A 72,089-nucleotide genomic window follows, 5' to 3' on the forward strand; every position below is an offset into this window, starting at 1 on the left:
CCTCCACATGACTGCAGGTCAGAGCTGATGCGATGAGTCCAGGAAACAGAGCAAAAGGCGTCCAGAGGGAAAACGAAGAATAAAAGCTGTCTTCCCACACACACACACACACACACACACAGATATTTGGCTATATCAGTGGAAAATACTAAGGAATGTCCCTCAAAGCCACTGGAACTAATCATTGAACGAAGCAGTGTCCCTAAAAGCAATTTCTAAAATATAGAAAATCAGTTGCATGTCTACACACTGGCAACAATTAGAAATGAAGTAAAAGATTTAATCTATAATAGCATGCACAATTATGACATACTTAGGGATGAATTAAACAAAATATAATACAGGACCTACTCACTGAAAACTGCAAAATATTGCATAAAGAAAGGAAGTCAAGCCGAAACCAGTTTGGCTCAGTGGATAGAGCGATGGCCTGCGGACTGAAGGGTCCCAGGTTCAATTCCAGTCAGGGGCATGTACCTTGGTTGTGGGCATATCCCCAGCGGGGGATGTGCAGGAGGCAGCTGATCAGTGTTTCTAATTCTTTATCCCTCTGCCTTTCTTTCTGTAAAAAATCAATAGAATCTATTTTTTAAAAATGAAGCCAAGGAATAACACATATTAGGTGACTGGAAAGCTACATATAGGCAAGATGCCAATTCTCCTCAATTTGTGGGGTTTTTTTTTGGTTTTTTTTTTTTATCCTTCCACACAAGCCCAATCAAAATTCCAGCAAGTTTTTTACTATAAAAAACGACTTTAAGATGAAGTTTTAAAATGTGCATAAAAATGCAAAGAGCCAAATACCTTTTATAAAAAGGAAAAGTAATTGGACAGTTTACCATGTTTGTCCAAGTCCCCTGAGAAGCAAATGCAAGGATGTGATGAGGGAAATGCCTGAGCCACAGGAGATGGGGGGAGCGGGAAGGCGGGAGAGGCCTGGGGCAGGTGGACGGGGAAGCAGGAGTGAGCCGGCGGGAGGAGAAATACCCTGGCTGCCGGAAATCTAAGGAAACTGTGCCAGACCAGAGGCGCCCTTGAGCCAAATCTGCCATCAGATTAGTCCTGGCCTCCCGAGACAGGGCCTGCCGCAGCCAGCGTTGGTGGGGAGTGGCCTCCCGTAATCACAGCGGGGCTTGGGCCCATCCCCCTCCTGCAGCTGGCGGCCTCTGAGCCATCCCTGAGAGAGCCACACTTACTCGATTCCTGTAAGGCTACGGTGATCAGGACAGCGTGTTGGCGGAAGGACAGGTACATGGGACCAGGGACCGCACAGGGAGCCCAATGGTGACCCGTGCTGCAGGTTCGAGTGACTTCTGACAAAGAGCCAAGGTGGCCCAGTGGAGAAGGGACCGCATTTGTAACACACAGCACTGGAACAGTGACATCAGTGTGGAGGAGCCCACACCGGACACCCGAGCCAGCGGGACGGTTCTCAGACCGAAAGCAAACATTACCCAATTTCAGAAGGAAACACAGGAGAAGTCTTGGCATCAGCCGTGGTCCAAGATTTCTTAGCAAGATCTCCATACGTCATGTCATGACACGCCTGTGACGTAGCTGCTTTACATCCCTGTGTAAACGTGAAGAGCTGGAGGTGCAGAGAGGCCGAGCTCCTGCACAAGTTCACACCCAGGTGACACGCGTGGGACTCCACGCCGGCTGTGTGGATGCGAACACTACCACGGACGCCCAGAGGGGCCCAGGCTGAGGGAGCTGGGGAGGGGGTCAGGAAGAGGACTGCAGAGCCTGGGGACCCGCTGGACAAAGGGTGGTTCCCACTGAGGTCCCCAATAGCCGATGGACGGAGAGACAGACCTCTGCCGCTCCAGCAAGTGCACTCAGTCTCAGTCAGAGGGAAGGAGAGCAAATCTCGTCATTGAAGGAGCTGGTTCATCTTCACGCTGCATTGAGTTTGCCAGCGGATCCTGATGGTCTCTCTACCCTCTACTCAACATGTGTGTGTGGGTGTGTGCACACATTAGCACGAGCGGAGGTGGTCGACATGCTTTTATAGCTTCATGATTTCACCAGGAAAGAAATTAGCAAGAACATGCCCACTAAATCAGCGGTCGCCAACTGGCAGTCTGTGAGGTCCGAAGGGTTGGCAACCGCGGCCCTAAACAATGATTTTTCCCTGAAATAAAGACAAACATCCATGACGACACGGGCCAAAAGGCAGGGCTGACGTGGGTTCAGAGCCACGGTCAGCCCCCCAAGTCCACTGTGAACAAATGTGTAAGTTGAAACCTGGCAGAGAGAGGTCTTATCTCGGCGACTCCGGTCTCCGCACAGCCGTCAGCGAGCAGAGCCCGGACGGAAAACGGACGTTCCCGATGGTGCCGGAGTCCGCCTGGGTGAAGCAGTCACAGCAGACAGGCCAGGCCGGAGCGTACCCCGAGCCGCAGCCCACAGGGGCTGACTCCGGGGTGACGGGTGCAACCGGTGCCGGTGACGGCGAGCAGGACCGCCTCACAACGGAGGACTCCGGTGGTGAGAGGGCGAGGCGCTGCCTGCACTCAGCGTGGCTCCCCGAGCCCGGCAAGCAGGGATGGACACAGAGGCAACACTTTGAGGAGCCGCAGCTCAGCATGGCCCCACTCTGTGACTGAGAACTCCCTGTAGAGATGGCGGTGACTGAGAACTCCCTGTAGAGATGGCGGTGGCTCCTGGCAGGGGGGCTGGAGGGCCGCTCCCCTTTGGAACCGCAGCGCTGGCACTTGGCCTGTGCTGAATGAATGAATGAATGAATGAATGAACGAATGAACGAATGAACCCACAATGAATGCCTTGGCACATGGGCCCATTCTCTGTTCCCAGAGCCAGGCTCAGGCCCCCAGCGGACAGAGCAGCTTCTGAGGAACCATCGCGCCCCCAGCCAACGCCCCACCCCGGCGGCAGAGCACAGCTCCGTGCAGGGCCTCCCTGACCCTTAGGGGTTCCCTCCAATAACAGCCACGACACGATTTCATTCCAGCTCAAACCAAGAGCCACACGGCCCTTATGTCCTCATGGTGGGGAGAGAGGCTTGTGGTGCGGCCCCTCATCCCTGCCAGGCCACACTGTCACCCCTACTGCGAAGGCCCTGGCAGAGCTGTGCCCCAAAACAACAATAACAACAACCACCACCACCGCTGGCTGGCTGGCTGAGAGCACAAGGGGCTTGGAGACCAGCAGCTGGCCGGGCACCTCCAGGAGCGAAATGAGATGTGACTCGGGGCTGTCTGTGGGCAGAGCCCGGGAGACGCCATCCTGTCTGCAGCTCAGGCCAGTGTCACCGGCAATAACGGGCTCCTGTCTCATCCTGTGCCGGTGCCAGTGCCAGGGCAGGTCCCACGTGACCACTTCTCCACGTCTCCCGTCCTGGAGGCAATCAGCTCCGGCGGAGCTGTCTCTGAGCTCCTGTTCACCGCAGGATGCCGCTGCGGGGGGAGGTCCCGGCCAGCTCCCAGGGACACGTGTGATTAGGAGATTTGACCAAGTCTCAGGAGGGGGCATTGGTAACTCCCCACCGGATGGCTGCCCCGCCCCACCCTGCCACCGCCTGGAGCACAGGGAGCCTGCTCCCAAAGGAAGAGCAAGGCTCCCTCGGGGACCAGCCCCTGGAGACGCAGGCGGGGCCCTCTGGTGGGAGGCAGAGGAGCGGCTCGCCCACCGGGGCAGGTGCCAAGGCTCAGCCGGAGCGGGAGGGCACTAGTCCTGGTCCAGTAGCCGCGTGGGTCTGCCCAGATCCCGATCCCAGAATCCTTTGGGCGGCATGTCTGTGGAAGACATCTCCATGGCAGGATGCAGGGCCGCCTGCGGCCTACAAGCATGGGAACCCACCAGGACCTGCTGGCCCCGGGCCTCGGACAACGCCTCACCGCCCCCTGTGCTACTGCCCCCCTCTCTCCTCCTCCACTGCGACTGCTGTGGTTCCAATGGACTGCAAATGTTTTGACAGTAAAAAAAATAAAATAAAAAATAGACAAACTTTCTGTGTGACCCCGCGTTGTTGACACATCTGTTTAGATCTCGAAATTGAAATCACAGCTCACCAAGCCCTCCAGAACACGGTGAAGGACACTCAATCACGCATACATTATGCCACATAAAAGGGAGCTGCTTTGTTAATTTGAGTCATCGAAATTTATTAATCACTCACTGTGCGCGAGGCATTGTTCTGGGGACCATCACCGCAGCTGGAATACAAAGGGAGGGAGGCACGCTCCGTCTCCCATGGCAACCGCAGGCCTGCGGAGAAGCTGGACCATTCCGCTCCACTGAAACCCAGCGCCAGCCACTAACTTAAGGAGAAAGTCAACATTAAGGACGCCAAGGAGACGCAGCCATTAACCAGGAACCAGAAAGGAAGACTTGGGCAGAGGGAGAGCATCTTCGAAAGCTCTTCTTCTAGCACTGCCTGCACACTGGTGCGGTGTCCACCACAGCCCGGCCGGAGCCCGGTCAGCCTCCTGGACACCCTCTCCCAGCCCCGTGTGCAGGTCACTGGGTCCCGCCTGCCTGTCCAATCGCACTCATGAACTCTGGCTTCCCCGTCTCCCACCTGCACTGGCCCCGCCTCCAGCCTTCCTCCCCTGTCCACGCCGACCTTGGAGGAAATGTCAGTGTCTGGACAGAAGCCTTTCAGCGGCTCCACGCTGCCCTCAAGATGAAGCCCAAAGCCATGCTTAAGAGGCTCTTAAATCTCTTCTCTCCCTGCTCACGTCCAAATCTTCACGATCAGTCAGCTCCCGGCATGTGTCCTGCTGGACTCTATGCGAGGAGCCTCTGCCTTACCCGACCCGATTCCATCCCATCCCACAGCATCATCTCCTGGGTCACCGCGGAGACCACTTCCTCTGTGACCTCAGACCTGGTTGTGTGGCTTCCTGTCACATCTTCAGCCACCTGGCATAGTGCCTGACCACTGGTAGGTGCTCAGTAGATGGTAGATATAGATAGATAGATAGATAGATAGATGATAGATATAATAGATAGATAGATGATAGGTAGATAGATGATAGATAGATGATAGATAGGTAGATAGATAGATGATAGATAGATAGATAGATAGATAGGTAGATAGATGATAGATAGATAGATAGATAGATAGATAGATAGATAGATGATAGGTAGATAGATGATAGATAGATGATAGATAGATAGATAGATAGATAGATGATAGATAGATAGATAGATAGATAGATAGATAGATGATAGGTAGATAGATGATAGATAGATGATAGATAGGTAGATAGATGATAGATAGATAGATAGATAGATAGATAGATAGATAGATGATAGGTAGATAGATGATAGATAGATAGATAGATAGATAGATAGATGATAGATAGATAGATAGATAGATGATAGGTAGATAGATGATAGATAGATAGATAGATAAATAGATAGATAGATAGATAGATAGATAGATAGATGATAGGTAGATAGATGATAGATAGATGATAGATAGATAGATAGATAGATAGATGATAGGTAGATAGATGATAGATAGATGATAGATAGATGATAGATAGATGATAGATAGATAGATAGATAGATAGATAAATAGATAGATAGATAGATAGATGATAGATAGATAGATAGATAGATGATAGGTAGATTTGATAGATGACAGAAGGGAGAAGGGAGAGGAGGGAAAGAGAGGGAGGGAGGGAAAGTCTTTACATTCACCCGAGCTGTGAAGCATTGATGATTGACAACCGGAAGACACTGGGAATGGGCCTTCAGCAGCACGTGCCTCCGTCCATTCAGGCGCCATAACAGAACACCCGTAACAGCAGAACTTTGTGGCGCGCAGCTCTGGAGGCTGGCAAAGCCAGGATCGAAGGGCCAGCACCGTCCCCTCTGGTGGCAGCATTCTGCCTCCTGGGCTGCAGAATGTGTCTTCTCGCTCCTCACAGCTGGAAGGGGCGGGGAGCTCTCAGGAGCCTCCTGATCAGGGACTAATCCATTCTTGAGGGCCTCACACGCATGACTTAAGCGTCTCCTAAAAGCCCCGCCTCCTAAAACCATCACATGACACCTAAATTTCAACATATGAATTGGGGGGGGGGGGGGATGCCCACATTCAGACCACAGCAAGGCACAAAGGCTGGGGAGCAGAAAGCACAGGTCCTCCCTAGGGGCATTCAAAAGAGAGGCGGAGAATGAGAAATTTCCTCGGCCAGGCTAACGGGGGAGATAAAACTTCCACCACCACCACCACCCCACGTGGGAGTTGCCGGCTCACTCAAACCATGAGTAAAGGGAAACATATCCCGGCCAGTGTGGCTCAGTGTTTGAGTATTGACCTATGAACCAAGAGGTCACCAGTTTGATTCCCAGTCAGGACACATGCCCAGGTGGAGGCTCAGTCCCCAGTAAGGGGCGTGAAAGAGTCAGCTGATCAATGATTCCCTCTCATCGTTGATGTTTCTCTCTCTCTCTTCCTCTCTCTTCCTCTCTGGTATCAATAAAAGTGTTGTTGCTTTTTTAAAAGAAGATAAAGGAACGCTTCCTGATTCACATTCCACAATCAGAATAAGATGTTGTCAGAAAGGAAGACTAAAGACCAATATCCCTCATAAACACAGATTTAAAAAAAAAAAAAACTAAATAGAAGGTCATTTCAGCAAATTATGCACCAATATATTAAATGAACAGTGATATATCACTGCAAAGCAAGCTTTATTCCAGAAATGCAAAGGTTGTCTAACATTTAAAAATTAATCATTGTAATTCACCAATATTACCAAACTACAAAAAATAAAAGCTACAGGATCATCTCAAAGGAATAGAAAAGGCTTTTTGCAAAATCCAGCTTCTGATCCCCCTTAAAAGCTCCGAGGAAATGAGAAAGGAAAGTGAACTTCCTCAAGCTGATAAGGACCACCTGTGCGACAACTACAGGTGCCTGGTCCCTTGTGGTGAATGTTTTCCTGTAAGACCAGGAACAAGACAGGGGTGTCTACCCTCATCCCCTCCATCAATATGGTATTGAAGGTTCTGTCCAGCGCGCTCAGGCCAGAAAGAGAAATGAGAAGCATGCCGACCCACCAGGGAGAAGTGACGCAGTGTCCATTCTGAGATGCGTCGTCGATGACAATAATTCAATGCAACCTATCAATGCTACTCAGACAAATAAGTGATATTAACAAGACTGCAGGGTAGAAATAACACCAGCACCCCCAAATCAACTTTCCTGCTAAACCAGAAATCAATCAGAAATTTAAATATTTAAACTATCTCATTTATGTTTAAAATATGGAAAATAAGTAAGTCCAACAAAATACGTGTGTGAAATAAAATGTACGCAATATTGCTAGGAGAAATTAAAGACAAGTAAATGGAGATATACACTTTGTTCAGAGGTCGGAAGACACAATAGTGTGACGAGATCAATCTTCCCAAAATGTATTTAGAAATGCACAGCTCTCCCAAACAGAATCCCAACAAAGTTTTTGTTAAACTTTACAAACCGACTCTAAAATTCACATGGAATTGCACAAAGACGTACCATGGCAAAAAGGGGTGGGAAAAAGAACATTTGGAGGATAACACTACCTCACTTGAAAGCTTATTAGTAAGTTAGCAATCAAAATAGTGTTTTATCGTTTTCAAAACAGACAACCAGGTTGAAAGAACAACATAGAGATTCCAGCACAAACATAAACACTGAGGTAATAAGAAGGCAGGTTTGTAGGAAGGGATAGGGTTGAAAATAAATGGTGCTGGGAAAATCAACTTTCTACACAAGGTGGGGGAACAACTTTGCAAGTTGCCTCATACAAATACAGGGAGTCCCCAAAAAAAATGTATACACACTGTAACAGCTGACAGCTGACAGCTCAATTTTGAAAATGAAATGTGTTTTAATAAACACTGTCTTTATAATCATTCAAGGTGTGTGTACACATTTTGGGGACACCCTATATATCATACTCATGGTATATGTCCATTCCACATGCAGAATTTAACACAAAGTGTTTCATAGACCTTAAAGGGAAACCTAAGCTATAAAACTTCTAGAAGAAAATAGAGACGGAGGAACGTATTTGTGACTTTGATTTAGGTAAAAAGTTCTTGTATCTAACAAAAGAAAAAAATTTATAAATTGCTGCTCATAAAAAAAATATAGATTTCTCCTCTTTGAAAGACTCTTTAAGAGAATGAAAAAATATTGGAGAAAACATTTGCAAATCATACACTTAATAAAGGACTTGCGACCAGGGTACACAAAAGCACTCTTGCGACTCGGTAATATAAAACAAGCAACCCAATCAAAACATTATCACAAAATTCAAATAAACATTTCCTCGTAGAAGATATGCAACTAGCTAATAAACACATGAAAAGATGCTTACTTAATACATTAGGAAACTAGCAGTTAAAGCAGCAATGAGGTACCATTTCACATTTATTAGATTGGCTTTAATAATTTTTAAAAGATCATAACAAATGTGGGGAGAATGTAGAAAAACTGGCCCCCTCACTCATCGCTGGTCGTAATGTACAATGGTGCATCTGCTTGAAAAAAATGTGTGTCTCAGAAAGTTAAACATAAATTTTCCATACGATCTAGTGATTCTACTCTTAGGTATACACCCAACAGAGTGAAAATATGCATTCATACAAAAGCATTTGCATATTTCTTTCATGTATATTATGAACATTTACTGATAATATCCACAAATTGGCAACAGCTTAAATGCCCACCAATTGGTAGATAGACAATGGAAAACCATTCTGTAGCCCTAACTGGTTTGGCTCAGTGGATAGAGCGTTGGCCTGCAGACTAAAGGGTCCCAGGTTTGATTTCCGTCAAGGGCATGTACCTTGGGTGTGGGCATATCCCCAATGGGAAGTGTGTAGGAGGCAGCTGATTGATGTTTCTCTTTCATCAATGATTCAGACTCTCTATCCCTCGCCCTTCCTCTCTGAAAAAAAAAAAATCAATAATATATATATATATATATATATATATATATATATATATATATATATATTTTTAATTTTTTTTTTAAGAAAATCATTCTGTAGTAAAGGGGGGAAAGTGGAGGTACATTCTACAACATGCATGAACCTCACAAACATATGTGAGTGGAAGAAACCGGAACCAAGAACCCACATGTTGTATGGTTTGATTTACCGGAAATAGCCAGAGAAGGCAAAGCTACACAGAAACGCAGATGCGTGGTTGGCCAGCCATCACCCTGAGGTGAAGAAGAGGTTCTATAGCCGATTAATGGTGAAGGTTGCACAACTTGGTCAATTCGCTTTAAATTTAAAAACTAAATTTACAGCCAGGACCGGTTTGGCTCAATGGATAGAGCGTCAGCTTGGGGACTGAAAGGTCCCGGGTTCGATTCCGGTCAAGGGCATGTACCTTGGTTGCGGGCATATCCCCAGTAGGGGGTGTGCAAGAGGCAGCTGATCGATGACTCTCTCATCGATGTTTCTAACTCTCTCTCTCTCCCACTTCCTCTCTGTATAAAATCAATAAAATATATTTTAAAAAAAATAATAAATAAAAATAAAAATAAAAATAAAATAAAATAAAAACTAAATTTACATTTAAGAAGCATACTTAAAAGGGTGACATATCTGCTATGCAAAATCTGACGATCAAGATAGGTGAAAACAAGCTGAAGAAGTGGTTCAAAAATGTACTAAGTGTGTCCCCAACGTTTTTTGAGGATTTTTTTTTTATTTTTATCAAAACTGTATTTGAGGGAGATAACTCCTATAGTTGTTTGAAGGACGGATCAGATCTGTGAGCACAACAGGCCTGACGTAACAGAACTATTAAATATGATACCTGTCGGCAGAACACGAACCGGGTGTAAAAATCTGAGCTTCATCGAGGCCCGTTTCAAAAACTCACGCCCCAGAGTAGACAAAAGACTCTCCTCGCCTCTCAGCATCTCGCCCCAAATATCGAGCCACGGGGCAGGCAGAGGCAGAGCCCAGTGAGGGCAGAGCCTCCGACTCGCAGCCGCCTTCTCGGCCCTGACGCTTGCCAATGTTGACACGGCGTCTGAATCACACTTCCCTGATGCAGCAGAAGCCTGCCTCCTGTCCCAGCACATCCTGCCGCTGTGACAAGCCAGTATTATGACAGGGCTGATGTTCTGTGCCAAGCTCCGTTCAGCGGGTGACTGAAGTCCCTTCAATGTCTGAAAACTAGAGCCCCCTGCCAGCAGGAGGCGATGACACCGGAGACCTCCAACAGGGAGTTTAAGAGCAGGTGATGCCCATGCCATCCTGGTTGGGGCAAAGTGCATGGGTCAAAGACAGGATGCTTTGCAACATCAAGGGTTGCCCGAGCTTGAACGAGGGGGACTGGCCTCCCCAGCAATTCCTTGCTTAGATTTTTAGGAGAATCGCTGCTTCCTCTTACACTCTTCCCCTAATCAAGCTCTCGTGTGATTCTTCCTCCAAAACCTTCCTGAAATCATCACTTTTTGGGCTTTGGCCTTGGCTGCCTTTGAACCACGGCCAGTTCTGCACGATGTGCTGGACCAGGCAGCAGACCGTCCACTCGGTTGTCACTCACGCTGACACCCAAAAGGGACCATCCCTTTCATGTATCAGAAATCCAACCACCGTCCATGGCACCCTCTCAGGTTTTGGTGAAGGTAGAGTAGGAGGTAGTGGAGCTTGGATGCAGGGCGGCTCGCACAGTGGGAAGCCGGCCTGGACGATGGAGCCATGAGGGGCAGGCAGGCTGGGAGGGACCCTGCCAGGAAGGACCAGTTTGTGCTGAAACTCAATAGGGACCCAGGGCTCCCTCCTCTGAGAGAGAAGCTCCATTCCACAGTGTAAGTGCTCAGGCTCCCCCAGGAGTCACAGGGAGACGCTTTCTAACGTCCAGAGAGCTAAGGAGATGCTTTCTTTTTCTTTATTAAAAAATATATTTTATTGATTTTTCACAGAGAGGAAGAGAGAGGGATAGAGAACTAGAAACATCGATGAGAGAGAAACATCGACCAGCTGCCTCCTGCACACCCCCTACTGGGGATGTGCCCGCAACCAAGGTACAGGCCCTTGATCGGAATCGAACCCGGGACCCTTCAGCCCACAGGCCGACGTTCTATCCACTGAGCCAAACCGGGATCGGCAAGGAGGCGCTTTCTAATGTTTGAACAGCTCGAGCTCCACAGACAGACGCCCAGTCAGACATGAAGTCACCAAAGGAACCAGAGATCAGGCAGCTGGAAAGAGTGGTGTCAGGTGACCAGCGCTGAGCTGCGATCAAGCGTGGCCGCTGTTTCCTCTCCCACCTACATCCTGTAATTTCATGCTTATCAAAATCCGGAACATTAAGTAAAGATTATGCTGAGTATGGGTCAACGGAGGAATAAAAATATCGAATCTACATTAGGAAGATGTACAAAATCATTCATGTGAGAGTTTACATTTTCAAAGAGGCAAACCTGTTATTAGAAAAACTCAAATATGTATAACTAGAGGCCCAGTGCATGAAAATTCATGCACTCAGGGGCTCCCTCAGCCCAGCCTGTGCCCTCTCGCAGTCCAGGACCCCTCCGGATGTCCACCTGCTGGCTTAGGCCTGCTCCCCGGGGGATTGGGCCCAAGTTGGCAGTCAGACATCCCTCTGGCAGCCCAGGAGCTCCCCGGGGAGCAGGCCTAAGCCATTAGTTGAACATTCTTAGCGCTGCTGTGGATGAGCTGGCTTCTGGCTGAGTGGTGCTCCCCCTCTGGAAGCACACTGACCACCAAGGGGGCAGCTCCTGCGTTGGGCGTCTGCCCTCTGGTGGTCAGTGCATGTCATAGCAACCAGTGAGTCCCTGGTAGTTCCACAATTAGGGTCAATTTGCATATTAGCCTTTTATTATATAGGATGTTTCATGCCAAACAATTAATTTGTTTCCTATGATTTTATACGACAATAGTCAAAACAGTATTTGCCTCTATTAATAGATCAGAGATTCTTTACCTAAGACAGAAAACTCCCTAATATTTAAGAAAAAAAAATGTTTTTAGGTATTTTTGCTTCCTTTTCTAAGGCGAAGACCCCTAAGTTTCACCCAGTTTACAAAGAAGCCGGTGCCTCCCCAGGTGTGCAGCTATGGGACTGCCGGTGGGCGACAGCACCGCTGAGCTCAGAAGCCTGCTCACCTGTGAGCGCTGGGGACCACAGGTGCCCTCCAGGAGCCGGCCCCACAGTGTGTGCCCCACGACAGCACCGAGGCTCCCAGGGAAACTGGAGCCCACACAGCTCTGCCCAATAGGACACGGGGAGCAGCTGGCAAAGTGCCGGGAAGGCCGGGCCCCTGCCCCCCAGGAGGGGGGGAAGAGGGAGGCTGCAGGGCCTGCAGTGAGGAGTGAGTCGGACACGAAGTTAGGGGCAGGGGCCGAGCACACGCTCACAGCCCCCAGAACCCCACACCTGTCACCGCCCCTGACCAGGGCGGCCTCCAAGGAGCAGGGCTGACACTCTGCCTCCACCTTTTGACGTCCTTCAGCCGATTCTACTCGGGAGCCGCACAAAGAAGGGGATTCTGGGAACACTCCCGACTCCACGTGGCCAATTTAGCACCCAGCAAACCTGCTGCCCCATGGTTCCACTGCCCCAGTCTACACGTGCTGGGAAAACACAAAGGACACCATTTCAAGGACATGCATGAACCCAAAAGACATTACAAAAGGAGTCGGAGCTACAGGGGGGCACCTCTGGTGTAGGACATTGGGGGGGCCCTCTGGTGTAGGACTTCGGGGGGCCCTCTGGTGTAGGACATTGGGGGGGCCCTCTGGTGTAGGACATCGGGGGGCCCTCTGGTGTAGGACATCGGGGGGCCCCTCTGGTGTAGGACATCGGGGGGGGGCCCTCTGGTGTAGGACATCAGGGGGCACATCTGGTGGCCACCGGGTTAGAGTGACCTCCGTGACCCAGGACTCCCACGTCCGTCTCTGCGGAAGCAATGAAAGTGGCCGTGCCCTCATCTGGACAGGGCACCCTAGCACACCCCACAGCCCCGCACTGACTGAGCGCAGCGGGGCCCAGAGCCCCCTGGAGTGACACAGCGGCCAGAACCCGCCGATGACAACGCCCGCACCCCCCAGGCAGCCGGGCGCCCATTTGTCAGCGACAACCTGCAGCCGAGGGGAAAGACAGAACGTTTTGCTCAATTGAGAGTCAACTGGAAATTAATGGGGAATAAATGCTCCAAATTCAAACCTTTCAAGGGACAATTTTCATTAAGCCCGGGCTCAGCTCCATTTCCGATCCACGGCGGCGAGGACAGCGGCTGGGCCGTCGCCGTGCGGGAGGCGGAGGCCGCTCTCCTCACTGCGAGAGAAACGCCCTCGCGGCCCAGAAGCAGGGAGCAGCCGGGGGTGCTTACCCCGGGCCCGAGGCGCCGCACCCAGTGACTCTGACGAACAGAAATCTTGCCATCGGCCTGCACAGCTCAGGGAGAAACCTCTCTCTGGGTCAGCCGACAAGGTGGCCACCCAGGGCCAGGGGCCTGCGTCCCGGTGCAGAGCCGGGAGGGTGGAGGGATAGCAGGTGAGTGCCACATGGGGGGGGGGGGCAGTCAGAAGGGGAGAGGAGGTGGGGAGAGGGTGCAGGGCTTCCTTATAGACCCACCAGGTCCATACAGGAAGCGCTCTGCTTGGCCCTGCGGGAATTTCAGGTGAAACTCTGCCTAAAAAAACAGAAGATCGTTTCGGAAGGACGCAGCCAAGGACACGGAGCGCAGCGCGGGGAGGGGAAGCCGGGGGGGGGGGGGGCGGGGGGGAAGCCAGTGGGCCCGCATCGCCGCCTCGGCCACTCAGCTTCTCCTCCCGCAGCTCAGCCGAGACGCCTGAAAGGGGAGGCGTCCGGGACCCTCCAGCTTTTAAAGATTCCCAGTGAACCATGTCCCTCTCCAAAATGAAGACACAATTCATGTGCGGCTGGAAGTGCGGTCTGAAAGGCACTGCATTTCTATCCGGAGAAAGTCACTCTGGGTGTCCCGGGGGGAGGGGTGGGAGCTCAAGGGCCACCAGCCTCTTCCCAGGAAGCTCTGCTCCTCCGCCAGGCGAGCGGAGAGCGGCCTCCGCCCCAGCGCCCGCTGATGCTCCCTCCCGTGGGGCCCCCAGCGGGTCCCAGGCACCGGGGCTCTGGGGACCAGCAGCGGGGTCCCCTTTATCTGTCTGTCTGACAAACTCAGGGTCTCAGGTTTTATAAGGACTCGCAGGATCGGAACTTCCTGGCTTCCTCTCCGACAGGCATCAGTATGGAAATAAATGCCCTCTCTGCTGGGGTGTCATCAGCCTTGATTTGGAAGCAGGTGGCAATCAGTTTGTGTTTATTCTGGGAGCTCAGCGCGGACCCGATGTTCTTTCTGAGGAGCTCCGCACCCTGAGGAGACACTCCGCTCCGAGGTGGTGCTGACCTGCCTCTGCTCTGGAGCCCGGGCCGCCCCTCCCACAGCCCCCGCTCCTAATCAGTCTGATTGGGAATTCAGCTGAGCTCAACGTGCCCCTCGAGAGGGAGTCCCCAAGCGCAGTGTCTGCAAGCGTGCCAACCACACATCGCAGGTGCCAGCATCCAGGGAGCCGCCGCCCGCCCCAAGGCAGCCCCTCGCAGCTCCCACGTCTTCGCTGCGGTGCACAGTGAGGCAGCACCCAGCACCCAGCACCCAGCACCCAGTACCCTGGGTGGGCCTGCTGTCAGGGGCCTGTGCCTGGGCCAGCGCCTCCTGCTGGACATGGACACCAAGTAGAGGCTCTCCATTGCAGGTACGTCAGAGTGACCTCTGTGGTTCCTCCTCCATCACACGTCTCCCAATTGTAACTAAACTGTGACACGTGATTTCCTGAGGAATGGCCTTTCCTTTCGTTTGTTTGTTTGTTTGTTTGGTGTTGAGTGCCCATCTTCCCCGCCAGGTGAAGGTTGTTATGGCGGGAACCTGTCTCCTTAACCCCATTATCCCAGCAGGAATGCGGTGGCAGACAGGGAGGACATCCAGTGAGCAGCGGTGAAGGAATCGATCAGTCAGCTGATGAATGAATGAATCAATGAATGAATCAATGAATGTTCTCTTTTCTCTTTGGGGCAGTCGGTGGCATCATCAGAGAGAAGGGAGACGGGGCACTTTCTCTCTGATGTAGTCATCCGTGTTGGAATTACATGGATTCCTCTTACAACCTCGATGTGTTTGGCTCCCAGAGCTAACTGACCCAAATAGGCCCCGTGACAGGGAGCGCCAGACTCGTCCCAGAGCAGAGTCCACAACCTAGACAGACCCCGACCTCAGCCATCCTCTCGGGGCGGCGGGGCATGATGGCCCATCTGGGCTCGCTCTCCTAACTGCTCTGGAGCCCGGGCCGCCCCTCCCACAGGGCAAGTGGCACACAAATCCCTCCACAGGGCGTCCAGAAAGACATTCCAGAGGAAGGGCCTCGTTCCAAATTCAAAAAGCTCTTAGCTGCAAGGGCGCGGTGCATTTGAGGAAACAGTCCTGTGAGTACAGAGTCCAGAGGAAATGGCCAGGTGTGTGCTTCCTTTGCACATGCACACCACACACAGCTTACACACATGCACCACCCACCGCACACACAACATGCACAACACACAAATATACCAACCCAACACACATGCAACACAACATACACAAGATACACTCACAACACACACATATTCATGCAATACAAAAAAACACACAACATAGCATATACAACACAAAGTACACACGACAGCATGCATACAACACATAACACCCAAACACAACAGAGCATCCACAACACACACAACATAACATACGCCTATACACTTACAACACAATATACATAACACAGCATAGACACACAACACATACCTATAAACATATATATGCACATGACTTTCATACAGTACACATGACACATGCATACGACATATAAAGACTCACAACTCCTACACACACACATACACACTGGACCCTGTTTGGGGAGCCTGAGCAAACTCAAATCTAAAAGCAGAGTGTTGAAGCTACATCAAGCCCCCGCCCATCCCAGGAGTGTGGCTGTGCATGGTGACTTCCTCCCCGGGAGGACAAGGTGGACGGGGATTAAGTGTAACCTGACAGTGGACACACCTGACAAACATGACCTTGGCCAGGTGGTCAAGGTCAGCATCCTCAGCAGGAAGTCCTGTTGACGGCCCGTATCCTTGATACGATGTGATAGAGATGGCACTGCCTCTGTGGGTTTCCTTCTAAAGCCACATAAGCCCGGTCTAGTCCTGAGAAAACGTCAGACAATCCCCAACGGGGTGCATCCACAAATAGCTGCTCCACACGCCTCCAGCTGTCAAGGTCACCAGAAAGAAAGACGACGGAGAGACTGTCTCAGCCACCAAGAGCCTCCGGAGACAGGAGACGAAATGGAATGCGATGCCCGAGGTCGCGTGCAGGGACAGAAAAGGGGCGCCAGGTAAAAACGAAGAAGGTAAGAATAAAGCATGCACATCTATAACCACGTGTCCGTACTGTTAATTATGACGCAGACACCGTAGAAGAGAGAGATGTTATAACGGGAAACTGGGTGTGGAATATGCCTGGGCAATCTGTCTGCTGCTGCAACTTTCCAATAAATCTAAAACTGCTTTAAAATGAAAAGTTAATAAAAACTGAAAATATTAATTTGCTGTGGGATGTTTGGACCCTCCTCCTTCTGGCCGGAGCACGGGGGCCCATTCTCCGTTTGTTCCCTTAGAATTTGCAAGCTGACCCCTAAAGGGTTCATTACAGGTTCCAACAGCGAAAGAGGAAGGACATTCGTGCCTGTTATAACTAGGATCGTTTAAAGGGAAATTGTCGCATTGTCACCCAATGCAGCATGTACAATCTAAAGAGCGAGGCATTCTGGACCCACCATCACCCATTTAAAAAATTCGAGGACAGGCCAGCTGGAAATCTTGCCCATTTCTGTTATTTTCCTCTTGAACTTGTATTTCCATTCTCCTCCCCGAACTTCATCCCAATGGAATCAATGTTTATGCAGAAAATGGTGCCATTCATCATCCGATCATCCTTCTCTGCTCAGGAATATTGGGTGTGTGTGTGTGTGTGTGTGTGTGTGTGTGTGTGTCTTACTTCTAGTGACCATAAGATGCTAAGTGATAAAAATAATTTTTGTCCCGATTGAATTTTTCCACATTATTACAAGTGCACAATCGAAACAACATAAATGCAATCTATGTTTTGATAGATACATAACAAACAAAAAATGCTATTTTGTGAAAGTGCACTATTGAATGAAATGGGGCTGATTTTTTCCAAATAGTCCATGAGTTTTCGGATGACTCGAGTACTGATTGCTAGATTGGGTTTGGGGTCAAAGACCGGTTCTATTTCCATTTACTTTTATAGATGTATGAACTGAGAAAGCTCGCTCACCTAAAACGTGTAGATGAGAATGGAGTTTTGGTATAGCTGTATTACTCAAGGCTTTGAACTTCTTCCAAGATACAGGATAAAAATTACATAGCAAGCACACTCTCTCTCTGTCTCCCTCCTTCGCTCCTTCAGTTCGCTCTCTCTCTCCCTATCTCTCTCTCTCTCTCTACCTATCTTTCTCTCTCTCTCTCTCTCTCTCTCTCTCTCTCTCTCTCTCTCTCTCTCTTTCTTTCCCCCACCCTCCCCAATGCCTTTCCCCATCCCCTTCTCCCAAGTGTGTTTTCCTTCCCTCTCTCTTTCTCCTAAGCTCTAAGGGCCCTTCCTGTGCATCTGTAACTTGTTCTCTTCTCTGGCTCACTTCTTCTCCCTCTGTGAAAGCGAAAGAAGCATTTGCTTGTTAAAAAGAAGAGAAAGCACATAGCAAGCTCTCATTTAAATGAGATGAAGTCTCAGATGAACAACTAGGCTAGGTCTTCATTATGTTTTGCCTAGAAACCCAGTCTTTGGAACCATTTTACTTACAAAAAAAATGCAGCTCACCCTAAGCACATCTGTTTTCCCAACACACCTGCCACCTCCCGGTTCCCGCTGGCTGCCAGTCCTCCTCCCTGGTGTGCGGCCGGGCCGACCCAGGAGGCAGGCATCCTGCCAGGCCCGCCTCTGCCGGGTGGGGAGCGAGAGGGCACAGTGTCTCACCAAAGGCACGGGCGAGGGAGCATTGAGGGGCCTCGTGGGCGGGGCGAGGCTGGCTCCCCGGTCCTGGGCAGAGCAGCGGAGCTGTGACCAACCTGGGCTCTGGGGCCGATGACACTCGCTGGAGGCAAATAATTTAACCTCTCCAAGCGCAGGGTCACAGTCCGAGAGCGGGGATCGCGGGAGGGCCCTGGGACTCTCCTTAAGTATGAAATCCGTGGACGTGGACACAGCCCCGCCACAGATCCCTGTTTCAACGAGAGGGGCAGCGGGTCATCCGGGTGACCAGGCCAAGGTCTCTGCAGAACGTCAAATGCATCTGACCGACAGTCTGACGCCCGCTCTGGGCCAGGTCACATCAAGGGCTCAGCCACAGCCCTGTCCCCAGGGAAGACATCAGCTCCTTCTGCAGACCCTAAGAGGACCCAGTGCCCAGGCTCCCGAGGTGCCACCGCCCGTTCCTGCTCCTCCAGGGCGCAGCAAAGACTTGCTGGCAGAGCCCAGGCAGCCTGCATGGATGCCCAGAAACCCAGCTCGTTCCGGACAGAGAGCTGTGGGAAGGGGTTTCACCCCCAAGCCCTCAGCTCCCCTGTACTTAGGACGACAGCGGGATAATGACCACGTAATTGGCGTTTACCATGAGTGGCTTTGTCTCTGAAATAAAACGTAGCCATGGGCCAGTTCCTGTGCAGGAGGAAGGACACAATCTCACTCCAGGAGCGGGTCCCCTGAGGGCGGAGCGCCCAGCCCACAGCCAGCCAGAGGCCGCCCCTCGCAGGCCGGGGCACCCGCGCAGCTGGCCCTGCTCCAGGGAGCAGGGACCTCAGGGCCAGGGATTGCAGGCCGCCCACCAGCACTCAGGACGGACCCCGCCTTGGGCCTCGGGCTCCTACATCCCCGGTCCCTACCCTGGGCGGTCTCTCCAGGCTGACCAGTGCCACCCGCCCATTTTCATTCCACCCGAGGAGACTGTGTCTGCAGTTTGAGGAAACCGAACACAAAATTGCCTTTCCCGATTTAGTTGAGCCACAAACGCCGTAGCGGCTACTTTGAAAGCTACTGCGGCTTTGTAATACTGCCTTAAAGAGTCAAAGGACAATTATTGGCCAGAAACAAAAGGCAATGCCTGCCTAGGGTCCCTTGCTATGGGGGTCTCTTAACCACATCTGGCGGGAGGGACAACAAAGGGGGGTTGTTGGGCGATATTTCCGATGTCCTGCGCCCGCGTCTCCTGATGCTTTGTGGCCTCTGTCTGCGGCCTGAACGTGGGTCTGACTGCTAACCACGCTGGCTGCTTCCCGAGGTTCCCCCAGAGTCGAGCACCGTGATTAACATTCACAGCAGATGCCGCTAAAAACATGTAATCTATGCACTGAGGAAAAACAGCAAAACAAAGAGTTACACCAGGCCGGCTGGGAAAACTGTTTAAGAGAATTTCGAACAATGAAGCAAACAAACACGGGAAAGGGACCGTGGTGCCGGCTCGCTCCATCAATAGGATGAAAAGACAGGCTTCAGAGAGGATGCTGGGCCCCGCCCTCCACTCCGGCAGGCGGGAAAGGGCCCAGGAGAGGAGAGGCCCGCCCTTTGTCAACCATCAGTCTAGACCCTGGAAGAAAAGAGGGAGACCTGGCGTATCCCCTTCCCTCTGCCTCTGGCAGCAGGCGGTCACCTCCTGACTCTCTAGGTCACGGCCTGCAGTGGTCCCAGCCCTGCATCCATGGAAGGCAGCCCGGAGGCGGACAGTCCTGGGCTCACAGGCTCCTCCCACAGGGCACCTTGCTCTCGGACCCCTCAGCCTGGCTGTGACACCTGCTGGACCTGCTCGGGCAGCACCAGTGTCTGTGGCATGGAGGTGGGAGGGTACAGCTTTGGGTCCACAAGGGGAGCTGACCCGGCCTGGGGCTCCCTTCTTCCACACAAAACCACCCTCAGGGGCAGTGCCCCGCCGGGCGGGGCCTGAGCTGCACCCACGTGGAGCCCGCACCAGCCTCCCCCCAATGAGGGGGGTCTGACCCTGTGCCCCTCCCCAGACGGAGCTGGAGGAAGGAAAGCCACGGCTGCAAGGTTGTGCTCACAGCTTGAGCCATGTGTGTGTGGGGGGGGGGGGGCAGGGGGGCAGGGGAGGGAAGGGGGAGGTGTTGGACAGTGCATTTATGTGGCCAACACACAGCCAATAAAGTTTGTCCACATCAGTTCAGATGTGTGCTCCAGGGTCACGGACCAGGAGGCCTCTGTGCTGGAGGCCAAGCCCAGCGGGTCATAGCAGATGTGAGAAGTCCTCAGAAGGCTGAATGGACTCTTCCAGCAGGGCTGCAAGTCTGCCTGCGATTACCTGCTGCTGGGACGGCCGAAGGCAATTCCCCCAGCCTGATGGGCCGCTGCTGCTCACCAAACCCTACCTTTGATATGTACGTCTGCTTTGCTAGAGGGCAAAACGCGTGAATAGAAAGCCCTGGGTGGGGAGACTGGGAGATTTGAGGAGCTCAGTCGCTAGAACGAAGTTTCCATCTGGCACCCCAATATGCCTTCCCAATCCGTATTTCTCCTCCAGTCTCTCATTCGCTTCAGCACAGCCCCTTCTCAGATTCCTCGAACCCTTGTAGATGGGAAGAGACCCCGGCACCTCCAGGCCTGCCTGCCCTTCCACCTCGGACCCTCAGAAACCTCTGTAAGGACATGCTGACAGCCGAGGCATATGCCCATGTCTGCCAGGCTCTGTGGGCTCCTCCTGGGCCCCCAGGCAGCGCTCAGTCAATGTGGGTTGAGTGAAGGGAACAGAGTAGTTGAGCCCCTGCTGCCCTGTCCGCCGCCCGCCGCCCACAGAACAGGCAGGTGTGATGTCTGTTCCACTGGCCGTAACCACGGGGGCTCGCACTGTCCTCACAGCAGCGTCCACCTCCTTGGCCACTTCCTGGCATTTTAAGACACCCATGTGCCTCTGGACCACAGCAGACTGCAGGGTTCGGAGGGTCCAGGGAGACACTGATTGGCCCCGGCAGAGGCACCGTGCCAACACACGGCATGGCTCACCGAGGTGGCCTGCCCACAGGGCCCGGTCACAGGCCCACAACCACCCTCGGGCTCCCAGCGCGCCTCTGCGTGCACGGGCGCTGCTCCGGCCGCTCCGGCCGCTCCGGCTGCTCCGGAAAACGATTTTCTCCAACAGAGCCCGTCCCCAGCCCGCCTGGCACTGCAAACAGCTCCTCCCTGCGAAGGCTCCTGCTCGCCGCCAGCGCCCACGGCATGCAAATGTGTCTGCGAGCGCAGATACAATCACGGCGCATAATTGAAATTTCAAAATATGAAGAACTTGGAGTTTTAGGGATTTGGTTTTATAATAGAAATAAATAAAGGCTTGCCATGTTGGCAAATAAAAGCTGACAGTGAAGAAATTGGATTTGCATACCAAATATATCCCATTATGAATTAATCGGCAGCACACTCTGCTCCGAGTCAGTCCATAATTGGGGGGTGAAGAAGGGGGGCAGGCATTGGCCCATCCAGACTTTCTACCCCAAATGGCCCCTAATTGTGAGCCCCCCACCCCGCCAGAGAGCCCCGGGCGGGCGGGGGGAGGGGGGAGGGCGGCCAGGAGGCCCACTGTGTCTCTATGACAACTGGAGGACACCTGACGTGGGTCAGCTTTGCTGTGCCCGGGGGATGGCCATGGTCACCCTGGACACACCTGGAAGAGCTTCAAGCACCTGGAGAGGAACGGACTCAGGCGCCTTCAGAGAGGGACGGGCTCATGGGAGCAGAGCCCAGGAGACTGAGCAGAGCCCAGGAGAGCAGGGGAGCGTCTTTGTGTGTATCTCAAGGATCCTGAGGCATGAGCTTCCTCGTGCTGTGACCCAGGCCCCTCTTCCCTCTCCCGGGCCCCCACGCGGGGCAGCTGCTCCTGGAGATGCTCGCCGGTCCCCGCAGCTCAGGACACAGCGGGGCCTCCGGCAGGGGGTCACTCGGGTCAAGCGGCCAGGGACCAGTGAACCTCGTGCCACCCTCCTTTCCTCTCAAGCACAGTCTGGAGCCAACACCACTTCCTCGCACAACCCCAGGGGGCGCCACTCACAAAGGGCCCGCGTGAAGGATCCCACGAAGGGGGGGGGGAGCGGGCAGGTCAGCAGGCGCTGGGGAGAGAAAGGCTGGGATGTTACAAACGTGTCCTGGTTTTCTGGACGTGGGAGCACAGGAGCCTGGCCCCCCACCCCACACATGGCTGCAGAGTGGGAGGGGAGAGGCGAAGTACCAGCTTCGGCTGGGGTGGGGTGGGGTGAGGGCAGGACTCCCAGGAGACACAGCTCCGGGCAGAGAGCCGCGTGGTAACAGGGACCAGCAGGGACCTCCCACCCCGCGGTGACTCCTCCCGCCCCACGGTGACTCCTCCCTCTGCAATCCCCGCGGCAGCATTTACCCGAACCGCCGCTGACTTACCGCGGGGGCCGACGATGAAGTCGATTATCCCGTTAACGCATGCAGCATCTCTGGCCCACACCACCTACCTGGGCAGTTTCCCTCGCAATTACCTCCCGCACAGCCTGGGACCCCGCTCCCATTAGCAGAGCCCCGGGCCCGCGGAGCGAGGCGGCCGCGTAATTGAGGCATTTGTGCAAATAGTGCGTGAAAGCGGAACCGGTGGGCTCAGCCAAGCGAGCTCAGCCTGGAAACGAATTCTCATCTTCTCAAAACTTGTCAAGTGTCTAATTAAACATATCCCCTGGGATTGTTTGCAAAAATAACTGATTTTAAAAAAAAAAAAAAAAAAGAGGGGGGGCGGGGGTCAGAATCTAAATCCGATGTCTCAGAGAGACGCAAAAAGCATGACCCAAAGCCCCCTAGAGAAGGCTGGACACGCCGTTCAGACCAATGTGAGAGGGCCCTGCCTCCGGGAAGCCCTCCAGGGCCTCCCCGGTCACCGCCACGCTCCCTAGAGACCGTGCTGTGACCCACGCCCCTCCGTTTCCCCCGCCTCTCAGCACCTGGGCGTGTGGCAGGGGAGTTAGAGGTATTGATTGGCCAAGAAGGAGCAACCTCCTCAGCAGAACCGCGGTCCTCGGTGACGGCGGGCTGGCACGGGGGAAGAGGGCTGGTCCCTCCTCGGCAGGGACTGTCCCACCATCAGGGCAGGACTGACGAGGCAGGAGGCAGCAGCTGGCGGGGAGAGGGTGCCACCGTGAGTTCAGGCTGTGCCCTGTCTTTCGGGTCGTGCCCGAGGCCAGAAAGCCAGCCACATGCCCTTCCCTCAGCCATCTCTTCCGGAACCACAGACGCACCTCTTAGGCTTAAAGACAGAGAATGGGGCCTGGGACAGAGGAGGAGAGGAGAGGGACAGGATGGATGGAGAGAGGCCAGCGTGGCAGTGGGGAGGCCTGGACACTGGTCCCCACCTGCACCAGCACGTCACCCTGGGCAAGTCACTTCCCCACCGTGTGTGTGTGTATGTGTGTGTGTGTGTGTGTGTGTGTATGTGTGTGTGTGTCCGGGGAGACCGCCCCTGGGGTCCCACCTGCTCTGGGCAGCCCTGGCTGAGAGCAGTGCCCACGGGAGGCACCTGTCACCACCACATGGGCTCCATTCACAGTGAGGAATAGGACAGGCGCCCACCGTGCCCTACGCCGGGGCGCAGTGCCAGGTGCGAGGGGGTGGCTTATGAATATGTACTGCTCTTCATGCTATTTTTAAAATTAAATTTTATGCTCTCTCCCGCAGAAAGCATACATTACGTTTATAATCACGGAACAACATAATTTTTAAAATTCATTCATTAGGCACGAGACTAGTGACTTCTCTTAAACTTAATTAGTAGCTCTATTAGCCACGATTTACCAGCAAAACTGCGTGAACGTGCGGTAGCTGCTCTGTGTGCACACGGAAGGTGTGCAGCCTCCGCCGTAAAGGAGCTTCTCCGACTCCCACGGCGGCCCTCCATGTCCCCCGCCCCCACCCCTTGGGTGCCACGCTCCCCCCGTGGCTGGAGCGCGCAGTGAATGCGGAGGGCACTGGTGCCCAACGAGGGCCGTGGGCAGCTGGGATTCGTGGCGAGGAAAGCCCACCGGCTTCTATTTCCCATCAGCCTGCGGCCCAGCAGCGCCCGGGCGTCCCCACAGGCCGCCTCCGCTTCCTGTTGGAGGAAGGTTCCAGCGAGGGGCGAGGCGAGCGAGGACAGCAAAGGCCTGCTCATAAGCTGTCCCTGCTCTCACCCCACCCCCAAATAAGGCCCCAGCTCGGGGCCCACTGCCTGCAGGGACAGAAGGCTCCCGAGACGCCCAGACTCCCCTGCCCCCACTGGCCCAGGTGCCAGAGCCAGGCCAGGAACCCTCTCGTGACCTCACTGAGGACCCCCAGAGAGTGGGACGAGAAACAAATGGCTTCACGTCCACCCTCCGCCGTAGGACGGCTCCTTTCCGACCCCAGGGCGAGTGTCAGACTGCGGAGGACATGCCAGTGCCGGTCCGCATGCCGACCGCACCAGCTGCCGGCCTCTGCGCCCATTTCCCGGGGCCCGGACGCCCCCTCCTAGTTTAAATGCCGTGGGACAAGCTGCTTCGTGCATTTATTCCACGTCACAGATCAGCCCCGCGGTTCCGGGGAGGTTGGAAGGGAGAGAGCCCTGCGTTCCGCAGGAAGCACCGCGCTCTCCGCCGCCTGCCGAGGTGACTAATGGGCCACGTGTCACTGCGCCGTCATGTTACCTAATGACACGCCGACTTCAGTAAACTGTTTGTGCAAATATGATCCTGTAATTGGAGCATCTGTCTTGCTCATTATTTGGCAAATGTGCCAATTTAGCGCCAGTCACATGGAATTGGGGGGATCTGGCTAATCACACGTTAGCAGATGCTTGTCCGGTCCCCGGCAGCCTTCGTGTTAACAGACACCTGCCCCTCCGCTCCCCGGAGCGCTAACTGGCGTCGCTCCTCACCCACTCAGAGCCGTGAAGGTGAGAGAACGACAGCGTTGTCACCGCCAGCCTCCGTCCTGCGGCTGGAATTCATTTCAGCGAAAGCCCACTGACTCCGACAGCCGCTGCCCCTCCCCCGCTCGATACAGGCACATGCAAGAGCGTCTCCATCCCCGAGATGCTAAGAAAACACTCTTGAACAGCATTAAGTTCATTCTGATGTTTTTTTTAAAATCCACGTGAGGAGGGTGGCTCTGTTGCTCAATGGATAGCGCATTGGACGTCTAAAAAATCCACGTGAGGCCCGGCCGGTGTGGCTCAGTGGCTGAGTGTCCACCTATGAACCAGGAGGTCATGGTTTGATTCCTGGCCAGGGCACAGGCCCGGGTTACGGCTCCATCCCCAGTGTGGGGAGGGCAGGAGGCAGCCGATCAATGATTCCCTCATCATTGATGTTTCTATCTCTCCTTCTCCCTTCTTCTCTGAAATCAATAAAAACATATTTTTAAAAATAAAATAAAAATCCACGTGAAGACTATCTGAGCCAATATTAAAACAAAACCTTTTTATTTTTTTAAAATATATTTTATTGATTTTTTACAGAGAGGAAGGGAGAGAGATAGAGAGCTGGAAACGTCGATGAGAGAGAAACATCGACCAGCTGCCTCTTGCACACCCCCTACTAGGGATGTGCCCGCAACCAACGTACATGCCCCTGACCGGAATCCAACCTGGGACCTTTCAGTCCGCAGACCAACGCTCTACCACTGAGCCAAACCGGTTTCGGCAAAACAAAACCTTTTGAAAAAAATATATATTTTATTGATTTTTTTTACAGAGAGGAAGAGAGAGAGAGATAGGGAGTTAGAAACATCGATGAGAGAGAATCATCCATCAGCTGCCTCCTGAACAACCCCCACTGGGGATGTGCCTGCAACCAAGGTACATGCCCTTGACTGGAATTGAACCTGGGACCTTTCAGTCCTCAGGCTGACGGTCTATCCACTGAGCCAAACCGGTTTCGGCTTAAAACAAAACCTTAATTCCCTTTAAGTAACCATGGTAACACAAAAATGGGGGGTAGGGGGAACAACCCACACCTACTTGTATCATGGAACCAAGGAGGCATTTAGGGAAAAGACCGCAAGCTTCGGAGGCCGCGGAGCTTCCGGCAGGAGCCTGGGTCCCACCCCAGAGGGCAGCGGAGAGAACAACTGAGAGACTCTGGCGGCCAAGCCCAGTTCACGGGAGGCTGCCAACACTTGGGCATCATTTTTATCACTCATGTTACTCACGAGGCAAGCATTTCTCAAAAGGAGAATGTCAATGGCACATTAAGAAGTGATGTGAGTGTCGACCAGACACGCCACCTTCTGCGTTCAAGCATCGGAAAGAGAAGCGTCTTTAGCGGCCATCTCTCCCGAGACAGGTGAGGGCAGGGTGCCTGCCTGAGAAGTGGGTGTCCCTCTGGCCCCGAGCCCACCTGTCAGGGCTCCAGCAGCAGCAGAAAGCCCCGTGTGAGGAGCCGTGCCCTCGGCGTGCCCACCAGCCAGGGGAACAGGATGGGAGTGAACCCCAAAGCACAGCAGCCGCTCAGAGCGCCCCTGGCCTGCCCTGCAGGATGTTGGATCCCGCCGGCTGTTATAAGGACACGTCTGGGGCCGGGCTGTCCCCAGGCCTGTGGTCTCGGTCGCCTTCTCACTGAGCATTTTGAGAGACCGATGCGCAAAACACCATCACGGTGAGGCGTGGTGTCAGAATTCTGCAAGCACTTCTCGGCTGAGGTTTCCTAGGGTCCTGGGAAGGGAACCAAACCATGTCCACCCAGTAACTCACACGCTTGAATAAGTAAAGCACTGATTTAAAAACAAGTGATAATAAAAGGTTAACACAATCTTTTATATACTAGAGGCCCAGTGCACGAAGATTCGTGCAAAAATGGGTCTTCCTTCCCCTGGTGGCCAGCACCACCTTCCCTCTGGCACTCGGCCCTGAGCCTCCTTTTCACCTCCCCACGCTGCCCAGAGGCCCGGAGAATCAGGGGCCAACAGAACGTCTGCATCGCCGCCTTCCCACCAGCAATGGACTGAGGTGCCTGCGTGCCCACCACCTGGACAGCAGAGTGGGGAGTTCATTTTTGTTACCATGTTTGTCGATCAGCTCAGTGTCGCTTCATGTTTCAGTCTCAGTGTCGTTTTCATTTGAATTTATTTTATCGAAAGGGTGAAATCTTTTCATGTTCTGAGGTGACAATGAGTCCTCCACCTGCGGCTTAGCGTCGACCAGTTGTGGCGATTAGGTCTTTGACTGCAAAATCTCTCCCCACGGCAGGCAGGTCACAGCTGGTATCGCTAAAACATATGTCCTTTGTCATGCTAATAGAGTATCTGCCAAGAGCTATTTTCTTCAGCGTTTGTAACAGGACGGATGTTCCGTTCTGTGAGAGACTTCTTCATTACCTAAGGAGAGCACGTGTGTTCCCCTCGGATCTATTAACATGCGTGGTATTGTGTTCATGGCTTCGCTAACAGTAAAGCAAAACAGCATTTCCGAGGACAGAGGAAAGTCCCCCTGAATGTGGAGGAGCATCCCCTGAAGATGCCCGAGACTCTTCTGCTTCTGCCTTTGTGATCTCCTGACTGGGCTTCCTTGGGGTTGTTTTGTGGTTCTGTTCTTTTTGCGAAAGAAAATTAATTCATTTCTTTCCATTATTTTTCTACAAGCCCGATGCATAAAATTCATACAAGAGCAGGCCCTCCTTCCCCCAGCTGGCGGCATCAGCTTCTCTCTGGCACCTGGGACCCGGGCTTCGTCCGGAAGGTCGCCTGGAAGAATGCCTGGTCTAATTAGCATTGTGTGCTTTTATTATTATAGATTTTTACTTAGCGAGATAGTTAAGATTTAGGTTTTCCTGTGATTGTGCTTTTAAGTACACATCACCGATTCTGATAGGCTGTGTTTTCAGTGTCAGTACTTTTTATGAATTCTGTAATTCTGGCCTGTAGTCTCCCCTTCTTCAAGAGTTAAGAGAGTATTAACGTTTTAATGGAAGTGCCTTTATTTATTTTTTTAGAGCCTTTTTTAAAAATCCTCAACCAAGGTTATGCTTTTTATTGGTTTTAGAGAAAGAAGAAAGAAGAGAAGGCTAAATATCAATGTGAGAGAGAAACATCAATCATTTGCCTCCTTGACTCACCCCAACTGGGGATCAAATCCACAACGTGGGCATGTGCCCTAACCAGGAATTGAACCTGTGGCCTTGTGGCGTACAGGAAGATGCTCCAGCCAGCTGAGCCACCCGGCCAAGACAGGCCTTTTTTATTTTATTAGTACTTTCAACTTCCATTACATTGTGATCAAAGAGTGTTCTTTATAACATTCAGACTCTGTGGGAGTTCATATTGTTATCTTTGTGACCTCATAAGTGGTCAATTTTTATTCCTATTTCAAATGCAATTACCAGGGTGTAAATGACAACTTATCCAGACACCCACCTTATGAATGATGTCTTTTAGGCCCTCTGCGTTCTAACCAGGGTTGAGCCTTTTATCTCGGACTGAGTGATGTCTCAAAGCCCTGCTTCTCTATGTACGTCTCCTTGAAACTCCTAATAGTTTTTGCCTCTTAGAGAGGGTTCCTTGGCTATCTACTGCATTCCCCCTACTGGGGGAATATTGTATATGAATATTGTAGTTGTTATAACTGTGTTGTGAACTGTGGCTTTCAGCAGACAGATGTGTCCTTCCTTGTTGGTTCAGTGGTTGTGTTTGGAACCTGCCGAGGGCTGCCTGGAGCATCGCTACCCTGACGTCCTTGGGTCTGTGGGCGCTCACCTTCCCCCGGTGCCCGGGCTTGGGGTGTGGCTCCTGCACGCAGCACACGGCCCAGGTTTCTTCCCGCAGCGAACTGGAAACCATAGTCCCTTCCACTGTGACTCAGAGCCGCCCACCTGCCCCAGGAAGGCTGACACTTTCGATCCAAAGCCTGTCACGTTATTTCTTCACAGCCTCATCGAGGCCTGATGGACACGTCATAAAACTCACCCACTGCGAGTGTCAAATCCAGTCATTTTTAAGCACAGTTACGCAGCGGTGGAGCCAACACCGCCCTCCAATTCTAGAACATTTTCACCACCCCGTGCCCCCAAATAACCTCATGCCCCTCAGAAGTCGCTCCCGGGCCCCATCCTCAGGACAGGCAGCTACTAATCGGTTTTCTATGCCGTAGACTTCATATTGCAAATAAGTGGGGCTCTGCAAAGCGGGGTTCTTCTGCTTCTTCCACCGGGAACACTGATTTTGAGGTTCTTCCGTGTTGCAGCAACACCGGTGCTCCCTCCTCTTCATCTTCGAACGATGTGCCATTGAGTGGCTGGAACACATTCTCTCATCTGCTCACCGGTGATGGAAGTATGTGTCCTCTCTACTTTCAGGCTATTACTTGTAACGCTGCTGTAAACATCCATGTGCAGGAGATGTGGACATGTCTTTGCATGTCTTTTTTAAAATTTATTTTATTTTTAAGATATATTTTATTCATTTTTTACAGAGAGGAAGGGAGAAGGATAGAGAGTTAGAAACATCGATGAGAGAGAAGCATGGATCAGCTGCCTCCTGCACACTCCCTACTGGGGATGTGCCCATAACCAAGGTACATGCCCTTGACCAGAATCGAACCTGGGACCCTTCAGTCCACAGGCTGACCGGTTAGGGCTCTGCTTGTCTTTGAAACAACTGCCAAACCATTTTCCAAAGCTCCGACTTCCCCGGCGTGGGGTTTCCCGGGCCCGCACCCTCGGCGGTATGTGTGTGGTTTGCGTTTGCCTTCCCCTGATGGACAATGGCGTTCACCACCTTTGTATGTGCTTGTTGGCCATTCGTCTATCTACTCTGGAGAAGTTAGTTATTCAAGCCTTTTGCCCATTTTTAATTAATGAGATTTTTGTTATTTTAAGTTGTAAGAATTCTTTATCTCCTCCAGAGACAAACCTTTTCTCAAAGGTATGCCTTGCCCATGGTTTCTTCTACTTTGTGGAGTATCTTTTAATTCTCTTAATGGTATGTTTTGAAGTACTAAAGGTTTTCATTTTAACAAATTCCACTGCATCTTTTTGTTTCTTCCATGAGCCCTGTGTGTGGTGTTTTATCTAAGAAATCTTTGCTTAATCCAAGTTCGTAAAGACCTTTTGCTTAAAGTTTTCTTTTAAAATTCTGCAGTTCAGATCTGACATTTAGATCTGCGCTCCATTCTGAGCTGATTTTGGTGAAGGGGTGACGAAGGGGTCAAATGTGCCTGTGTGCCTGTGAAGAGCCCATGAACTGTGCCAGCCATCTGCTGAAGTTGCTCATTCTATGAAACCATCATTATGTGTATATTGTATTTGTTGTTTTGTTGTCTAAATGATGTGTTTTCATTGCTTATTTTGTTTTATTTATTTTGGTATCTATGACAGTTTATCTTTTTGTGCCAAAGATTACATTTCTGCTCACACCTGTGTAAGTGGTCTTATTCCAATATTTGTATATACGCATTTTCACAATTTTTATCTTACTTTCCACTTCTTGCCCATACAACAATCAATGAGCTTATTTTACTATTTGTTTTCTCCTTTATCCTTCCAACTTATTTACTTTGCACACACACACACACACACACACACATATATATACACACGCGCGCAGAGGAGAGAGGGGGTTTTTGTTTCACTCTTAGATCCACAACTATTAAATACAGATATTAACCATATTAAATATTTACCAACAGTCTGTTCTGAACCCTCCCAGTCATCTCTCTCAGGGGGGATAAAGTCTATGTTCTAGAAGATTCCTCAGCAAAGGCTCCTGCATATTTAAAGCTGTTTATAAAAGAAGTAGGACACCCTGAAAAACAGCCTGGCCAGGTGTGACACCTCTGGCTCACGTTTCCTTTCTGAGCCCTTTGAAAACTGCTCCATTGTGCCTCTGCTCTGCAGGATTTTGAGAAGTTGAGTGATTCTTTGTCCTTGTAAGCTGTTTGTCTAGCAGTTCTACCAGGGCACGGATTGGAGTTCATTCTCACAAGTCAGACTCCTCTGGTACCCAGGGGCCTTTTCAATGTGTACAGTCAAGTATTCTTTAATTACTGGAAGTGTTTTCTTAGATTATGGGTTTTAACTATTGGCTCTGTCTCATTATTTTGTTTATATGTAAATTATATGTAAATTGAATTGTCTTTGCCTGTGTTCCGTTTCAACTGCTTTCTCTTTGATGTCTTTGACTTCTTTTTCTTTGTCAGTGCTTTGTTTTCCTATGTTTTCAATGCATCTTATTATATGTTCATTCTAATCTGTTCCTCTTGGATGTCTTGTCATTTGAGCTTCATTGCTGATAGGATTTTTTCGATTTCCTTCCCTGAGTTCAACTCTAATTTATCTTCTTCTTCTTCTTCTTTTTTTTTGGGGGGGGGAGGAGGGGGGTGTCCATTTATGCTCTTGATTGTTTTTAACTTTACTCTCATTGCTGACACTATTACAGATGTCCCCCATTCCCTCCACCCTTTGCCCTGCTCCACCCAGGCCCCACCCCCTCCCTCTGGCCATCACCTCACTGCTATGTGTCCAGGGGTTATGCACATATGGCCATTAGCTAATCCATTCACCTTTCAGCCAGTCCCCCCTCCTCTCCCCTCCGACAGAGGAAAGATACTCGGTAGAGAAGCCACCTCTGTGTTATTGCGTTACAAAAATCTTCTTTTACTCTCTTGCCTGTCTTCTCCAATGAGCAGAGGTTCGTCATTTTAACAACCTAATTTCTAAAACTTGTCCAGTCCTATGGGAACATCTTGGATAAGATGGTGTATGTGAGGTTTTTTTTTTTAACCCCTTTTTTAGATTAAATTGTACACTGTTACTTCCTTTTTTCTAAGACTTTTAATCAAATGGTTTTTACCCACCTATTAAAATATCACAAGTTTTCTCCTTTATTCTGATAATATGCTGAAGTACATTGCTTAACTTTCAAATGTTAACTCAATCTTGTGTTTCAAAATACACACCATCTTTTTATGCATTCCTAGACTCTTGTTTGCTAGTATCTTATTTAGGGCTAGAGGCCTGGTGCACCAATTTGTGCTGGCCCTGACTCTGATCAGGGTGGGGGAGACTGATTGGGGGTGGGGCTAACGAGGGGAAGGGGCCCAGGCAGTCCACGGGCTGGCCCCGCCCCCTGGTCGAACTTTCGGTTGAGGGGACAATTTGCATATTACCCTTTTATTACACTAGAGGCCTGGTGCATGAAATTTGTGCACGGAGGGGTGGGTTTCTCACCCCAGCCTGCACCCTCTCCAACCTGGGACCCCTCAGGGGATGTCCGACTGCTGGTTTAGGCCCAATCCCACATGGATGCTGTGTTGGTTGACTGGGAAACGTACAAGTAGATTGTAGCACGTGGTTACCGAACTTGAACTATGAACTTGATAGAGAAAAAGAACCAGAACCGGGGAGAGAAAGTGTTTGCTGAGCAGCCTCGAACCAGAGCAGTAAAAATTCACATTGAGAAGAAGGATCCTTTGCTAAATATACTGAAACTCTGAATTACAGAATCGCCACTCAAGAGTTCAATAGCTATCCTGCTAGGAGTAATAAAACCACATCCGTCTGGTTTAAATCCAATATCCTCGAGGGGGAGACACAAGCCCTTCTGGTTGCAAAGCGGAGTGCCTCTGGGGGCCGGGTGAGCAGACTGCGCCTTTCATCCACTAACCAGGAGAGAGGAGAGCCCGCGGGAGGAGGGGCGGGCACAGCCCACAGGACAGCTGGCGCGGCTGCCCCTCCCGGCCAGCGTGGGATCACCTTCGCCACCCGACAGATGTCCGCCACCGCCTTCCCCCAGCTCCCCGGTAGCAGCTGGACCCCTGGTAGCAGGTCTGGACCGTCCCCTCCTCCCGCCCGGAACACAACCCTCAGCGCTCAGGTGCATGAGCCGCGCCAGCAGGGACCGTAATGGTACACTCGACGCCTGCTCCCCAGCCTCCCACCCAGGACACGGCGGAAACCACACAGGTGCTGAGAAGAAGGAGGAGCAGTGGCTGGAGAACAGGACATCAGCTAGAAACAAACCCTTTCCTATTTCCCCCCAAAATGGTATCCACTGAGATTAAGTCCAACGTTTTTGCCAAAAGGAACAATGGGGCGATGAGCTGTGTAAAGTTTTCACGTACACACAGCCCGGGAAGCCGAGTGCCCTGGCCGCATTGGGCTACCCCAGCTCCCGGGACGGTGGCGTGCATGGAGTCTCCGGGCCTGGAGACCTCGGAAAGGAGCCCCGCTAAGTCCTGGCCTCACCCCCCTGCCCCTCACACGGCCAGCTGCTGACCATACAAAGAGCCGCTTCAGGAAAGACCCCGAGCCCGGGAGGAAGAGAGGGAAGCACCGGGCAGGAGCTCCCTGGGGCCCGGTGGGTCTCATCTGCGCCACTCTGTCCTGCGGCGGGGAGGACAGTCCCGTGAACGTGGGGGCGCGTCCTTACGGCAGCGCTGACCCCACAAATCATACCCCTCCCCTGCCCATGGGGTGCCCTGGTGAGCGTCACCCCAGGATCTGAGCAGAAGTGGGTTCCCTGCTTTCTGAGCTTCCCCGGGGATGAGGCCCCTCCTGGGCGGGGCAGGTAACAGGCAAGGCCAAGGGGCAGGCACTCCACACCCTCGCGTCCCTCTGTCTGCGGGGATTGCCGCTGGGGGGAGGTCGGCACCTCCAGGATGTGTATAATGTAAGATGACCAGACGTCCCGCTTTTGGGAGGACAGTCCCGATTTTTAACAATTTGTCCAGCATCACACAGCTGAGGGACTCGGGACAAATTGTTAAAAATCGGGACTGTCCCGCCAAAAGCGGGACGCCTGGCCACCTAGTGTAACGGCCTATCCCAGGCGCTCCTCGCACCGCCGCTGAGGATGGAGGCGCTCCCAGCATCTCCTTCCCGCACTCGCAGAGGTCTGGGTGACTACCGCTTCCCGCCTCCACAGAGTGTTCGGGGAACGTCTAATGCCCCTTATCGGGTGAATTGTGGCTTTCGGAAAAGAGCCATACCGTAATTCACCTCCGCCTGGCCGTTCGGAGCGGGAAAAGTGCACATAAAATATGTATCGGGTATCTGCAGAGGCCGCTTCCTCTGCCTCGACGTTTAAAATGATTTCTCCCCGAAGCAGGAGCAGAAATTTCGCAAAATGCAAATGTCAGGACACCTGAACTCAATAAATTCCTTTCTATTATCCGAACCGTCTCCGCTTCCCGCCCCGAGCCCGGCCGCAGCCTCGTCGGGAATTAAATAAAGTCAGAGCCATCACCGGCTTAATGGGCGCCCTCGGCCGGCAGGGAGCTCACGGGGAGTCTAATGTGCTACATATTGAAAGGAACCCTGACAGGAAGCGGCGTGCCTGTCACCACGGCTACAGCTTCCCGGGAAAAACACGCATCTGATAGGAAGAGGCGTGTCTCCCTCCCTCCCCCGAACGCGAGGTCTCCCCGGGTGCGAGGCCAGGGGGGAGCGCTGCAGGGGCAGCCACGTGGGGACCAGTCCGCTGCTTAGAGCCCTTTCTCTCCGAGAGAACAGACCCGTTTGCTCTCGTGCTTGCCGCCTGCCCCTGCGCCTGGCTCCTCGCCCAGGGTGCCGGTTCACCCGGCAGCCATGGCGGTCCCCATCCCGACACCTGCCTGGGCTTGGCTGCCGTCCCGGTCCACGCGGCCTCACAGCCCGGCTGCCCTGCCCTAACCAGATGCTGCCTGGGCAACAACGGCAGCTGGGAGCCAGGCCTCCACCTTTCCTGGCAGCTGCTTGCCCACAAATCTTGCCAACGAGCAGCCCTTACAGAGCTTCTGGAACCTTCTAGGAGCAAGCCTGCTATTTCCATGGCCGGTCCCCAGGGTGTAGGAGGCCCAGGGTAAATGCACCGTGAGTCACAGGTGCCCCTGCCCCCTCCCTCCCAGCGGCCCTAACGCCTCCCTACAGGCTCCTGTGCCGGCCTCCCGGTCCCCGCAGGAATGTCCATCTGCTCAGGCCTGTGCCTGCCACCTGCGCAGTCCATGCCCAGGTGCCAGGGCATACTTCACACCTGCCGCCCCACAGGCTGTGCGCCCCAGGGCCAAAGACTCTGCAGCCAGTTCAGGCGCGGCGGACAGTGCTGCCTCTGGGTCAGCAGAGGGCTCTATGGCCAGGCCCTCCAGCTCCCGTGGGCTCTGCCCTCTACCCACTGCCTCACAGAGCTGGTGCAGGGCCCAGCAGACACTGCAAAGGAGGACATTCGGCTTTGGGGTCTAGGAGTCTGGGGAGGGAATGATAACAAGGGATTCTCTTTCTGCCATGTGTCATTGACATTGGCCACACACACACACACACACACATACACACCAGCAGCCTCCTTGTCCAGTGTCCTACGAAAGACCAGAGGCCAATCCCAGGTCCCAGCGGGCGTCCACCTGCCCCCACCGAGCAGACGTCTCCCTGAAGCCGGCATGAACGGGTTCCCACTGGGAGCACTGCCAGGCCCGGAATGGACCTTTCTGCCGAGGTGGGAGCACATATCCTGCTCTGGAGTCACCGCTGGGTAACAGAGGGCGGGCAGTGCGTCCGATCTCACGGGGAAGAGTCCTGTGGCCACGACTTCATTCCATGAAAGGAAAGGCTTCCCAGAAGCAGGGGGAGACGCACCAGCTCCTCCTCCTTCCGTGAGCAAACAAGACTCGCCGTCCGCTCCGGGGCCTGGGATGGGATCGGCACAGACCTCGTGTCTGAGCCCTGGTGCTGCTGGCCTCTGACCACAAACTCGCACCGATATCGGAGTTCTAGCGGCGATCCATGCCGGCAGCTGAGCCGGGGGAGGGGGTCCCGGGGCCTCATTATCCCGAGCGAGGGGCGCGCCGCCCCATCTGGTTACATTTGGTGGTTAAACTCGCTGCCTGTTCTGATCCTGTGACCTACTTACGGGAAAGAATAGCAGGAGAGAGATGCACTGCTTATACATATGAAGACTACGTCCCCGGAGAGGGTGTCTGTATCAAAGACGATGATTTTCTCGGAAAAAGGGTTTAAGGAGAATATCAGAGCAATAGCAGCCGTTCACCCAGCACTCACCGTGCTTTGCAAAACCCACCTCCGTTCATCCTCATGAAAAGCGCAGAGGCACTGACGTTCCCGCTTTACAGCAGGGGAAACTGAGGCAGGGCCAGATGGAGCCGTTGATCGCGGCGACAGAGCCCTGATCTCTCGCAGGCCCGGTTGCTGACATCCTAAAATACCTCGGCATGACCTCCTGCCATGCCTGGGGTGCTTGGTCTCCGAGAGCCCACACTCCTGGAGGGCGGGTGCACCCAGAGCCAGCCGGGCATCCATGCCCCTGAAACCACAACTCCAAGGGGGCGCCATGTCTCCCCTCCTGGATCTGTGTCATGACCGGAGACAACACGGCATCTTCCTGGATCCAGCCCAAGGCCGACCCCTCGTTCTGGGTCCTTCCCGGAACGCCCCCCATGGGATGTACCCCATCATGGCTCACACACACACTGGTAACTCCTCCGAGACACGCAACCCCCTGAGAGCCGGACACACAGCCTGTTCTTGGACCATCTCGCTGTGTTCTACCTTCCTGTAGCTTCAACGGCTTATGACAAGGTCCTTCTCCAGACAGCGCCTCATCCCTGACGGCTGGGAGTCTCCAGAGCTTGGAACAGGCCTCACGGTTTGTGGGACACATTGGGCCAAAGACCCCACGTGGCTAGGGCACACGGCCAATGCCGGGACTCAGTGCCCCTCCCCGAGTCTCCATAGCTCGACCCGAACCAAGGTCCTGAAGACACAGACTCCCGCCTCCTCCAGGTGTGTCTGTCACGTGTCATCCACTGGCCAATCAGAGGCCACCCCTCTGCTATACCCCTGGCTGTTCTGATTGTTTCTACTCGGGGAAACCCGGATACCAGGAGATCACCCCAGGACTAGATCCACGAGAGTTCTCGCCAGCTGCGGGCCCACCACCCGTGAGCCAGCTCCCTTCCACACACCCTGAGCGCCTGCCCTCACCCACCCCAGCTCAGGACGGCCAGCTCAGGGCCAGGGAAGCCCCAGGCCAGGGCTGGCAGCTCGGCCTCACAGGGCCCACCAGCCACCTGTGTGTCCAGCGCCTGCTCCCCCTCCCCGAGCAGCCAGGCGGGCTCCGGCCACGCGGGGAGCAGAGCTCCGTGGGGCCTGTGCACCCACGGCCCGGCCCCAGCTGAGGAGGGGGAGAGAGGAGGGAGTCACACACCCTCCGAGAGAACACTCCGTACTGCTGACCCAGTAAGCAGGCGCGCCAAATGGGCTTCTCCACTCACTGCATCGGGCGTCGGTGCAGCTGCTGCGAGATCTTGGGAGACGCCGGAGTGCTCTGCAAAATGAAAAACAAAATAACTTTCTAGTCAGAGTGCGCCGCGCTCATAAACAAACGGTAACGATGCAGCGTGGTTATTGAGAGCTGCGTTTTCTGCGTTCTCAGCACACTCCCGCCCGCGGAGAGCCGGCCCCTGGCCCCCGCAGCCGGCAAGCCGGCCGTGCCAGCGGCGAGACGTTAATGGGCGGACACCCTCGCGTGTCAGTGAGCCGTGGCTGTGAGCCGTGCAGTTTATTTTCACCAGATGCATCCATAATATCGATACACGGGAGGGACTGTGGAACGCCATGGGCCCTCCTCAATCCCGGCCCCGCGGCCACGGAATCCGGCGGAGTCTCAGTTCCTGCCGGGTTCGGCCCGCTGACTCGCAGCCCTCGGAAACCAGAGGGGCCGTGTGATCGGGCAGCATTGCAAACAGCCGCGCTCCCTCCGGAGCCCTGGCGGGAGGAGCAGGCAGAGTCTGGAGGCGGCACATCTGCAGGCAGAGAGGCGATGCTCCCGGATCTCCGCACAGGAGGAGGCTTGGCCGCCAGCCTGGCCCCCACCCGGAGTGCGGCCCATGGTGCCAATCAACCCCCTTCCCTCGGACACATCTGCCGTCACACGGGGCCCGGGCTGGCAGCGTGCTTCCAGCCGAGGGGTCTATTCTCCCTCCTCCCTAGACGGTGGATGCTCCCTACTGCAGTGCTGTTTCTAAAAGGCCAAGGCCGCGTTCTGGCCGGCATGTGTAGCTGTTCTTGAAGCAGAAACAACGTCACCATGACGTGTCTGGTTCCTCACTGTCCGGGCCACACCCACAAGGATGCAGTGGGCAGGGCAGCAAAGCTGCGCGGAGACCCGGGGCAAAGGGGGGAGTGAGACTCGGCCCCAGGCAGAGGCCAGAAAGCACTTTCTGTGCCGGGCTGGGGAGCCTGGCTGGGGAGCCGGGCTGGGGAGCCGGGCGGGAGCAGGCCGAGGTCACACTGGGCGAGTCACTGGGCCTGCCCGGCCGCCCACAGCACAAAGGCAGCGAGGCCAGGCCTGGGCGGTTCTGGGCTCTCAGTCTGAGGGGAATCCAGGCCACGGCGCTAGGAAAACCGACAGGTGTCGGCCTCGCCATTAGATGTGCAGCCGGCGGTCCTGAGTGCTGCCTCACAGCTGCCACACAGCGAGACATCTCCCTAGAACCCGAGCTCTCCACGGCCAACCCCGCACGGAGCACTGGCTGGGGCCAGCTCTGACTAGCCACAGGCAGTCCCTGTCATCCCCTCCTCAGCGCCTTCCCCTAAGGGGACCGCCTGCTCCCTGCCGCTGTGGAGATGAGGATTCCGAGGGTCTGAGTGGCTCAGGGCTCCCAGCCCAGAAGCACCAGCATGAGGACTGAAGTCCAGGCCAAGCCCTTGCACTTCTCATCACGTTATGTGCACGTGGAGTTACTCTTACCGTTATCACTTTAATTGACTAAAGTATGGCTGGGATCCTGCCCAGAGGACGTCCATGGGCAGACAGTGAGCATGCACAGAGTTACAGGAAATCAGCCAACACAAAGTTTCACCGAAACTCGGCATCAGGGAGAGAGAAACACTGTGGACAGCACTACCACCGCCCGCTATTCCTCCTGGATCTCCCCACGGGGCCTGCTTCCATCCGGTAGAGGCTTCCGAACGAGGCTTTGAGGGGAATCAAGGGCCTGAGAGTGCGGGTCCCCTCGCCCAGAGCACCCTCACACTTGCTCCCTACGGGATGGAGGACTCGGTTTGAAGCAGACCAGCATGCAGTCTCTCGACATCCAGGCTCTGGGGCTGGCAGTGTCCTCGGGCCACGGGAGCCTGCAGGTGGGCCCAGGGGACAGAGACCACTCCCTGTCCCACACCAGCCAGCGCTTAAAGGAGCACCACTTGGAAAACAGCACGGAGGCTCCTCCGAAGACTAGAAGTAGAATTCCCCCAGGACCCAGCCATCTGTCTGCTGGGTTTTTACCCAAAGGAATGGAGTCAGCTCCTCAGAGGGACAGCCGCACCCCCTCCTCAGTGCAGCATCACTCACAATAGCCAGGGTATGGCAACACCGGGTGTCCATGGACAGATGCACACACGTGTATGCACGCAGTGGGCTATTATTCAGCCTTGCAGGTGGAAACCCTGCCATTTATGGATGGACTTGGAGCTTACGCCAAGCGAGATAAGCCAGACACAGAAAGAAAAATACGGCATGATTTCACTCACATGTGGATTCTATACATGCCAATTTCCTTAGACCCAAAAGCAGACAGTGGTTACCAAGGGAGGTGAGGGCCGGGGAGATGCAAAGGATTGCTGCAATTAAAGTTTTTAAGTTAAGCCAAAATAAGTTAAATAGTTCCCATTAGTCATATCATGGCTCAGGCTGATAGAAAAGATAACAGTTACTAACTAGCAGCCATAAGGAAAATTAATCTGTTAAGTACTTAGTGGATTTTTCTGATCCAACTTGGCCTCCAGAGACTGTCAGCAGCTAGGATCGCAAATGCTGCCTCCAGTGCCACATGGGGCAGTGCAGCCACGGACCAACAGTCTGTGCCTTCAAGGGCTGCTCATTCCCAGAGACAGACATCGGGGCACCGATGATGGAAGCCCGAGGAGCCACAGAACGGGGACACCAGAGCACATTGGGAAGTCATGCTGGCTTCCGCCCAAGGGTCAGCACCACAGCAGCACGGAGCGGCCCCGATGAAATGTCCTGGCTGCTAACGGGACACGACTGGGCTATTTTCTGCCCTCAAATCAGCTGCTAGGCAAATGCAAGGCACTTGGCTCCGCAGAGGAGTCAGCCCCCTGGAAAGTGGGCACTAAACAGGCAAGACCACCCTGGTCTTCGGTCCGGGTGCTGTGGGGACACAGAAGATACGGAAGCCTGGCCCCCGGGCAGGAGGACCAGCCACCGAATGGGAGACGAGACTCGCTCACATGAAGCACACTCATGGCCGGAGCATTCGGCGTACTCGGGGGCACGCTCGGGATCAGTTATTCCGAGAGAAAAGCATGCAGCAGGGCGGAACTGAAGGAACTGGAGTGGGAAGGGAGGGAGAGCCGTTAAGAAAATAGGACACTGAGGTAACTGGAGGAGAAAAAAGAAACAAGGAACAATAAGGTTTTAAATGGAGCATTATGGATAATTACATTCCATGCCAGTGGTCTTCGGAACACACACACACACACACACACAATGAAAAGACGGTGATGACCAGATTGAATAAAGAAGCATGACCAAAGTGTCTGTTGCCCACGAGAAACGCATTGTAAGTGTAAAGACGCAGCTATGCTTGCACGTGTTTAATGCGGGTTAGATTTGAAAGAAAAGCCAAAGGACGGGGAGGATACAAGGCACAAACACTAATGGGAAGAAAGCCGGCGGCTGGCTGCATTCATGTCAGACAAAGCAGACGGCAGAGCCAGGCGCGCTCTCAGGGACAAAGGCAGCCATGCATAATTCACCAGGAATGCGAAACAAGTCCCTATCCAAACAGCCCAGCTTCAAAACACACGAGGCAGACGCCCACCACCAGGAGAACGGAGAGCCGAACGCAAGAGAAGAATGAAAATTACAGGCGCTGCCAACAGGAAAGTGGATTCCTGGACCTAAGGTCCCTTCCCTCAGCAAACAGGTCCCAGAGAACACACTACGAAGCCGCACAGGGCCCGGCGCTGGGAAGACCTCGCCCGTCCGTTGGAAAGCAGAGCCTGAGCAGCAGTCACCAGCACAGCCTGGCTCTGGGTCCCCTGGAGGAGGTCAAATCCAAGGTCATCCGTCCTGCAGGCTGAGTCAGCTCAGGAGCGCCCCCCTGAGGCTGAGGACCCTCCACGCCCCCTGCACAGAGCCCAGAGCCGCCACCGGCCCTTCAGCTCTGGCAAGCTGCTAGGGAGGCGATTTCAAAGACGCGATGGTGCCCTACGGACCCTCAGAGGGCAGCAGCCTTGGCGGCCGCGGGTCAGGTCAGGACAGCTCCAGCCCAGCACCGGCGCTAATGGACCGGGCAGCGGTAATGGCAATGGCGTCAGGGCACTCTCAGGGGATCCGGAGCAGCTCTCCTGCAGCCCCAGGGGCAGGGATGCCCTGCTCTCCCCGGAAAGGGATCAGGGAGCGCTGCTCTCAGAGAACAAGGCCCTGACACGGAGCACATTTCCTGTGGATTCCCACAAGCCCCAGGGCCTTTTGAAGCGGAGGCATCACCAAGGCCAGTGACAGCCCCTGGTGGTTAGAGACCGGCAGCCTGGCTCCCGATGACTCAGAACAAAGGCCTGGCAGCCTGCCGGGCCCCAGCCCCGCTCTCCGGTGCACCCCGAGGCCCCGAGTGGCACACACAGCTTCCAGCTGGGGGCGAACCCAAGGCAGCTGCTTCAAAGCAAGAGAAAAATTAAATTAAATTTAAAAGTCCAAGTAGATTTGGCTGCCGCCTCATCACAGAGCGAGAGCCAACACCGGCTGCCTGGGGACCTGGGCTCTGGGAATCCTTCCACAGCCTGGGCCGGTGCAAACTGCTTGCCAAGAGGAGGCGCCCCTCCCCGTCCGGGGACCAGCCCAGAGGCCCCGAGCTCCCTCCGGTAGACCGGTTCTGATGATGAAGGCCCTGGATGCAGAGCTCCGGGAAGGGGTGGGGGGGAGAGGGGGAGTCTGTGAGTGGCCAGTAGAGTATGAGAGGAACGGGAGGGGCTCCCCTACAAAATGACAGGACACCCCTCCCCCCCAGGCCGGGCCCCGAGGCAGCCGCCCTGCAGATTCTAGAGTCAGCCCTGCAAACATAACTCATCCCAATGAGTCCCCTTTGCAAGACACAGACACTAATAAAACCCAAGCAGATGGTGCCCGGAGCCTGGAGAGGCTGGCAGAGCAGAGGGTTACAGGCTATGGCTGTGCTGGCCGGCCTGTGATGGGCAGCGGGCCTGGGCACCCCGTCACAGTGGCCCTCTGAGGAGCAGACCGCTCTGGTACACAGAGCCAGGGACCTGCTCTCTGCAGGGGCGTGGCAGGTCCTCAGCACAGGACACGTGGCCTCCACCACCCTGACCACCTGCCGTCGATCCGGGGAGGAGTGCACGGATGAAATCACATGCGGCTGCAGTACATCCGGGAAGGTGCACAGGGGTTAAGGTTCCGAGGGCCACCAGTAGTGTACATGGGAGCGCCGGGGGCTCTTGTCCAGCCGAGGGGGACACTCAGGCTGCCAGAGGAAGGGACGAAAGAGGATGTTCTGGGAAGGCTCAGGGCGGAGGCCAGTGACAGCAAGGCCACAGCACGGACGTGAACATTTAGCGCCAACCTCAGAAAAGCCAACCGGAGGCTGTCAGCCTGGCTTTGCAGGATGGAGAGAAGTCATACACGTTTAAGAATTACTAGCCAAGAGGGAACGTGATTTGTGCATTCACACCGTGGAAAAGGTCTCAGAAGCCCTCGCAGGGCTGGCAGAAGGCTTTTCTCTCCCTCAGCCAGTCACTGAGGAACAGAGGAGGTGACTGCCTCTTCAAATGAAAAGATGGAGCACAAGACGTCAAGGAAATGAAGATCCAGGAAACACGTCACCACCCAAGGAGCACAACTTCCCAGTCACCAACCCCAAGAAATGCAGACTCGTGATTTGCTCAATAAATCATTAAAAATGGTTGTTTTAAGGAAGCTTGGGAGGCTACAAGAAAACACAGAAAGACAATTCAACAAAATCCGAAAAACAAATGAGTGAAATGAGAAATTTAACAAGAGATAAAAATCATTTAAAAAAATAATAATAACCAAACAAATTCCAGGGCAAAGGAATATAATGACTGAAGTGAAAAGTTCAGGAGAGAGCATTAGCTTCAGAATGGATCAAACAGAAGAAGGCATCTGTGACCTCTAAGACAGATCATTTTAAACTATCCAGTCAGAGAAGAAAAGAAAAAGAATAAAAGAGTAAAGAAAGCCCATGTGAACTTCGGGATACCAAAGTTAAGAAGAAAAATCTGTGCATTTGGAGCCCCAGGAAGAGAAAGAGGGAGAAAGGGACAGAACACTTTTTTAAACAAAAATAATGGCTGAAACCTCCCTAAATCTGGAGAGAGATTTAAACATCCAAGTTCAAAAATCTCATAGGCTCCCCAAAAATTTCAACTCACAAAATACCTTCTCCAACCACATTCTAATACAACTACAATTAAAACAGAAAGAGAATTTAAAAGCTACAAGAGGAAAAAAATCACACACATGGACCTTTCATGCCCATGCCAATAAGGCTCCTAGCAAATTTCTCAGAAGACATCTTACAGGCCAAGACAGGGTGGGGTGGTATATTCAAATTGCTGGGGAGGGAATGCCAGCCAAGAATATGTTGTGTAGTGAAGTTATCATTCAGGGATACAGTAGCACCTTGATTCTCAAACCTAAATTGTTCCAGGAGGCTGTTCAAGAAGAGATTTGTTTGAAACCCGAATCATTGTATCCCCATTAGAAATCATGTGAATTGAATTAATCCATTCCAGACCCACGAATGATTGTGTTTTAACCTTTCTTATTTACAGTGCATGTTTAATGAACTGTTTAATCTATAAACAAACACTTCTTTTCTTAAATTTATGGAATCAACTTCTACTAGCCTTAAACAAATGACTTTCCACACTCTTTCCATGGGCGAGTGAGGGGGGGCAGTATCTTTGCTTTTTCACATCTGATCACCTCCAAATGCTACCACCGGCTAACTTCCTGTGGCTTATCCAATCTGCAACGGTTTTTCTACCTACTCAGTGTCCTGTGATGGTTGTTTTGTGAGCACTTTCACATCCTCAGCAACATCAGCACCCTTGATGGCCTCTTTAGGTTTTAAAATTGTGCTAATCATGGATTTCTCCAGCAACAAAAACATTCTCTCTTGTGTGCTGACAGTTTTATCATGCTGAGGTATCCGCGTCAGAGGGTTGTCAGGTCAAAAACCGAAGTTTGGTTCAACAGCCAAGACATTTATTCTGTGAACAACATAGTCAAGAATCGAATTGTTCGGATGAAACACTGGAGAACCAAGGTTTGACTGTACAGGAAAGGTACACTCTCCCAGACTAACAAACGCTGAGGGAACTTACCACCTGCATTACAAGACGTGCTGAAAAGCCATCTTCCAACTGAAATGGAAGAACACTAATTAAACAAGCAAAGCTCAGTAAAATGATTTATGAATTGTGCCTAATGGCATATACAGACCGCTGCACGCACTGTGACAAAATACACAGTCTCTACAGGTGTACATGGAACATTTCCCAAAATAAATCAATCTTCAGGGCCATAACACAAGTCTCGGCAAATTTCAATAACAAAAAGCATACAGAGCTTCTTCTCTAATGATGAAACGAAAGTAAAGATAAATAAATGAAAATTAACAGACCCGTGGGTCCCATCGGGGTGCATATGGGAGGCAACCAATCAATGTGCCTCTCTTACCTTGATGTTTCTCTCTCTCTCTCTCTCTCTCTCTCTCTCTCTCTCTCTCTCTCTCTCTCTCTCTCTCTCTCTTCCCGTCTCTCCTTTCCACTCTCTCTAAAAATCAATGGAAAAAGATATCCTTGCTGAGGATTAACAAAAGGAAGAAGAAGAAAGACAGAAAGAAAACCCTACTGTTGGTAGCGTTGTTGATATTGAAATAGTGAACATTTTCCCTCTGGGTTCTGGTTGCACCTTATCATCACTTCAATATCATCATTAGACAGTGCGCTGAAGGGCTTCTGGCAGAGCATTGAAGTAAAGAGACTGGATGGATGGGTGAATGGGTGAGTGGATGGATTAAAGAATAGGGACATAGGTAGACAGATGCAAAATAAATAAAAATGTCATGACATAAATGCATGTATAGAAAATCCAAAGTAAACTCTTAGGATTAATAGGAAAATCTAGAAGGTCACTGGAAACATTATCAATAGAAAGAGTCCAGTTTGTTTCACATACTAGCAACAAAAATTAGGGGAAAAAATGTCAAATGCTATTTAACATAGCATCAAAAGTATCAAATATATTTAAATATGCATTCTTTAAGTGTAAGACCTCTACATGAAAAACTATAAAACATGACAAATAAATGAGAGGGAGAAATATCCCTTAGTTAATGAATCAGAAAAATCATTACCTAGAAAATGTCAGTTCTTCTCAAATTGATCTCCTGATTGAATGCAAACCCAATCAAAAGCCCAGCAGGTGTTTTTGTGGAAATTGATGAGTCAAGACTAAAATGTTTACATGGAAATGCAAAGAACCTGAAGTAGGCAAGGCGGTCTTTAGGAAGAACAGTAGAGTTGGGCTACTTAAATGATCAGATACAAAGGCTTGCTCTAAAGCCATAATAATCAGGGCCATTTGATGTTTCTGAAATGATGGGTAAGCAGGCCAATGATCTAGAACAGCAAATACAGAAACAGAAGTGCATATATATAGTCACTTGCTTTATGAAAAAAAAAAAAAAAAAAAAAACCCTTAGATTCAGCAGGGATGGGGCAAGCTCTTTAGAACATGAAAATGAAGCAACTAAATACCCAAATGGAATAAACAAACAAACAAACTAACTAACTTTTATCCTACCTCAAACTATATCCAAAATATATTGTAGTTCAAGATTTATCATTAATCTAAATGCAAAAGGTAAACCATATTTTTTTTAAAGGAAACATAGGGACATATTTTCATCACCTTGAGTTGGAAAATATCGCTTAACATAACAAAATGCATTAATGGAAAAGAAGAAGTTTGATAAATTGGACACATTAAACATTATGAACTCCTGTTCATAAAAATAGCACCACTGAGTGAAAATTCACAAACCAACCATCCAAAAAATGAACCCACATCTGTAATATATGAAAAAGTCTCACAAATCAGTAATAAAAAAATCTACCTGATTTTTTTTAATGGTCAAAATATTAAACAGGCAAATCACAAAAGAGGATATTTAAGTAGCTAATAAGTATATGAAAAGGTGCCCAACAGAGATCCTTATCAGCAAAAATGCACATTATAGCTGTAATGTAAAATCTTTACACACCCACCAGGGTGACTAAAATGTAAAAGACAGGGACTTGTGAGGAGATGGAAAAGTGAGGATACTCCAAAAATGTAGTGGCATCTGCTAAAGCTAACCACGCGTGCGCTTGAAGACGAAGCCATGTTTTTCTTCAAGTATCAGAGTGAGGCCAATAGAAATGAGTGTACACATTTCCCAAAATACATACGCAGCCCTGGCCGGGTAGCTCAGTCAGTTAGAGCTGTGGTCGGCAAACTCATTAGTCCACAGAGCCAAATATCAACAGTACGATGCTTGAGGTTTCTTTGGAGAGCCAAATTTTTTAAACTTCTTCTAACGCCACTTCTTCAACATAGACTCGTCCAGGCCGTGGCATTTTTTGGAAGAGCCACACTCAAGGGGCCAAAGAGCTGCATGTGGCTCGAGAGCTGCAGTTCGCCGACCACTGGATTAGAGCATCTGCCTGGTACGCCAAGGTTGTGTGTCCAGAATGCACGAGCAAGGAAGGACCACAGCACCTCTGACCAAGAGCTGCGAGCACCCACCATCCAAAAGCAGGAGGACCCGTTACAAGCTGTGGCTCATTCATACCATGGACACAGTAAAAAAGAAGGAGCGATGTTTACACACAAAAACATATCTCACGAAAGGGTGTGTAACGTGTGGGCCTAGAGGTGTGGTCTCTGGCCTAGGAAAGCAGATGAATGAGTTGGCACAAAGGTCTGGCCGCTCTCCAGGAAGGGTTTTGGGGTGCCTCCCTGGGTAACGTGAGCCTCGAGGGGGTTGGGGAGGAGGTACAGGAGTACCCCCCAGTGCAAAAATGTATCAAGCTGTATGCTCAGATCAGTGCACTTTATGTATATAACCGTTCTATTTAAAAGGAGAAAAATGATATAAAGCAAAATCTGTTATCTTAAAAGTATAGTATACTTATATATATTTAAAGTCTAGAAGAATATACATTAAAACATTAACGTTGGCCCGAGGTGCTAGATATAAGGGTGATCTGTATTCATTTCCCAACTATCTGTGTATTCTTATCTTGAATTCCACAGAGAACTTGAACTACTTCGATGATTTTCCTGAAAAAAGAAAAACGTTTAAAAAGAAGGCTTGTTTAAAAAGATCGCCAGTGCCACTGTCCGTCCAGTCCTCACCCTGCCTCTGGCCACACTGTGAGGCGATCGGGGCTCAGGGGCCGCCTCAGTCCTCAGTGGGTGTGATGCCATGGGCACCACAGCCGCTTCTCCAAGGCAGCTGGAGGCTGCTGCGGGCCAGGGGCACTGCGTGCGGGACCCGAGGTCCAGTCCCGGTGGCGCCAGCAGCAGAGATGCTCTGCGTCCCCTGTTTCCAGCCCCATCCCTCCCCCTCCCCCTTTCCTACACACACGTGCATCTGAGCGCGGTAAAAGCACCAGGGGTGACTGGCTGGCATGGAGGTCATGCCTTTAGACAACATGTCACTTTGATGGGGGGAAAAAATCCCTTTTTATTGCCACCCACGTTGGCTCACTTTATTCCGCACTCGGGGCTGGATGCGGCCTCAGCGGTGAGTTACGGCCCCTTCCTGTTTACTGGCGCAGACAATTCTTATATCTCATAACCTCCCCGTTTCATGGGGACCAGCGCCGTTTCATGGCCTCCTCTCAAAGCCACGGCAGTCATGTCTGCATCCTCCCCTTTACGGCTTCCTGTGAAGGGACTGCAAACATCTCTTCGGCCCGCGGCATCGGAAACAATATTCCCGGGCTGGGCACTCAAACAGGGGTTACGTGTGGTTCACATCCGAGAGCGGGGGTCACCCGAGGCCGCTCAGCCCAGGCGATGATGGAGGGAAGCTTCTCTGAATCCTTTCGGCAGAAATTCTGACCCTGAGGTAAACACCGCAGCTGGAAGGGATGACCCACACACCAGCTCTCCCGAGTGGGCCTCGGGGGACGGTGTTTATAGATTTCCTATAAAACGCCCCAGGAAGCCAGCGAGGCCGTGCCTCTCATCTCCTTAAAACGGAGCATTTACAGTCTGTGCTTTGTCTGTACAGAATCTGGATGCGGAACCCCAGAAGTCTTTAAAGAAGCCGTGTGCTAAGGTTGTTTAAAGATGCATTTGTGGGGTTGTAGACTTCATCTGGAAGCTAGCTCAGCAAAGGGTACCCAGCAGTGAGCTTTACGTCAGGCAAGATGGGAGCCTTCTCTCCGACAGCTGATGGGGGAGGAAACAGGGAGGCAGTCACCGCCGGTCCTGGGGCAGCACCACCATCCCCTGCAACTCGCCCTCCAGGAGAGGAGGCAGATTTACAGTAAGGTGACCCCGCAGTGGGACAAATGGCTAAAAATCGGGTCAGTCCCACCAAAAGCGGGACGTCGGGTCACCTTAATTTACAGCCCAAAGCACAGGAGACGGATGCCCCGGCCGGCGGCCTCCGTTAATCACCGCTGCCCACACGCCACTTCATTAAGGCACCGGGGGAAGCAGAGCCCGGTGACGCTGCTTAAAAGGTTTCAATCAGGGTGATGAATGGCCGTCTTTGGGAGCTCATTACAGGGTTCGAAATGGATGTGTTGGGTTTGCTTTGTTGGAGGTGTTTTATGTGTTTTTCTCTCTTCTCAAGAGAGAAAAAATCCGGAAGGTCAGCAAAGCTCGGAAAGGCTTGGGGGTTGGAAATCTCCACCTGACAGACGGGAGGCGTCGGGGCTCAGCGGGGAGTGAGCCCGGCGCCGGTCTCATCGGAGCCCTCACGTCACGGAAGCGGAGGCAGGACACAGGGACACAGACAGGGAGGTGATGGACACGGTCACGGCTGCGCGGGGGCCTGGCCGGGCGCCCCTCAGCTGCTGATTCGCCATCCTGCCCATGTGCCCACTATGAAAACATCCTGGAAAACGTGTTCACAGCTAATTAATCGAAACAAAGGCAACACACCACCACAGATAAGGGACGTGCGGTGAAAAGATGCGGGAACACAGAACGCAAAGCATCCTTTTAAGCCGGAGGGCTGTGCTCTGTCTTCCGGGGATGGCGGTACCCTTGGGCCTCCCAGGTAAGCCGGCATGCTCGCCCACCTCAAGATACTGTCTGCATCCATGAGAACTACAGATGGAACCCGAGCCGCCTCTGCTTGTACCTGCGAGGCAGCTGGGAGGGAAACGTGACGGGATCCCGCGGGCCCGACGTGAGGGTCCTGTGTTTCCATCTCCAGAGTGGCCTCACGCGGACGCTGAGCTGACGGAATCCAATCAGAGACTTTCCCACACCGGGCCTCCCATCTACGAGGACGGGACGGATGCCACCAGCACCAATAACTCCTCACCCAGATGCAGCCCCTACTCCGTGTCTGTGCAAAATCAGGACGGAAACTTGAGAAAATTAAGTCGATACTAAGGAGAGCCGCCGGCCGGGAGACCAAATGCAACCACTGAACCATCACGTTGCAAGGCAGAGCCTTCGTCCTCGGGGGGGATTGGATTCAGGGAGGCCCCGGAGCAGGTGGACAGCAGGCCATCTAGGCCTCGGCACCCCTTCCCACCCAGAGGTTAGGCCCTGATTCCTGCTAAACTGGCCCGGTGTCCCGCAGTTACATGCCCCCGGCCTGCGCAGCGTCACGGTCACCAGACAGAGACAGGCGCAGACCAGCTGTCCTCTCTGTAGATAAGTCACCCAGAAGCCAGAGGACTTCCTGGGCTCTGGGCTTCACGTCCCACACCCCCGCGGGCCCTGCAGGAGATTCTAATCCAGGTCAGAGGGACCAGGAGCCCGCTGTGGTGGGTCTGGAGGGACTGGCAGCCATCTGACCCGGGGCCGTGAGCCACTCGGTGCGAAGCTGGGACTCCCGGCTCTGAAATTCCAACACCAGGCTGTCCACTCCTCTTTGGACGCGGTCATTAACCCACTGGCGTGGTCAGGAAGCCCTGGGCTTTGCGACGGGTGCAGGCTGGCACATGCCTGCAGAAAGTGGGCAGCCGAGCGGCAAGGCCACGCTTTGTGGCTCTTTTCATTAAGCAAAGGAAATTGCGCTTGGGCGTTCGTTTCTGCAAGTGATTCTGCGAAGCTGAGATTCTTGTCTCAGAACTCACAAGTTGGGAAGATGCTTGGAATGTCTCTTCATTAAGGACTGTCACCAAGAGAGGCATGAACAAGATAAATTACTAACTACTGCCCGGAACTGAGCTGGTGAGGCGTGAATGGGAGCATCGGGGAAGGGATTCTGGGGAGGCGAGCGAGGGGGGAGGGGCACAAGAGAATCTCCCTGCAGGCCCATCCACGTGGCCCTGGGGAGGCCACCCTGGGGACCTTGACCCCCGTTCTCAGGGAAAGTAAGCTCCCACGAGGGCTCATGAATAGGCCAGAGCCAGACTGCTGGAGGCAGAAGCCACCACTGTCAATGCCAGAGACAGTAGTTTGAAAGAGGGAGGAGACAAAAAAAAGGAGGGGGGTGTGAAGACCATCCAGCCAGTGGCAAATCAGACTGCACACACTCAGGTGTACAAGGCGTAGCAATGAACACCCTGGCCCCTCCCGGCACCCCCTGGCACACCAGACTGGTTGGAAACTGCACCTCCGTCCATGGCCACAGCCTCTTTCTCCTTCCAGACGCCGGCTGTTAGGGCCCCAGGAACTTCCCAACAGCTGCTCCACAGGGTTTGGCCTCCAAAGGTACAACAGGCTCTGCCCCATCCACACTGCCTCCCGGGGACAGGGAGACAGGAGCAGGCGTTTGGAGCCTAAAATGACCCCAGATCTTCTGCTGGTGGGAGAGGTCAGCCGTGACTCCTCCCCCTGGCCCCGATTTCCAGGCTGATGGCCGCTGCACCGTGGCAGCACCCCCCGATGCTATGCAGACCCGGAGGTGCATCCACCCCCAACCAGAGCCACACCTCCAGGCTCCCACGAAAGTATCTGTGGTCCCTGCGAGGTGGCATGTGTGCATCACGTTGGCAAGCATCGTCTCGGTCCCTCCTGTGAGGCAGGCGCCTCTGGGCAGGGAACAGCTGACACTGTCATCCGGGCTGAATGTCTGTGATGCACCACTGCGAGTCAGGAGGGCCCAGCCTACTGTGAGCCATCCATGTAAGGTAGGCTCCATTGGCTTTGATAATGTAGATAATTACCAACGTTTCAAATTTAATTAAGAGAGACGCTTCTGGCTTTATTGGTGTGGGGCTTCATCTCTCCACTCATCTCACATCTAGGGATTAACAAGAAAGGGAACCGTTTTCACACAATCCCTGGGGCGCCAAAGAGCACGAGGCCGCTTCTCTGTAGACGGTGTGTAGACACCAGCCCCTCACCGGCAAACACTCGGCTGCCGCCAGACTGTGCTGGGAGGTAGGGGCCCAGGAGCTGTGGGGCCGACGGTGAACGTGGCACTTCCTGCCTGGGCAGGTGGGGGTACCCGGCTCTGAGGGTAACGGCCCCCACCCCAGAAGGAGGACTAGGGTGGGCTTCGGAGGGGGCAGCATGAGCCAAGCTTCAGAGAAGGGCATCTGTGGGAGGGAGGGATTAGAGAGGGCGGATTCCTGGTGGAGGAGCAATTCTCTGTAGAAACCTAGAAATCATTGCAAGCTTCCGATCTGACCTCTCAGGTTCCCAAGTAATAAGATGAAGGTTGTTTGGAAGAAGAAAAATGTAAAACATTTTATCAGCCTCAGGGTACCTGAGACACGCCATGTGAACAACTGTGGCTGGCATGGATTCTGAGCGTTTTGCTCTCATAAATATTTTGTGAGTCCTCATAGTGTGCTTTCTTGTTCAATTGCCTACCAATTCTGACTCCCTGGGTTCCACCAGAACCCAGCTAACAAGAGGGGAGATTCCTGGGGTTTACCTCTAAGAGACCGTGTCCACGGTGGGAATCCAAGACATTCCCTGGATTTCTAGTTTACGATTCAGAGATAGCGCGTCCCTGAAATCCTGCGTGTCAGAGGGGCAGAGGTGGCGTTGGCTGAGGATGCAGAGTGGAGCAGGAGAAGTAAATAGCAATTAGCCAGACAGCTGATGGAATCAAAGCCAATACATTCTGTAAACAGGTGTCCAAGTGCATTCTGGGTAGCATCAATATCAAATTTGGAGTTTGGATTTAAAGAAAGAAAACAGGAGGGGTGGGGGAGACAAACAGAGCCTCAGCTGGAGACGTGGGATTAAAAAACAAATGGAAAGCTGGGACAGAGAGAGAACGGGGAGTCCAGAGGAATCAGATCATGATGAACGGGGTGGGCAGAGAGGGCAAGGAGGGGCCTGGTGAACTAGGGGGCAGGAGGCTGTGGAGGGCATTGCGTGAGCTTGGTTTTAGGTTTGTTGGCTGTGAACTGAGATCAGGACGCACAGGTGCAAACACACGTGAAGTGGACATCTGGCTACAGGGAGTGGGCCCGGGCTCCAGGTCCATTCTGCTCCCCTCTGACCTCCGTTTCCAGTCTAACGAAGGAGATTTAGTGCCTGGGCCTCAAGACCACGCTGAGGATTAAAGCCTGAGTCCTCAGCGCTGGAGACGCTGTCAGTACAGGCCTGGAGTCTACTGGGAGCACAGGGTCAGGGGTCACCGCGTGGAGAGGAGCGGAGCAGCCCATGTGAGCAGCATGCAGGTCAGCACCTTGGAGAGCGCCACCAGTCTGCAGTGGGCTGGGCAGGGAGGACAGCCTGGGGCTCCCCAGAAAGGGGAGAAGTACCCAGGTCAGGGCTCTCCCACCCCATCCCACCCCTTCCCTCCTGTGTCTACCAGCGGCCCCTCCTGGTTGCCTGGCACCCAGTCTCATTGAGACCACAGCCTTGGCTGCCTCTTCTAGAACCATCCACTGCCCATATGGCCATGCCGGTGGAGCCCAGATGCCATGAGCTGAGCCAACCAAAGGTCTCACGGCCGATTTCCAAACTTGGCACCTTTTGCTGCAAGGGGGGCTGGCAGACACGGGTTGGCAGGCCCCGCTGGCAGCTTAGGACAGTGGTTGTTAAACTGAACGGAAAGTCCTTGTTTGCAGAAAGAGCCCCTCCTTCTGGAAAGGCAGCTGGGTCTGCTGGCTGCGTGGTGAGCAGGGTCATGTCCTCACAGCTCACAGGAGCCTGAGCGAAAGCTCCCTGAGCTTTAGCCACTGTGGCAGCTCCCACTTCGTGAGTGCCCACAGCCCGGCAGGCACGATGCTGTACCTCCACCCAGAGACCATCTCACTTAATCCAGCCACGCCTAAGGCACACACCTGCTCACGGAGATGATGCCAGCCTCACCCCACAGGTGACAAAGCAGACACAGAGGCGAGGGGAGCAGGAGTCGGAACCCCTCTTCCATCGGGACTGAGGTGAGGACAGGCCGTGATCCCGGAGCTCCTGGGGTCTGGATGCCAGGCCGCCCCAGGCTGCCCACCTCTGGCTCATGCTCCCTCCGGCACTCAAGATGGGGACACTCGCCAGACCTCTCCGTCCATCCACGTGGAGGTCCACGTGGTGGCATTCTCTAAAAGGGATTGCCATGCTCGGTGGGGTCTGTGTGTGAGTTACAATTTACAAAAAGATTAAGGCCGATTCATTTCAATTAAAATATCTACCGCAGTTTTACAAATAACCTTCAGACAACAAATTCTGGGCATCGCCTCTAATTAATGACTCCGATGTTGTCAAGATTTCTGATCGTGAACGTGCAAATGTACCTGAGACAGGTACTTCCCTTTGTCCCAGGAGCGGCATCAGTCAAAGGGTTGGAATAAGCCTGCTTCTGTTTATGCACCAAACTGACGGAAGAAAGCAGAAGACTGCTGTGTTTTCGGACAGTCTGTGAGTCCATCAGCACGCACACAATTACCTGAGAGCATGGCCAGCCAGTGAGTGGAGAGTTATCGGCAAAGCAATAAACCGCAGAAGGCTGTGGCGCTCCAGCTGGGGAGACTGAATGTTCTGGAAGCACATGGACGGGGAGGAGGATGGGTATCTGGGGCAATCCCGTGGGTGTATGCTTCTCAGACTCTAGCACAGCACTGGACTTTCAAATCAAAGGTGAAACGTTTGATTTGAAATAAATTACTGCAGTAGTTTATTCTCTCCACACCTGCAGCCCGCAGTGTCCTGCCTCTTTGCTGATGAATCTTGGAGCTGGGATTGGAAACCACGTCCCCTTACCTGAGCAGCTACACTTCTAAGTCCCTGGCACTCGGGGCATGGCCGCTGAGTCCCCTGCGGGCCGTTGGCCTCCTGGACAGAGTTAGGAACAATGCAGGAAGGGACATGGGGTTCTGGAGGGCATTGCAGCTCCTGGCCTTTCTAGAAAGCTGATGGGAACAGGCCAGCAAATGTGCAGGTTTGCAGTTTTCCAGCTATTTCTGCCAAGGAATGAGTCACCTGACATTTCCAAAATTTGTATCTAAATGATTATATGTGGTAATTGAAAGCATTAGGAAGCATGCCAAATAGTTAATTGAAAATTGTAAAAGCGTGCAAAACTGGGAGACTTTGCCAACTAAACAACTTCAAGCTGTAGGTTATAATCAATTCCGCCAGGCTGACACCGGACACGTCGCAGAGGTTCACCAGGTCCCATTGCCTCGGGTCAGCGGGCATTTGGGAGGGTAAACATGAGAGACAGAGGCCAGGAGGGTACTGCTCACCCGCATGTGGTCCAAGGAGAGCCCCACGGTGGACGAGTGGCCTGTGGCTGCTGTAACAAATTTCCGTGAACATGGCGGTTAAAACAAGAGAAATGCCGTTCCGGAGGCCGGAAGTCCAAATCAGGGGGATGCCAGGCTGGTCCTCCTGGAGGCTCTGAGGGAGAGCCTGCCCTGGGCCTCTCCCCTCATTCTTGGGGCTTCTGGCGGGCCTGTCACTTGGTCTGTGGCAGCATCACTTCACTGTCGGCCTCTGCCATCACACAGGGCTCTCCTGTGTCCTCCCATCTCACAGACGCCCGTCACACCCTCGTCCAGCACAACTTCCTCTTCGGTGAACTAACTACTTCCACAATGACTCCATTTCCAAGGAAGGGCACGTTCTGAGGTTCCGGGTGGACATGAACTTTGAGACGGACGCTATTCAGCGCAGGACAGGCAGCTGAGACCTGAAGGTCCAGGCACAGTGATCGCGGCCACCTGCTCTCCACTCTGAGGGGCAGGGATGGGTTTAGAGTAGGGGTGTCGAACTCAATCAGAGAAGGGGCCAAAATCTAAAATCCAGCCTAAATCGCGGGCCGAATGGTTTACTGAACAGTCATAAACTGACAATGTCATAAACTGACAGCGGAGTGCAGTGATGACAGCGCGGTGCAGGCCACATTGCAAGGCCTGGCGGGCTGGATTTGGCCCGCGGGCCTTGTGTTTGACACATGTGGTCTAGAGCATCATGTGACAGCGATGCATCCCACCAAGCATCTTCATGGTCCCCAAAGGCTCAGGGGCTGCTCAGAGTGGACATCACGCATTCTCCTACCCCAGGTCCTTAGAACATCACTGCATGCATACACACACACACACACACACACTTTTCCTATGGACAATTCTCTTCATTTACACACACACGCACGCACACACACACATACACTTCCTATGGACAATTCTCTTCATTTACACACACACACACACACACACACACACACACACACTTCCTATGGACAATTCTCTTCATTTACACACACACACACACACACACACACACTTCCTATGGACAATTCTCTTCATTTACACACACACGCACGCACACACACACACTTCCTATGGACAATTCTCTTCATTTACACACACACGCACGCACACACACACACACACTTCCTATGGACAATTCTCTTCATTTACACACACACACACACACACACACACACACACACTTCCTATGGACAATTCTCTTCATTTACACACACACACACACACACACACACACTTCCTATGGACAATTCTCTTCATTTACACACACACGCACGCACACACACACACACACTTCCTATGGACAATTCTCTTCATTTACACACACACACACACACACACACACACACACTTCCTATGGACAATTCTCTTCATTTACACACACACACACACACACACACACACTTCCTATGGACAATTCTCTTCATTTACACACACACGCACGCACACACACACACACACTTCCTATGGACAATTCTCTTCATTTACACACACATATACACACACTTTTCCTATGGACAATTACCTTCATTTACACACACACACACACACACACACACACACACACATTTTCCCTACAGCAACCCAAGGTGCCAGGCGTCTGGGTCAGAAGCCACAGGCTGTATCTGGACATAAGGACAGAGCTCCCTTCTAAGAGGTTGGGAAAGGGTCACGTTCTTGATGCCCAAACGGTGAGGTGATTTGCCAGCGCTCATCGCTGTGACTGTACCATCAGTCACTGGAGGTGGGGCTGGGGGATGGGAGCTGAGAGTCCACAGCTCCTGTGCTCACTCGGAGAACAGAGACAGCCCCTCCCTACACAGACACAGACGCAGACACACCAAGGACTTCCGCAAGAACCCCTCATGGCATCCTCTTCCCACCTCAGGGAAACGAACATGACCGCTGAGTGCCTATGGCCTCCGAAGGACAACAACAACAACACCGCCTGGTGTCTGTCTGCTTCCTGGAACCCAGGCGGCCAGCCTCGGTAGGGACTCCAAGGAGCTGACCACAAGCCTGGTAACTGGCCTCGGGGACTCAGGTCTTCCCTGACACATGGAAGGCTCCGTCCCAACTGGCGCTAACTGCAGGTGGCTGGTCTACCCTCCCGGCTCAGCTGTTTAGCAAACATTGCATTTCATTACATTGTATACTAATCAGCTTCAAGAGGGGATGGCAAAATTAATTTGACATAATTTCATGCTCTTGAGTAGTCTTGATTTTCTAAATCACGGTTCTTTTCAGCAACTACTTTATCCTACTACAGAAGAGCAGTATTTGCACTGGGGCAGACTCTCACCTACTAGCTGTTAGCTTGGCCAAGTGTCAACAGCCCATCTTCATTTCATCGTGAATCGGTGGCACGTGGCATGGTGCTTCATCTTCAATGCCATAAGTGCTTTGGTGAAATGTGTTCTCTGAAGCGTGGTTTAATGAATCAGAACCAATTTAAACTACCGTCTGGTTTGAAAGACCGAAGTCTGCCAAATGTGAGACTTCTATGAAACATCCAAGTCCTCAGATAATCAGATGTTCAGCTGTGCTTTGAACGTGTACCCTCTTAAATGGGTGGGTGGTCTGGTGGATGGATGGTAGATGGGTGGGTAGGTGAATAGATTGTGGATGGGTGGGTGGGTGGGTGGTTGGGTGGATAGATAAGTGTGGATATGTGGGTGGGTTGATGATTGATGGACAGTAGATAGGTGGTGGATGAAAAGATGATGAATGAGTGGGCAGGTAGCTAAATGAGTGGATAAGTGGTGGGTGAGGAGGTGGGTGGATAGAAGGATGAATTGGTGAATGGGTAAAAGTGGCTGCTGCCGCCAAAGCCGTGACTTCTATATTTCCCATCTGACCTTCCCCCCCGCACTCATTCTTTTTCTCCCAGTAACAGCACCTCGATTTTGCTCTGGAAGACCCCACTCTGGCCACTGCCAGAAGCCGGCCTTGAGCATGCAGGGATGCAAATGTCCACCACAAGATGTTCTCTGTTGGAAGAAAACGCAATCCTGTACACGTCGCTGCCGGGGAATCCTGACAATGTAGCAAAGGCCGGATGGCAATTTCTGCCCTGAGTTCCTCCCACATGGAGGGCAGTGCGTGCAGCTGAGCGTGAGAGCCTTCCGCCGGTGGGCCAGCCGAGAACACAGGCCTCCCTGTGCCACCAAACCACCCAAAGGGAAAGTCTGCCTCGGGGGCCTATCCAGAAGCCTGTCCCGGCACCCACTGTCCACGGCACACAGGCTGTGCAGGAGGAGCAGAGCGCTCAGCCCCCATTCACAGCCCAGCACGATGGCCCTGCAAACCCGAGACACGGCCAGGGCACCCTCCGCTCACAGCCCGAGGCTTCCTCACCGCCCGAGTCTGAGGTCTGAAGCTCCTGGCTTATGAGTCAGACCTCTCCTTTCACTGCTCCGAGGATGGCTCTGCTTCAAAGAGATCAGTGAGCGGGACTCCAGATTTGTGGGGGGAGACGGCACAGGGAGGGGCAGTGTTTGCTGTGACAGAACCCTCTGTCCCGGAGAGACGCTCCACTGGGGCTGCTCTGGTCATTGCACTGAGTCTGCCAGGGTTCAACCCGCACATAATGGACAGCCAGCTTCCGGATGTCCACAGAGAGGCGGGGACAGAGCCGCCAGGCGTCCAGGGCTGGCCACAGCCGGGCCCACCGAGCCCGCCCCTCCCCCGCAGGGGCTGGCCTGGACTCAGGAGGAAGAGCTGGGCGAGGCAGGTCTCCTCTCTGCCCGTCTGTGTGCCCGCCCTGTGACCACCCCGGGCAGCCCCTGGGCCACTCGTTCCCACCCAAGGCCGCAGGGCATCCTCCTCACACTCCGGGGGAGGAGCAAGGGGCCCGCCTCACTGTGCCCGGGTCTTCCGTGATGAGTGGGGGCAGCGCCCTCCGTCCCCATCGCCGGCTGGCTGAGCTCAGACCGGCACAGAGGGCGCACGTGGCCTGAGAAGCTGACTGTTCAAGGGGATAAAATTCTCCAGACAAGGAAGGAGGTAGCGTCCCAAGTTCGGGTCAACAGTCAGCAGCACAGCCTGAGGCTCACGGACCATCTCGATGCCATACGATGGAGGGGACGGAGCCCCCAAACCCCCCCAAGACAGTCTCCTTGGAAACACGAGCTGTCACCCTGGAAGTCTGAAATGGGCGGACGGGATTTCTCAGGCGCCCCCCTTTTTCACTGAGCTCTCTCCTTTCCCCCAGTGTTCTGGTGAAACCCCACCCCCAAGGGTGCCTGACAACCGTACCATCAGCACATCGGAGACCCACTCGGGACAGATGCACGGGTCACTCCTCCTGGCCAGATGCCGTCACAGACAGGCGCCAGGCCCACCCCGGCTCTCTGGAAGGAACTGTGGGACCCACCGAGCTGCAGGCCCAGACCCTCCCTCTGAGGTTCAGCTCTGCCGGGACCCCAGGCCCCTCCCAGCCTGAGTTTCCATCCGCACTCCTGCCCTGTCAGCCACAGAGTTCTTCCAGTGGCCGCTCCTTCTGCCGTGCGAATTGGTTTTTAACACAAGCGCAGCCCTTCCCTGACCATGGATGGCAGGTACCAGGTCTCCGGGGAAATGAGGGACACTTTCTCCCGGTCATGGAGCTGAGCTGGCGAGAACAAGGGAGCTCATTCCTCTGCTGGGATGAGGCTGTCACAGCCCACGGCACCTGCGACCAGAACCGCCCATCAAGCTGTCCTCTGTGCCATCCCTCCTTCCAGCCAGCGCCTGATGGGGACAGACATCTCTGCTGCGGGGAGTGTGCTGGCTGCTTTGGACAGCACCTGCCAGCTCGAACCTTTCCATTCTCACGGGAGGACCGAGACCCAGAAACGCCCTATGGCCACGCTCAGAGGTTCCCTCGCCCACTGTCCGCAGGGCTGAGCCCAGCTGAAATGAGATCCAGAGTCCGTCCGGGCTGCACAATTGCAGCAGCGTCTCCACCGGCTCCCTCGCCGGGTTCTGTAGGCGAAAGGCACAGTCAGCAAGGGCAGGACACCGAGGACCACACGCTGGGGACCTGGCACTGCCCTCTGGATGCATCAGCGCTCTTTGGTTGCCAGCGATACACGCCGATCTGGAAAATTCCCGCCACGGGGGAGTCCATGAGAAGGACAGGAGAAGAATCCCAGGGAATCAGAGAAAGGGCTAAGGAACCAGACTCAGAAAGCAGAGGAAGGAAAACCCACAGACGCCCGCACCCGAGAGCGTGTGCGGGGACCCTCGGTGCTGCAGAGCAGAGGTTCATTTTGCACTCAAAAATAATAATAATAATAATTACAGCTCTATCAACATTAACATTTCGGCTTGAAATATTATGGCTCCAATGTCTAATTAACATAGTAATTAGACATATTAATATATTTCCTTCTTCATTTCAAATCCATAATCTACTCTAATTGCGCTTAATGCACTCACTCCGGATGGATGCCGATACTGTGGAGTGTACCATTATAACGCGCCCCGGTAACGAAAATCCAGCGGCAGCAACGCCGGCCCTCCCGCCGTGAGGCTTTGCGTCTGTGTTGCTGCTGCCAGCGGAGAGGCGAGGTGCTGCTATCTGCAGACTGGGCCGGACAGGGCGACTGTGGGCGGGCGTGAGCGCCTCCAACGTGCGACTGTACACGGACACACCAGAGCGGGCGGCGGGCGAAGGCCCGTCAGTGCTGAGAGGGCAGCTCGGGACACCGGGTGTGGGCATCCCTCCTCCCGAGTCGCCGGCAAGCAGGGTGGAATGGCCCGGAGCCTCCCCCCTGGTTTCAGAAAGGCCCCGGAGGAGGCTGGAGAGCTGAGCGCCTGGGGTCTGGGATGTGCGGTGAGTGTGCCGCTTCCAGCCCACCTAGCTTTCCTCATCAACACAGACCCTCACACTCAGCACCCGGGCCGGCAGCCACCTGGCACCTGGCCACTGCACGCCGCACATGCACACCCCCCGCTCCCGCCCTCCATGACCCCCCACCCCCCGCCCGCAGAGGACAGTCCCAGCCTCTCCGCCCCGCACCCCTTCCCCATGCGCTCGGCAGCTAAGTGCAAGGAGGGTCCCCGCAGACAAGACGAGGGCCCTGTTCTGTATCAGGGATGTCGTGCATACAGCTCTCTCCGCCAGAACCAGCCACATCCTCCCTCCTCCACCCAACAGAGGCTCCATCCTGCACCCATCATGTGTGAATAGCATCACCTGACCATCCCTGTGAGCAGTTCCCACAGGGAGACCAGGAGCAGATGGGGAGAACCCATTGCCTGGGGGAGCCCTGAGCCAGCCCTGGCTGCTGACGACACCCCGGGCAAGGCCCTTGCCTCTCTGAGCCTCTGCTCATCTGAGAGGAGGAGAGGCAGAACCAGTCCAAAGTCCCTCCCCGTGTTCACACTGTGTGAGGCCCACTGACCCGTGTGTCCTTCCCTGAGGGCCAGCGGCACGTGCCAGGTGAAGGTGACCCCTCTCTTCAGGAAGCCTGAGGTCCTGCCCATACCGAGGGGCACCTGGGGTTACCCCACATGGCATGTTTCCTGCAGGGACTGACCCTATCGACTGCCCCGCAGGGGAGGAAATACACTGAGTGGCCAGATTATTATGATCTCTGAACACATAATAATCTGGCCACTCAATATATATATTTTAGAGGCCCGGTGCATGAATTTGTGCATGGGTAGGGTCCAGCCAGCCTGGCCAGGGGGAGGGGATATGGGTGGTTGGCCGGCCTGCCTGCTGCTCAAACTCCTGGTCAAGGGGGCAATTTGCATATTAGCCTTTTATTATATAGGATATACACTGAGTGGCCAGATGATTATGCGTTCGGAGATCATAATAATCTGGCCACTCCGTGTACATTTCCTCTACCCCATAGGTTCATCGTCTGGGCCAGCACATTAGCCCCGGAAAAGGCACGTTAAACAAGACAGACACACAGAAGTTCATTCGCACACATTGCACATGCGCACGGGAGCACTGGGTGCTGAGGCACGCGGACGGCTGGTGGGAACTCGGCTTATGCAGCATCTTCACAGAAGAACGATAATGTGCCCTCTGGCTTGCATGGTTCCGTTGGTTGGGTGTCGCCCTGCATGCTGAAAGGTTGCTGGTGCAATTCCTGGTCAGAGCACATGCCTGGGTTTTGGGCTGATCGCTGGTAAGGGGCAGGCAGGAGGCAGCCCATTAACGTTTCACTCTCACATCCATCTCCCCCTCTAACCCCCTCCCCTATCTCAGAAAAGCTTTGGGGGGGAAATAAATACATTTGTAGAGAAGGAACAAGACAAAGGCAAAGGGCTCTAGGCAGTGGGGGAGGTGGGCAAACTGTGGGAAGGTAACTACACTTCAGCTCAAAATGACCTTCTCGCCAAAGTGGCCTGCGGAGGAGGCACGTCCTCTGTCTTCGGCCCTGAGCACACAGCCCGGCGCCGGGGCTGCCAGCACCAGCTTCTCAGGAGGAGGGTGAGCTCACCCGGCTCCACTGTGAAGACGAAGCCCCCTGCTCTCTGCTGCGTCCTCGCCGTCCTACATCCTGTTCGTCTCGGACGCCACGCACTCTGCTAACAGACATCAGCAGCCCAAATTGACCCTCTGGTGTGGGGGCGATGCGTTTCATCATCTCTCCATTAAAGGCTGGTTTTCCACGCTCAGCCCTGGTCCGCATCTCCATTACCTCCTTCGTTAATTCAGCGTCTCCCCCCCAGCAGTGGCTAAGCACCCAGCAGCGCTGGGAAACATACCAAAACCAGGCAGCTCCCCGCCCCAAGCCAGGCCTCCGGGCCTTTGGAAATAGCCATGTGAGTGGGAAAGCATCTATCGGCCCATGACGGGCTTTCACACAGTTAGTCGGAAGGAAGGAGAAAGCGTGGGCCAGGGCTGGTGACAGGCTGAGGCCGGCCGGCAGGACCTTCCGCCCCACACCCGGCCCTTTGCTGGGAAGCCTTAATTGGCTCCTGGGGGAGCGGCTCTGCCGCTGGCATTCAGGGAGGGCTCCTAAGCCCTTCTCTGCGTTCCTAGGGGTTGTGTTTTGGCTTCTGTGTTCATCCTTTTGAGCAGCTGGTTCTTTAAGGCCCCACGTCAACGGACACATCCCTCCGTGGTGGCACTGGAGGGTGCTGCAGAGGCCTCTGGGCTTGGCTCCCCCGCCTGCTATGGTCTGGGGGCCAGAAACGATCTGGACATGAGTCCTAGGACAACTGCAGACCAAGGGGCCTCCTGGTAGAGGGGGACCCGGTAGCAGCACCGAGCGCCACACAACGCCCCAATCAAAGCCCACGCTTGCGGCCACACTCCACTTCCTGGAAGAAAAAGTCTCAGGTCACATGGGCCACCAGCTGGGTCTGCCTGGACACTGTGCTGCTGCTCCCCCTCCTGGGACACGGGACTCTCCCAGACCCAGAGGGACCTGGCGCCTCGTGCCCCAGCACCCCGGCTGGACACCGCACGGCCACACCAGGCCCCACCCAGGACCTGATGCTGGCACAAGCCTCGTGTCCAGCCACGCTCACCAATACGTCCAGCTCTCTTCCCTCCTCCGCTCCATCCCTGCGAGCTCAGACGTGACCGCTCACTGCTTCTCCCACAACAAAGAATGGGGCCGATTCTGGACACAAAATGCAAGTGCCAGTGTGGGCGTCCATGCTCCTCCCGAGATGTGACAAAGCCTGAAGTCTGGGTTGAGACTGCGGGGCCCAAGGCGTGGAGCCTGGCCATCAGGACCCCTGTCTAGAGGGAGGGACCAGCCCCCGGGCTGCGTGAGACATACGCCCGGATGACACAACCCACGCTGAGCTGCCCGCTCGCCTGCTGTGCACATGGACTTGCACGGAACACTCCCCCCAGTTGCTGCGAAGGCCTGGGAGGTCCCAGGGAGGTCACGCGGTGCCCTTGTCTCCAAACATATCAACTGCTGGCAAAGGTCACTGTCCCGACACCCGGGGCTGGGGGCTGCAGACCCTCCTCGGACCCGTCCTCATCTCCTGCATCGGCCTGTGGACCTGAAGGCCGCCTGCCCCACCGGGAGCCTGCCCCACGCCCAGTCCCGCCGCCCCCGCTGGCCAGCATCACGGATAGTCACACCATCGGCCTAAAACCACATCCCAACGTCGACAGAGGACACGTTTACAATCGCTCAACTGCCCCAGACGAAAGCATTTCCTGCCCAGGCGAGGCAGCATGACTAAGCTGACAACAGGAGAGAAGTATTAAACTTTAATTCCCGCTAAAAGCTTTCCTGTAAGCTGCTCATTTTCCTGGGGAATTAAACTGTACTAAGTGCTCTCGCTACGGGACATGTGGTGTATGGTTTGTTGCTGTTGTTGTTTTGGGAGGGGGGTTGGAGTAGACGTGAGAAACGTCAGATCTGAATTCACAATTAACACAAAATATAAGCCCAGGAGTTTCTGGGTTGTCCTATGTGTTCGTCCATTGTTCATTAAGTGCCTACTATGTGCCAGGCCCTGAGAAAACATGATCTGAACCAATAAGAAGCAGGAGCAGGGGAGCAAAGGGTGGGGTGGGGTGGGGCCCACCGAGAGGCAGGCCATCTGGTCACCATGCTGGACCCTGTTTGGTCCCCGTTTGCTCATCCGCACCCAAGAAGCTTGGGGTCTGTGGCGGTTAAGCTCTTCACCCCAACCTACTCTTCCCCCAGCCACCCTCCTCCCATTAGCGGCAGCTGCATTCTGTCTGGGGGTCAGGCTGAACCCGTCACTCTAGACTCCCCCACTCACTCACACCTCGTGTAAGTCCAGCGGCGACACCAGGGCATCGCACCCTCAACCTGAACCAGGAGAGATCCACCCTCACGCCCCCACGGCCACACCCTGGTCCTGCCACCAGCCCCCCACACGGGTTACCCCTGTGTGCCCCTTCCAGAGCAAAGTCCTCTGCTCAGTGGTGATGGCTGCTGACGGGACCTGGGTTCTCAGTTGATTGGCTTTGCGTCTCACTGGACGGGCCATGCTCCCGTGTCACCCTCAGTCTCCCAGGCCATCCATGTCCAGGCCGCAGAGAAGGCTCTGCCTCGTGGCGGCTGTGGCTGCGGCCCTCCTTGGCTGACGGCTGCGTCGCTCCCCCCTCTCCTGCCTTCACATGACCGCCGTCCCTCTGTGTGCCTGGGTCCCCACAGGGCACCCTCCTCTCTGGGAGCCTGGTCATGGAAGATGCATGTTAGCCTCAAGGCCACCCTGCTCCCGTGACCCCCTCTTCCCCTGCACCCTAATGCCATCCACAGGGACCCTATGTCCCAGAGGTCACCTGGGCCAGCACCCCGGCACATCTTTGGGGGGCTGTGAGGTGAAGGCAGCTCTTCGGAAGGATGAGATGTGGGAGCTGCCGAGTGTCTGGGGGTGTCCTTGTGTCCCCCCCCCCTGCCCGTGGGGACACTCCAGCGGCACTCGAGGGACAGTCTGGGGTGCCAGGGAACCCGATTGGAGGGAACACTTTCCTAACGTGTGTTCTGTCCCGGCGTGGTGTTATAAAAACCAGGGTCACCTGAAGGCATTAGAAATCCACATCAAAGCTCAGAACAAAGCATCTCAGTACCTCTCACACTCGGCGGCAGTTTGCACTGTAAAATGGCCTCTGTGTTAATATGGATTTCTCCTCCACGCCCCTGGTAAGAACATCTCCGTCGCAAGCCTCCCTCCGAGGCAAACCGTCAGGATGTAGCACCAGCAGCAAACCGCCCTCATTAGCTCCCGCACACATGTGGCGAAGGAGCCATTTCTCAGGCACAAACTCAGGAAACATCAGTCACTTCCCACCAGGGCCGGCACAGGGAGGGACTAACGGTCCTCCGATCCGGGCTATTCTGAAATCTCTCAAATTTCTACTTCCCAAGGAGAAATGGGTAAGTTCACCTCTGTGTTCCCGTCCCATCAGCCAAAAGCAAGTGAATGAGGTTTCTGGAAAGTTCAATTGAGTTTCGTCCAAAGAGCATCCAAGTTCAATGCCTTTATAGAAAAATGTCAACACCAATTTCCAGAAGAGAGAGGAGATATTCAAGTGTCAGAAAAAATTATATCTAGAGATCCCCCAATAAAAGGGGACAGGGCATACAGAAGGCGGTGAGATGACATGAAGGCTACTTTGAGCTGTCTTCGGTAAACACTGTCAGGAACTGAGGAGTCAGAACGGATGCAAGGATCTTATCACTCATTCTTCCCACATTCACCCCGAATACACCCCACTTACACCCCTCACCACCCCAGAACCACCCCACCTCCATCCCACACTCACTCAGCACTCAGCTCTCTTGGCGGAATGAATCATTGCCATTTCACCCACAGCGGGAGGAGTCAAAACCCAGACTCACAGAGCAGACCTGAGAAATCTCGCTAAGGCTCTCTTTGGATGGGAAACTGTTTCATAGATTCTTTGTCGGTGTAAATAATTTAATATGTAACTGTTATACACAGGTCAAACAATTTGACTTTAAAATACATCTAAACGTACCTAAGGTAGAGATGCCAAATCAATGTGAAACAGAACGCGGCTCAGGACGGGAGAAATGAGCAGAGGCAGGGCCGGGATAAATGAGCAGAGGCGGGGCTGGAGGACCACGGAGGGCGGCGGACAGATGAGGAAGAGGAAGGTGGAGCCTGGGACAGCTCGGGGACCAGACAAAGGAAGCCAGAGCAGCAATTCACAAAAGCACCCTGGGGGGGGGGGGGGGACGAGGACAGCACCCGCCAGAGCCCCGTGGGTGCCTGAGACACAAGGGCACCCCGACCGACCGCGGTTCTGTGCGGCACAGACCAGCCCCCAAAGGCCCTGGTGCTGAGACACTGCCAACCAGAGAAGCACCAGGGACCATCCCAGAGGCGCTGAGAGGGCGAAACAGTCCGCAGAGTAAGGAGCGGCTAAGAGGAAACCCATTCGTTCCGTTGCTCATCACAGTTTGATAGGAAAGTGAAGGCCATCAGGCGGAAATGGTAACCAAAGGAACACATGTCATTAGGGGGAACTGGAGGCCTCCTAGAACAGCTCGGCTGCCCATTTCCAAGGTCATCTGAGCTCTCTATAGAAGCCATCATGAATGGGGCAGGAAAGGACCTCGCGTTTCGGTGAGTTATGAGATTCATGGGGGTTTAGAATCCGCCAGGGCGGCGTCCTACAGGACAGAAAATTGAACTTTGGAGGCGGGTGTGAGAGACAGCAAACCGGGCACAGTCCCCACCGGAAGGAGGGAGCTGGTGATGGGATCCTTCCCCAAACGGTCCAGCCGCCACCCCTGGGAGTCAGAAACCCTGCGTGCCAATGAGAGGCCGCTGGCTTCATGGGAACCGGAGGGTCAGCACACACCTGCCAAGAGCCTGGCGGCGAAGGCTCTGCACGGCGGCGGGGAGATGGGAGCACGGAGCGCGGATCGGGGAACATCGTGCTTAATTGCCAGGAAATTAGAAATGAATTCTCACAAAAACATGTCTCTCAAGACAAAAGCCCATTTCAGCCTAAATAGGCTTTTATGGACGGCGGAAGCGCCGTGGTGTCAGGAGAGAAAGCCCGCAGCACAGCGGGGCGAGGCCTCCGCTAAGTTCGGGCGCCCGGATCTGAGAACTGAGCCATCACGGTGCTCCTACACAGCGACCTCTCGGGAGGCCCGGCCGGCCGAGGAGTTCCAGGAACTTGCTCCTACGTTGCATTTGTCCAGTCAGGAAACACGCCCCCCCTCCCCCAAAGTCCTTTTGTGAAAGAACAACTGATTGCTAACCGCAGAGAGCTGCCGGGTTTGGGGGTTGCTTGGTTTGTTGCAATGTTCTCAGGGCAGACGACAATGTGGGTGCATCGATGTGTGGGTGTCCCCGGAGCTGCATGAGGCTGGTGAGACGGGCCGTCTCCCCCCTGTCCCCACGAGGCAGCCATGCGTGGCCTCTGTGATTAATTCAGTTCCCTTAAATCATATCCACAAATATACTATGACAGACTACTTCCAAAATATATTTTATTGATTTCAGAGAGGAAGGGAGAGGGAGAGAGAAAAGCATCAATGATGAGAGAATCACTGACCGGCTGCCTCCTGCACGCCCCCTACTGGGCATGGAGCCTGCACCCCGGGCCTGGGCCCTGACCAGGGCCTTTCATGGGGGCCTGAGCTCTGCAGAGACTCAGAGCAGCCCCTGCACCTGCCTGCGGTGGCCCGGCTCCAGCTCCCTGCGGCAGCCGCGGCTGACCTGCTTCTGGGGAGAATGTTTGAACATTTTAATGAGAACCGAGAGGTGATTCAGAGCAGGAGTCCTGGCTCACGGGCCTGGGAGAAGCGTGTTTGGGCAGAGACGTCGCAGCCAGCTGGCTGAGTTTCAATTATGTTGTGGCTCAAAGCGCCCCTGCCCAGACCACACGCTTCTCTGTTTCCCAGTCTTCAATCCTGTGGGCTGATGTGTTTCTACCCCCGTCTGAGCTTTGCCGGCTCACAGGAAAGCCTGAATTTCATCAAACCCTTGAAATGTCTATGTCCCGTCCCTCCGAACGCCTTCGCGAACAGCGCCAGGCCTGGGGCTGGTGCGAACCCACGAACCCACCACGAGGACGGCCACGGGCAGAGCGGGCGCCTCGTCACCGGGCCTCCAGGGACAGCGCATCCCCGAGGGGCCGCCCCGCCAGATGCAAATGCGGGCAAGACTGGAGTCCACGGAGCAAGAAGACAGCCAACGTGTGACAATGACAGATGGTGAGCCGGGCAGGGTGTTTCTCTCCAGACCTGGCTCCCCACTTCCAGGCATGGGGGTGGCCTGGGGGTGCGACTGAAAGGAAGCATCTGGGGACCAAAGTGCCCCTGGCCACCCAGGCCAGCCCTGGAGCGGCTCCTTAGGTGGGACCCAGCCCAGGGTCCTCCAGCAGGACCAGCCGACCGGCTCCGCAGGGCGCACCCCCTGCCTGCAGCCTCCAGCAGGAAGCCAGGGCTGCCGCCCGTCCATCAGGGGCGTACCCTGAGGATCGGTAGCAGCTGCCGCACCATCGCCAAAGGCAACGTCCGGGACCCAGCACTGTTCTGGCTGATCACACAGACGCCCCTCGGGGAGCCACTCTGCTTGCTGAGCTGCGGTGAACGGAGAACTTGCTCAGCTCTGCGTCAGGAACTAAGATCCAGGAACTAATTGTTAAGAGACTGCAGAGCCATAACATGAAAGAGGCTGTAGCCTGGGGGGCAGGTTTGCCCTGAGCGTCTGTAAGCTGGGCAGGGCCAGCCTGGATGCCTGTCAGCCTCCCTCTGGTGCAGGGGGACGGGGCACGTGGGCCCCGCCCATCACCACCTCCTTCCCCTGCATCCCTGTCTCCGCCCACAGCACCCTCCTCCTGGAGCCGGTCCCCTGCTCCCAGAGCCCCCACCTCCGCTCCACCTCTGGGAAGTGCCTTTCCCTCTGCAGCTGGGCTCAGCCCCTGATGAGAAAGGACCAGAGGAGAGGAGGCTGCAGGAGCAGGACCCTGGCTACCAGCCCGAGTCAGGAAGGGAATGGGACAGCAGATGGAGAAATGGTTGTTTCTCAAGAGCGATCTGGATTGGCTTCCTGCGGCCTCCACAACCCAGCACAGCATGGGGGCTGGAAACAACAGAATGTGCCCCTCCCATCTCTGGAGGCCCCGGGGCTGATGCTGAAGTGTCCCTGGAACGACAGCCCCTCCACAGGCTGAGGAGAGCATCCTGCGGCCTCCTCTGAGCCACAGGGGCCCCGGCTGCCGGCCAGTCTTCGCTCATCCGGAGGCACAGTGAGACCCCAACCTCCAGGGCACCTACCCTGGGACTCAGGGGCCACCGCTCCCTGCGTGACTGCAGCAGCTCCCCCACCCCCCTTTACACGCTCCCCCCCTGCCCCCAGAGAGCAGTGCCCAGGAGGGCTGCAGAGAGCCTGTTCAGGCAAGAAGCTGGAAGGCTGGGTGGGACAGGGGCTGGGTCGAAGGAAGAAATGGAGGGACATCCACAATACTGTCAGTAATAAAACACACACACACACACACACACACACACACACACACATACATATATTTAAAATTTTTTTAAAGGACAGCCGTCCCATGGCCAGCCCGGCCAGATTCCGTGCAGCCGCCGCCTGGGACCAGCTCGCAGGTCACATTCCTGCTCTCAGCGTCCACGTGAGTCGCAGGGCGCCATCTCTCTCCAGAGCGTGTGATTCCGCTCTGAGTCTTCAAAGAGCAGAATCCTCACAGGCCTTGGCACGTTTGAAGTTGTAGGAAGCCTTTGAAGAAACAGAAGAAAGAGGCAGGAAGAGAGAGGGAGAGAGAGAGAGAGAGAGAGAGAGAGAGAGAGAGAGAGAGAGAGAGAGAGAGAGAGAGAGAGAGAGAGAGAGAGAAGAAGAAGAAGAAGAAGAAGAAGAAGAAGAAGAAGAAGAAGAAGAAGAAGAAGAAGAAGAAGAAGAAGGGAGGGAGGGAGGGAGGGAGGGAGGGAGGGAGGGAGGGAGGGAGGGAGGGAGGGAGGGAGGGAGGGAGAGAGAGGAGAAAAAACACCCTCACAGTGAACTACAATACATCCGGAGGACCCACACAGCGCCCGGGGACCTCTGTGAGGCTGAGGGCAGGGAGGAGGGAACAAGACCGTCCCTCTGACCCGGGGGCATGGGTCAGGCTGGCCTCTGAGCTGCCAGGAGCACCCCCAGGTCCCCCCTCTTTCCAGGACTGAGCGCCTGCACTTGGACCATTCAAGACAGACCTCGCCTGTCTTTGTGCCCTCAGCTTGCTGGCCATTGAAAGACTGCACCTTCCAAGTTCTGTGGTCATTCTAGTGCAGTGTTTCCCAAACTTCTGACACATGAGTACGCCTTCTATAATTTTCGTAACACTGAGTATCCCTCGTACTCATGAGAACGTAGAATTAGACGCAGCTAAGCACGGTGCAGTGCATATCCCCACCAAACTCCGGTGCAACTCGTACCCCCACCAAACTCTTCCCGTACCCCTGGGGGTGCGCGGACCACACTTTGGGAAACACTGTTTTCTAGTGAGTTACTGAACCCGAGGGAGCTGTGGGAACCCCTGATCTGAAGTGTGGGTGAACTGGGGAGCCCCAGGTGACGCTGGTGTTGAGATGAGGGCAATTCTGCAGGGGCCTTGACCCTTAACCTGTGGGCTACCCTGACCCCGGGAGGCCCATGCTGCATTGAGTTGTATGACCCGCGTCCATGTCACAGCCCTGAGGAGGCAGGAGTGCAGAGCCAGTCCCCGCAGGTGGGCAGACAGGCCAGCTCTCGCCGGCCCGCCTGCTGGTCTCTCCATCACCCCCACTCCCTGAGGGATGCGGCCGCATCAGGGCCCAGAGCCCAGCCCCCGGATTCTCTTCGGAATCGGCCGCCATGAGATCAGGATTCTAGGAAGGCATTTACCTTCCGGCGTTAAAGACCCACGGACGCATTTTGGCGAAGAGCACAGCGCGGGATCAAAGCTTCATTTCGCTGATCAGAGAACAGCCCAGCCGAGGAGACATGATCCTGTTGTCAGAGTGATAAAAGCCGCTCATAATGTATCTGAGCGATGTCAGCGGGGGAGGGGGGTCACGTGGGAACCATCCGTGCTTTCCTCGGCAGCCCACGAGGGCTTCCAGTGGTGATTTCTGAAATTTGTTAATTAAACCTAATTAGTTGTGTCAACGCAGAGCTCGCCATGCCTCAGAATTCTCTGCACCATCCCCGGGGCCAGAAAGCACCCAACATAATTATGGAGCGAGAGACACCAGCCTCCTGAAGGCATCCTCAACCGCACCCGCAGGACAAGCCACGGAGATGAGTGAGGGCCTCTGGGATCACACCCCTGGCCTCACTGCAGCCCGCCACCCACGTGGCAGGCCACGGAGCCTCCAGGAAAAGCATTGACTCTCCGGAAACAGCACAAGGGCGCCGGAGGCAAGGAGCCCAGCCCGTTGATCCCGGCTGCCCATCAGCTCTCAGGGATGGAGTGAACCGACCACGGGGGGCGGGACAGGTCTCTGGGGCCTGCCACCGCCTCCCTCGTTTCTCACATTGCCTGTTTCCTCGTTGCCGATTGCATCCATGTCACTGATTTCACAGACCGTTACGTGATCAGTCTATATACCACCCATAGCGCTGTATTCCAGGCCGGATATCAATCACACCCTTCACTAACATCCATTACAACGCATATAGGGCAGGGGCCTTCCGTCAACTGGAACCCACACTCGGCATAAAATAAAACGGT

This window comes from Pipistrellus hanaki (assembly GCF_964339955.1).
Source record: "Pipistrellus hanaki genome assembly, chromosome: 14".
Taxonomy (NCBI): Eukaryota; Metazoa; Chordata; class Mammalia; order Chiroptera; family Vespertilionidae; genus Pipistrellus; species Pipistrellus hanaki.